This window comes from Amblyomma americanum, chromosome 1, assembly GCF_052857255.1.
Source record: "Amblyomma americanum isolate KBUSLIRL-KWMA chromosome 1, ASM5285725v1, whole genome shotgun sequence".
In the NCBI taxonomy this organism is placed as follows: domain Eukaryota; kingdom Metazoa; phylum Arthropoda; class Arachnida; order Ixodida; family Ixodidae; genus Amblyomma; species Amblyomma americanum.
Genome location: NC_135497.1, coordinates 210745041 through 210811552, shown reverse-complemented (window position 1 = coordinate 210811552; position 66512 = coordinate 210745041). Strand labels below are relative to the sequence as shown.

The window sequence follows — 66512 nt, the reverse complement described above, 5'->3', positions numbered from 1 at the left end:
GTCAAAAATTTCTTAAAGCTGATCTTCTGAGAACTCATTTCGCTTTTATGAATAATCAGCGATGGGGTGCTAACACGCGTGCCCACCATTTTTTTCTGATCGACTGTGTGTTCTGGCTGTTGGTGAGCATTGAACAACTCCTGATTTTCGAAAGTATTCATACAACTCCCCCCTTCCCCCCCCCCCCCCCCCTCCCTTAAGGCGCGTCCCCATAAAACCCCACTCTGCTGCGTCGGCACGTGGAGTATCTTGTACGCCCCTTTTTTTCTCGCTTTCCGCTTTCTGGCCCTCGTTACAGCGTTCCCATCGTTGCTATTTCACCTCGGACAGCCGCAGCTTCCCGCGTGCGTGCTGCGAATAATCGGGAAGCCAAGAAACAGAACCAGCAAGTCTCGCACGGGAGATTTTTTTGCCTCAGGAATTTGTGTTGCATCAGATGTCTCACCTCGCGTAATGACATAGAGGCGGGAAAGGCTCGTGAGAAAATTGCCGATTTGCGTGTCATTTAGCACAGCACACATAAGGCCTTCGTTCGTATCAAGCGCAGCTTTATGCACCTCCTTATCGCTTCCAGGGCAGGGCAATTATGTGGACGCCAAGGCCGGCTTTGGCGAAGTGCAGGTGATATCGAATATGCTTACGGTCCAGCTAGTTCCCTTTGTGTAGCAGGAGCGCAGTGTAGATCAAATCTTGTCAGTGAATGTCTAGTCGACTTCCTTGAATCCTTCCTTGGACAGTGGCAATAATATCGAATGGTGACAGCACGAGGAGTCTCGCATTTAATCTGAGCTAGAGTAATTTTGCAGATGTGTATACCGTATTCACGCATGTAATGGCCGCAGTTTCCTTTTTTAAGATTTGGTGTCAGAATCGGGGATGCGGCCACTACACGGAGAAAAAGAGAACAAGAAAATTTTCGGGGCTACTTGCCTTTATTAAACTAAAGTACTAGTACGTCTTGGCAGAAGAGAAAAAGAAAAAAGAACGTTTATACCTTTCACGAGCTTGCAAGAACGTTCTTTCTCCTCCTCGGAACTCGTGGGTGCCGATCAGGTCATCCTCCGTCCCACCCAATTGTTGGAGATTCCCACCACTTTAAAGCTTTTCCCCACAGTTTTGAAGGAAACCGCGGCCCACGCTTCGAGGGTCCAGCGGCACGCATCCACAAGGGACGCTCTCTTCAGCCGAACAGTCGGTGTTTTCTGGTGGTGCGCATTTTTCGTCAACCCGAACTTTCGTCCAGCGGCTCTTTTTCCACCTTCTTTCGCGAAGTCTCTCCACTTTCAGTTTAAAGTGAGCAGTATAGTTCACGTATTTCCCCATCCTTAAGCGATGATACCGGTGAACTAGTGAACACACTAGCGCCGAAACAGAGAGGATAGATACGTTCTGATTCCGATATTGCACATAATTGGCGAACGAGATAAAACGAGAAGCGCGAGCAGGCGGCGCTGGATAGCCTTGATTATTAGTGACGACAAGGATTGCGCGGCGCTTAATTTTTGCGCGCTACATACCGGCAGTAATTTTTTAAAAAATTCTGAAACTCTAGCACCCGACAGTAGATATCGACGCCAAAATTTATGAAATCGTTGGTGCAGCTTATAAACGGGTAATTGTAAAATATATATTTTTACGGACTTCCTTTAGACAGTTAGGGGTGGAACTATTACCTGAATGCGGCCATTACACGCATATATGCGGCATATTAGAAGAATAGAGAAATCGGTTCATTTTTCAAAAATGAGAAAATGGCTGAGAGAGAGTTGTCTTGTATAAGAGCTCCCCGCACTGCGTCCACCCCAAGAAAGAAGTGTTTAGTAGTAACAACATTATCATGGGGCGTTAGCGTTGCTATTGTGCGGATTCAGCACACGACACAGCCTCTTCATGCGATTTGAGCATGTTTCGTCTTCTTCTGGGCAGTTTAGAAGGTGTCGCGGAAACGGACGTGCACAAAAAGGAACAAAATGGCAAACCGACCATGGCAGAGCAGACGCTTCCTTTTGATATTAGAACACGCGAGCCGAAACGTTTTCGTTTCTGTCTCCTGTTTTCACTCTGGATTTTTTTTTCCCTAACTCCTTTCCTTGCCAGCCGTTGACCGGTCGAGACTGCGGAGTCAGCGCGTATTGCCCGGCCGAGCGCCCAATATCGCATTCACCGTACGTATTTAAAGGCCGCGAACAGTTGATGAAAAACGCCATACGCCAGTACCCGCACCAAGCCGTTCCAAGCGAATGGGCGTGCACACATGTGCACCGTACTTCGGAGCGCAAAAACCGGCCACTCTCGTATACGTACTCACCGAGAAAGAGCCGCGCGAGGAGAGAGCGCACTACCCTCCCTCCTCGCGCCGTTATGTTATCGACGCCGCGGCGCTAGTCGCCTTCCCGCCCCGGACGCCCCCGTGAAGCGTTGCCATCTGTCTCTCTTTGTCGCGCAAACAGGTAACGAGAAAAGCCTTTTTCGCTGCCCCTTTCGGCGGCTGATTGACGGCGGCGTCCTCGGCGAGGAGGTCGGCCCAGATGCGGCCAAATGGAGGGCGGCGCGCCTTCTTCGCCCCCCCTCCCCTTCTGTCCTTCGCGCGCGCGCGCAATAATCGGCCGCCGGCGGCGAGCTTTCTATCTATCTGCTCCTCGCGAGCCGAGCGAGCCTCTTGCGGCATTAACGCGCCCACTGCTCTTTCGCGCCAGTCGCGGCGCCGTCTCTATTTCTCGCGGCGTGGGCGTAACGAGGAAAACACGCGGCCGAGGATAATGCCGTTTCCCCGCGGCCGAGCCCGGCTCGACGTGGCGGCCGGGACGCGGTGTTTACGAGATCCATCGCAATCAGCGTCATCATTGTTTAGGCCTTCCCCCGTCGCTCCCTGGAGGCCCGCGACGGGACGAGATATTTTTCTCAGATTAGTTCGCGCACCTCCTTGCCGGTGCAACCCGCGCGTGCGAGCGACATCGAAATACGTTCGCGTATTCAGTTTTGCCTCAGCAACTTCGTATTTCGCAGAAAAAAAAAATGTTAATTTCTGCTTAGGAAACTTTAGTGCGGGGCCGCGCGGGATGAGTAAGAGCAGCAGCGCTAATGAACGAAAACGAGCGAGGAGAAATGAATTCACAAAAAAAAATAAATAAAACGCGCACGTATGTAGCAGCGGAACCGTTCCAATCTTGGAAATAACAGATCGTTGCTTCGATGAAACGAGGAAACGATCTGCTCGCCGGAATCCACTGAGTACTTCGTGGGAGAGAACCTTGTTACTAATGTATTTATATCTGGCTCTGCGTACTTCCGTTCGCCGCTGTGACTTGGTACTCCGTTAGGCAGCACGTGTGTTTCATTCGGGCCGAACTCGCTGGAAACTGGAACCTGCCGCGATCAGCGGGTGGCGCTCGGGCAACATTTACCTGCTCTTTCTAGATTTGCTCTAACGCTTCGAACACGTCGTGCTATGGAAGCGAAGTGCAGTCTGTAAAACCAGCGCAATTTTTCACTTTACGGATGCAGGGAAGTATGCCACGGATGAACTGTCAGTCAGGCAAAGAGGTGCGCTCTTGATACACCGCACTGTGCCCTGCAGAACGATCGTTTTTATGTAACTTTCAACCTATAGCAGAGTTAAGATCTTTCCGTTAGGCTAATCGCACTTTAGATGCGCACAAAGCTTCCCAGCGGTCAACAAACGAAATAATTTTTATTGAGAACCTTCACTGTCACAGATACACATGCATTTATGGAGGAAAAAAAAAACAAACATCTCGTACAGCGCATGACGTTCCTCTTTAAAACTTCTTGTTCGGCGAGTTGATGCATATTCATTTAGTGCAAAGTTATGGCGCAAACATAGACAACCACAGGACGACGGTGCCGATACACAAGCGCTTGTGTAAGTGTGCCGTCTCCCTGTGGAAATAATCTATGTTCGCGCCATAACTTTGCACTAGATCAATATGTTCCTGCACTAATCGTTTCGGCACATTATTTCACTTCCCGTTTTCTACCTTAGTGCTGCCGATCCAGGATCACAAAAAGCATCCCCCCCCCCCCCCCCCGCCCAATCATGCTGGCTTAAAGGATATTGCTCTTCAATAGAGAGGTTCTAGTCAGCACGGCGTACCTTGCAAAAGCACGCGAGTTTTCCACGTTATGGCTGACTCAAGTGCTACGCTTGTTCCGAATGAAGAAACGAAGGAAGTTTCAGTCTGCGTTGTAACAACAAGCATTCCGTTTTATTTCGGTGTTTCTTCTTTTACTTTACTTATTATTTTCGTACATGAAAAAAAAATCATCTGAAAAACTCTCTGTGCACCCGAATTCTTGGCCGATCCCCCTGTGTGGGCGTGTGCTATTGTATGAGGATAACAGCAACAACAACATGCAGCTCTTTCTTTACCCTGTGTTATCACTTTACTTCTCAACGTTTCGAAACCGCTGTTGTTTCCACCTGCCAGATTTGAAGGGCAGTGTGCGCGGTTATGAAACCGTTTTGTGCATTCTTTATTCGTCGTGCTAACTTCACCGAAAAGAAGCAAAAACACCGAGGAGTTGTGTGTGCTAAGTCGTGACAAAAACAAGTTTGCGTAAGGCACTGACACTTCTTAGATGGCTGGCGAAAGTGACTTATCTAAGTTGTCGGCTGTTCCTTGTTCTCTCTAAAATGTTGCCCAGCGCCCAAAACCCCAACAAGCTATTACGCAACACGGTAGCATGCTCTCCTTTCGCCCAGTCTTTGAGCTTAAGGAGTCACACCGCTACAGGCAGGCCATCGCTTTCGGAAGCAAGTGGCAAAAGAGAAAACCAGTTTTATTTTTTCCCAGACAAACAGAATGGGCACGGATATTGCGTGCTGAAATTCAGGGTAAAGAATCGCATGTGGCCTGATTCTAAGCGTACAAAATACCTCGTTTTTGCTGGCATCCATTACAGCCGCTAGAAAGCCGCAAAATGATGGAGAGGCTGCAGAATAGCATGTTTCGGGGCTAACAGGGTAACGATATGTCCTGTTTTTTTTTTCTACGTCCTTGTCCCAATGTTCAAGCTGGCCAACCCAGACAAGTAGGGGATGATTCGCTTCGCCAGCTAAATAAATGAAAGGTGGGCCAACATAAGCGTTGAATCGGCAAGAGAGGCTCGTGAAAATGTAGGTACTTCTCAGCCGCACACCATCCGTATGAACTAAGCTATCATGTCGAATTCCAGGAAACCAAACGATACGCCATGGTCCGCCGCTTGAAATCGCGAAGGTTCGCCCCCACATCCCCCAGTCGGCCTATAGACCTTTCCATTGAACCATTGAAGGCTCGCTGGTGTGTGCGTGCTGGGTCATGTCGACCATGGCACACGTGATGCACACTGTGTTACGCATCAACCTATGAATGCCTATATAAGCGCTGACAATACCCCCCCCCCCCCCCCCCCCCCCCCCCAGCAGCAGCTTTGCCGTTCCCGGAATCCATCGGCGCCTGCCACTTTCTTAATTATTAGCCTGGCTGTGGTTGATACACCTGGGTATCGCCACTTTGCTCGCTGGGCTGTTGCGTGTTTGGCGTTAGCGCGGTGGAAGCGGCAGAGGAACCTGTTTGCAATGGCCCAGAGAGTAGGCATTTCGACATCCTCCTCTGCCTGGTGGAAAGGTCTCTCGGGATTCACCAAGCAGCGCAGCCTCCGGGCGTTCTTCTGTGACAGGCGGTCCGTAAAGCGTGCATGAACCTTCCAAAGCGCCGTCGAAACGCGAGAATTTAATGGCACAGGCGATGCACACTGGCATTTACTCGCGGCTGGGGCAGGCTTCGCCGGAAGCAGGGCCAGCATGGGCCATCACTGTAGAAAAGCAATGGCACCTAACCACCACCAGCCAATTGCCGTCAAGGCTGCAGAGAGAAAACCGCCAGTTGCAGCATTTTTCCCTACCAGTTGCTTTGTTACCGGTTCCATCCGCATGGTTCGTTCGCGCATGAAATTCCTCTTTTGATGTTCCTGCTCCTGGTTTGCAGGTTAAGTATGTCGTTGTACTGTAAGTATGTTGGAAACATTGGGAACCAGGAACACAGAAACAGCACGGCGCCTAAAAAAACAGACCATACCTGCGGTTCAACTGCCGTTATACTGGGTGCAGGAGGCCCGTGGCGCTGCTGAGCGTGGACGTGGACACGAGCGGAATGGACATCGACCAGTGCGATCCCGGAGCACCGGTGGTCCCGCCTCGCGACAGAAGCCCAGCCGCCGGAAGCTTCCGCATCACCGCCTTCCAAGGCACACACCGCTGCCACAACCGAACCTCTCAGGTATACCACAGGTCGCCACAGCGGCTGTGGCAATCTGTTGATGAGAGCGATCGTTGCCGGTGGGTTCCATTCCGCCCGCGGCGCGGTTGCATTTCAATACAAGCTAAATAAAAAAGTCTTGTGCCGAGGCTTCGCTGAACGTTATAAAGAAAAAAAAAACAACTCGCAAGACAGAATAACACCATCTGCCGGGCTAGTTGGTTGCGATCCATATGTATCAGCAGCGCGAACACAAAAAGGAAGAAGAAGGAGAAGATAGTACAGAGCGCTGTACTATCTTCTCCTTCTTCTTCCTTTTTGTGTTCGCGCTGCTGATACATATGTATCACAGGACAGGTACCTCTCTGTAACGCGAGATTCAGCGATAGCTGTTGAGGTCATTTCGCGGTGTATTGCGGTAAAGAATTTGAGAGCGACCGGCATATACGCATGTACAGATATAGAGCACTCTTTTTAGTTTCCCACACCCAATCTTTCTTTGATTAGAACTCCTCTCCAGTACAAGTGGCTTACATGATTTCCTGTATTATACAGCGAACACAAATTATGCTTTTATGGCAAGTGTGCGAAATAAGAAAAAAATTGGCAGTGGATTAGCTCGTCTATGCAAGATATACGTAGCGAGAGGTACGTTTCCCTAGCTGAGCTTGTAGCGGTCACTGTATGTTTAGCAATGAGAGACATATATGCTCCATCTCGGCGGCTGTGCGCCGTCTATTACGCTCGGCAGTCTAGCGTCTCCGTTCGGCAAGCCGTTCCTCCGTCTGTTCGGGCGTCTCCGGTTCTCTCTTCGCATTATTACGCTCATTACACGGGAACCAACCCCCCGGTTGGTTCCCGTGTCAGCCCCCCCCCCCCCCCCCCCCTGCCCCCTGTTGCACATTCCTCCGCTCTCGCCATATCCTCCTCCTTCCAAGGCAACCACCCTCCGACTGGTTCTCGTCACAAACACTCTTCGGTCGCGCACTACTACGACGACACGAAACAACTCGAAAATTTTTGCGCTGATTACTTTTGTGGCGACACACTCTGCGCACATTTCCGCGCAGCCTCCGCCTTGTCATCCGGCCCAGTGTAACACGGCTACGCGCTGGACGCGTCACCGATAAAGCACAGCGCCACCGCTGCGTCACCCGAGGCCTGATTCACCAACGGCGGCTAAAAAAAAACAGGCTGCCCGGCTGGGAAGAGCGGCTGGTCTACCGTCCGCTACGAGCGTAGCGTCGGTATGCTCGTCCGCTGCCGTCGCTTATAAACAGTTGTTACGTTTGATGTTGGGATTCGTCCTTGGACAAGAATGGCAACTCGCACAATTTAAAATGCGACAGTCGGTCGCAGGGCACTCAATTGGGTTAAACCGAAACGCGAGGGCTATAAGTGCGTCTAAGATCGTCGAGGACACCTGCGGTAGCTTCACAGCACACCCTGTGCACGTAATAAGGTGCCGCAAAAAAAAAGAGTAAGAAATGCTACGATTGTCATTTCGCAAATGATTGCGTATTAAGTAACGCCGCTCGATTCCGAACCACCAAGCCGCCGCGGTGGCTGAGTGGTTATGGCACTCGGCTTGCTGTCCCGACAGACGCGGGTTCGATTCCGGCTGCGGCGGTCGAGTTTCAATGGAGGCGAAATTCCAGGGGCCCGTGTACTGTGCGATGCCAGTGCACGTTAAAGAACCCCGGGTGGTCGAAATTTCCGGAGCCCTTCACTACGGCGTCCCTCATAGCCTTGACGTTAAACTCCCATAAACCATAAACCAAAAATCGATTCCGAACCGCATAGCGCTTGAGTAGTTGGTGAGGAGTCAGTGGCGGCAACAGTTACGGACTTACGAGGGGGTATGTGTATTAAATGCGGCTGTTCAGTAGGGATGACTACCTTTACGGAGCGCCAAAGCGGCAAACGACAGCACGGAAGGCACATATACACCGCATCTGACATTTGCTAACCGTGTGATCTGCTACCCTACCGCTGCCGTTTATGCAGCGAGACCTCACTGAACAATAACGGAAGAGCTCCTTTGCTTCTCTGGCGCCGTCGCTCACGTGGAGATCTATGTTAACTGCGTGCACCTGCCAACCATGCGGAGATTTCATTCATTCATTATTTCAAGCAGCTCGTAACTTGGCCCTAAGCACCACTAGAACGCGATGTCAGTCAGCACGTACACAAAATCACAAAACCAGCGTCGCAGTCTGCAGTGCGCCGCGCAATACCCGCGATATACAAGGTCCTTATTGCAGCGCTCATAATATTCAGATCAAACAAGATTCGCTGATGCAAGGTGACGGTTTCTAAAAAGTACTGTGCAGCAACAACAAACACAGGGTAACACTATGCGCAAGCGTTTCGGAAGTGTAAAAAAAACAAAGAAAGAATACAGCCTCTCGACCGAAATAAAAGCTGGGATATATGTATAAAGGAATGGTGGACTACTCCATAGACTGTGAAAGCAGTATATAGTACAATACTCACTGAAGTAAGCTTTCACGTGCTTACAAAAACCAACCGACTAAACTAATTCTTCGTTATATCCACCGAATGAGGATGAGAGCTCAAAGTTCGCAATTCTTATTACAACTGTGCGGATAATGGTCCCGATTAGTAAAAAAAAAACTTTATTTAAATATGTACACATGTCAAGGTTACGGATACATTGGCATTCACAAGTAGACATGATGCTAAGCATGTAAAGCGAGCTAATTAAGGAAGTACCGCAAACAAGCACTGTACCCTTGGAACCGCTGGCAAAATCGTACTTCTTCCGGCAGGTTCCTGAGAGCGGCGGTTTTTAACTCAGATAGTTATGCTGGTTGTCCCTGCTACATTTGTTAACTTATTTTCTCGAATACTATGACGACACCGGGAAACAAACGCCCGTTACAATGCATTGCGCTGAATTCATAGAGTTTTATCCAAGTTTCTTACCCTGGAGCTACCGGGAGGTGTAAAAGACGGGGCTGGATGCTCGGGATTGTCGCGCACCGCTGCTTTGACAGTGCACGTGGTCTGCGTCCATCTTTAGCCTGAGAGCGTAAGAGCGAGGGAGGCGCACTGAGAAAGTAAGGCAACGTGCACGATGCTCGTGCCGCGTGCGCCACGCGCCACGTGGGTTTTGATGCTGTCAGGCTTACGCTCCCTCTCACAAGTTGCGCGCTGTGTACATTAGAAGCTAGGAGCGGGAGACGACGGCTTTCAGATTTGTCAGGTTGGCTCGCGAGCATGTGAGAATAGCACACTTGTAGCAGCCGTCGCCTCACGCTCGTAGCTTCAACTGCACTGCGCGCAACTTGTAAGAGGGCGCGTAGGTTCACGGCCAACAGGGCCAACGTCCGCATAGTGTGTTAGGGGGCGGGGGTGACCTCTCGGTTGTTCAGACACGCATGGATAGAATCAAGAAAGGGGCGGAAGTTGAAGGTGGAGGTAATAGCTTTACTTGGACTAACAAAATACTTGGGAGCCATCTTAACCACATTCTTAAAAAAAATGAGATAGCGTTTGGAAGTTGGCCCACCTCCCAAAATTCCAAAGGACTCCCAAAGTTTTGTAAGTAGGCCCATCGCAAAAGTTGGATTAAGATGTATCAGTGGGTCGGATTAGTATACTTCGACGTTATAATCCAATGAAAGGTGCTCGAACACTGTAGACCTCATATTTTCAAATTTGGCGGTGCTAATGACGTCATGACTCCAGTGACCACTCAGAGAATTTCGTTACGGAAAAATCGCATATTTTTTTTTTATATGACGACAACCTAAATGTTATCGCATTAATAATTCAGATTACGGACTGTGATTGGGGTTCTTCGTCCAAAGCTCCATTGGAGGCTGCTGCCACTCGTGTAGCTGGAGGCAACAGATCTAAACCCAAGCTACGAACTGCTGTTGCCGGGGCCGGGTGAGGCAGCAGAGAGAGCAGCTCTGAGCCGTATGCTGTTTTGCCTTCTCGCAGTGCCTGTTCGCACCAGGACACGGTTGGTCCCGGGGATCCTACGTGTGCCAGTGCCGTCGGGGTTTTTACGCGGCCACTGGGGAACCCTTCTTCAACGGTTCTCTTGTCGAAAGCGCCTGGAGGGAGAAAGTCCTCTTCGAAAGGTGCGTTACGGAGCAACATCTGAAGGGGCTGGCACCATGTGCGACGTATGCATTGCATTTACAACGAGCAAAGCACCCGTTGGTTGCGTCGCTTGCTGACGGCACGCATGCATGGTTCTGCATATTTGCAATGTATATAGGCTACTGCAGTCAGTTTTCGGCTGCGCAGGGTTTTTTAGGAGCGTAGGTGCGGCGGGGAGCGAGGCGCTTCGCCGAAGAAATCGCGTTTTCGAAGCCTTGGAACAAAGTTCACGCTTGCAGTCTATAGCGTCTCGAAAGAGCACTGTCGTGGCGATCCAGGAGGCAAGCACTTGCAGTTTCGAGTTTAAAAGCAGTTCTTTTCATCGTGCACTTTCTTGCGAATGCGAGGATTGGACCTAATGACGTTGCGGTCAGTCGAGGATTATAACGTGGACTGAGGCGCGCAAGCGTGTGACACAATTGAATGTGCAGCAGAGGCGCGATGTGGGTGGCATTTACAATTTATTGTGCACACAAGTCCGTTATGTTCCCGGCGTTTGCGCTGCAGCCTGTTGTGCAAAAGTGCTCTTCGTGCCGCGAACGCAAGGAACTACGGTCAAAAACGCCACTGCTTATAATGGCTACCACATGCACAGACTAACGAGTTAGCGTAGCGTTCTTCAGCTATACCACATCAAACGGAAACAATTTCAGCGTGATTCGTCGACAGAAAATAGCTTCAGCGCCATAAAAATCCTTCTCTGAACCATTTCTCACAAAGGCTGCCGGAAAAAAATAAAATAGCACTGTGTTCCTCGCGCCACCTGCACTACAGCCATTCGGGTATTACATCGCAGTACTGGTATCAAACAAGAGAAGCGGTACTGATGTTAAGAATGCTTCGCTACGAATTACGAATACCTTCGCTCGAGGACACATAGCGGCGCCACTGTTTTGCGTACTGAAAAGATTGGTGGCTCAAAAGCAGGGCGATGACGTCAGGCTTCGAGCTGTATTTGAATATGAATGGCGTATTTAGAGATAGCACCGTTTAGCCTCACGGATTGACTAAATTAATATAAAGGAAAAATAGCCGAGCATGGTGGCAACCGCTACCACCCCTGTTCAAACTGGACGCTCCTAACATACATACATACATACATACATACATACATACATACATACATACATACATACATACATACATACATACATACATACATACATGCATGCATACATACATACATACATACATACATACATACATACATACATACATACACACACGCATACATACATACATACATACATACATACATACATACATACATACATACATACATACATACATACATACATACATACATACATACATACATACATACATACATACATACATACATACATACATACATACATACATACATACATACATACATACATACATACATACATACATGCATGCATACATACATACATATATACATACGTACATACATACATACATACGTACATACATGCATACATACATGCATACCTACATGCATACACACATACATGCATACATACATGCATACATACATACATACATACATACATACATACATACATACATACATACATGCATACATACATACATACATACATACATACATGCATGCATACATACATACATGCATACATGCATGCATACATGCATGCATACATACATACATACATACATACATACATACATACATACATACATACATACATACATACATACATACATACATACATACATACATACATACATACATACATACCACGGGTAGTACGTGATGACGATGCGTGGACGGCGTTGGCCCGAGGGCCGCCATTGATGGACACTTATCGCTTCGTTCTTGAGCTGTATCCGACTATAGCAGCGTATCTTTCAACAATTTTGCATGCCGTGCTTGCTAAGCACGTCTCAAGAATTGCCTTTTTTTTTTCACCAGACCCTCGTACGACATGATCTACGTCTGCAAGCCTTGTCGCCCTGGCTGCAACGAATGCGTTGACGACTCACCTTGCTTGTCACATTACAATTGGGCTTTCAGGTAAGACCGCCGTGGAGTGTTCTGTGACGCTGGTTAGAATGGAACATAAACAGGCCCGGTCGCGCTGTTCGCTGGATTCCAAGGCTAGCAGGGCCGCCCATTCTCTGTCTTCCGGGAAAAGCGGGTCGGAGTAGCCGGGATGCACTAAGAGCGTTGGTCATGATAACATTTTAATGACCCACATATCCGCTTTCTTCTTACAGAGTCGTCTTCGTTCTATGTATGGGCGTTATATTATTTTCTCTGAACTAATCAGTTGTCGATTCATTAAAATTGAATGGTTGTACTGATTTTTCGGCGAATAGGAGCCAAAGCGAAAAAAGAAAATGCTTCCTACCATTGTTTATAAATGAGGAAAGTGGATGGTAGGGGGCAAGTTGACAGAAAAAAAAGGCACGATTTTTCGAACATGGAAAATCGGCTTGAGGAGAAAAGGAGGGGCTTTGACCTGAGTGCTTCTTGTCCACTTGATGCTGACCGGGGCGGGCGGACGTGTAGGAATAGTAAAGACAACGATGGAACAAGGCGGGAAGAGGTAGCAGTCGTGTTTTTTTTTTGTTATTAGTCATAAAAGAGAGAAAACGAGGAGTGCCGGCAGCAGCCAGAACGGCTGCACATCCCGAACGGCACAACCCGAACGGCGTCCGAGGGCATGCAAATGGGACAGAGTAGAGGGATAGACGAGAGTTAAACGCTACACACAAGTAAAAACAAGCACGCAAGCCCGCACACGCACAAGGAGGGAAATACTCGCATTTAAGTGCGTCATCGTTATAATATACAGGAGCGCTCACTGCAAAATACGCATGTATTCAAGCAAAGCCACACGAATTCGGTTGGCATAGTCCGAGTACACACACGGTGGCTCACTGCTGTGGAGCAGTCGAGGCTCGATGCCCAACTGCTCGGCTGTTGAAACACAGCGCACGCGCCAGCGTCTTGTCACAGTCAGACGTGACTGTTTCTGAAAAGGTAGCCGGGACAATCAGACCTCACTGCTCGAGAGAGGTACGCTAGATTTCTAGGGTCCAGTAACTGGTGCGTTTGCTTCCACGCGGCCGCAAGAGCGCCGTGGTACTGCTCGCGATGAGGTTAGACCTAAGTGGCGGAAGGCGGTAGAAAAATCGACTACTAAAGATGACGCTTTTGTTTTCGAAAGATTTTTCTGTTCTCACAGAAGGACCGCGCTTTCCGTTCCCTCATAATTTTCGCCAAGGGAAATCGGTGCAGCAGGGCGCTCAGGCCTCGCGCGTTGTCCACTCTCGTGTTGGCCCCGCATTCAATTGGGCTGAGGGGTAGTTTCAGAGCCGTTTAAATATTTATACTGCACTTCGCTTCGTTAATCTCGCGTTGCTGTCTACAGGGACTCGCGGGCGTGCTGCGCGTCGGCACGAGTGAAAGATTAGTGAGCGCTCAGGGGCGGTATTTACTCGCGAAACCATGCGCACCGCGCTAGAGTCCCGCAGCTGTGCAGCTCGTGTTCATTGAAACTTCCCAACCTCTATGCGGTGCTGAAGGAGGCTCAGATTTAAGTGCAGGATTTCTGCCTACCTCGCAGTACGCTTTTCGACATTGTTTTTCTGACAAGACAGCCCGAAGTCCCTTTTTGTCGGGCCCTGCAGCCTCCGGACTGGGCGAACGCTGGAAGATTTGGAAATGTATGAAAACTTTTTGGAATCGTTGCCTTTTGCAAAATCCGGGTACTGGCAATGCGTGAATTAGCATCAACTCGTGTTTTGCGGTGAGTTATCATACGCTGGGCTTGATACATATTTTAGAACGCAGCTCCAGAAAAAGAAAAGCAGGCGGCAGACAGCGTTTTTCAAGTGGAATCGAAACGGGAGAAAGCCGCGCTAAGCAGAACTGCTGTATTTCCTTCTACTAACTGCGCACATAACTGCGAGGGCCGGGAATGTCTCATCTGCAAGCAAAAACGTCGTCATGGCGAAAAATCAAGCGAGGGCCTCTACGAGTCGTTTTACAATACAGTCGGATAAAACTCAAGAACGAAGCGGCTTTTCCTAACAACAAATGGCGTCGACCGATTCTCATCACCTGCTTGTGTGACGTCATGGGGGTGGCGCATGAAAGATGATTAACCAGAACCTAATTTCATTAACCGTCACCTAGAGGGCGTCCTTTGAGGGGCATCTGCCGCTTCCTTCTTGAGTTGTACCCGATTATGGAACTCTTTATCTCATCACGAACAGCCTTCCTTGATGTGGGTGCGAAAGATGTGTTCTTCTGAGTCCTCATCGCTAATTTCTTGGGTCATTCTGAGGCCCGAGAAGCGCTGCGGGTTTTTGAACAATTACTTTCCACTGAACTGCAGCACCCGCAAAGCGACATGCCACCCCGACCCGGGGTGTTAGTACGGAGGAACAGAGAGCACGGCCGCAGCTATGACTGCGGGAATATAATTTAACTTCGTTTTTCTCTCTATCTACAACACCTCCAAGCTAGAGTTTCGCAACAGAACAGTCACTTTGGGTACCGCGGGTATGCACTCAGCGCCTAACGAAAATTGTGGGCCTAATTCTCGTTCCATGACAAAATTAGTTTTTGCACAGTAGAAAGCTCGGCCTCAAAGAAGCAACAAAGTTATTCCTAGTACGTTTTTTGGGCTGAGAATATGACCGGTACGCCGACATTTCCTTTTAAAGCGAACTTTTCGTGATTGCGCGCACTGCTTTCAAAAATGAGGTTTCAAATTCAATTCAACTGGCGAGGTGATTGAAGAAAATTTCATTCCTGACTGATCGCAATGTTGCACAAGGGGAATAGGCAAATTGAAACATCGCGGTTCTGAATACTTAAAAAAAGGCCTTTTAGCAATGCATCGCCTATGCTCAAGAGCGGCAAATTTATTTTTCTCAAGTCCCAAGGAGACGTAAGGCGAGTACTCTCGTTCGCCATGTTTATTGTTGAGACGCCTGAAGCCTCCGAACGGCGCCGGGCCGTGCTTCTGAAGTTCCCAAGCGAAGCCCAGACTAAACATATAGCTGAGAACTACTCAGAACTGACGGGCGCTTGGGAAATTCAAGCGTCTTAGTGGATATCATGTTCTGCAGTGGTATAGAAAAGACGAGTGGGTTTATCTGCACTCCTGCCTGCGAGGGCGAGTTGGCCGCAAGGAAGAATTTTATGCGCCACGACTTCGAGACCTCCGCCTTAAAAGCGCACTCATAATTTTCTTCCCCAAGAACTAGCCCCGTTTTCTTCACAAAATGGATGCAGTGCCTTTAAGGAATGCGTCTCTTTTCAAGACCATTTCTTATTCTCTTTATGTCTCCTACCTTCGTATTCCCAAAGAACAGCGGAGAGACGCTTAAGGGCAACTAATTGTCTTTAGAAACTATGGACTGGGACAGTGGAAACGTTTGCACAGAAGAAATAAAAGAGCAATACGCTTTTAAATATTTCACGTCTGGCGACGACTGCACTCAGATATTCCGCTTTGAAGTAAAGCTCATTTACAGACAGCCTTGGTATCAGCATTGCCGTGGTCTTTTTTTAAAACTTACCTGTTTTTTTTTATTGCGCAAGATCTGTTCTTGCCCGAGTATGTCTGCGCTCGCACATCCGTCTCTTACAGCAGTCAAAATTTTAAGAAACCAGATAGGATTCTTCGTAAGCCAGCCTATCCAATTAGATTTATTCTTTCGTTTATTATACCCTAAATATATACTACAAACACATTACGAAAACAGCCTTCCACAAACAAGATTAACACTGTGCCGGCAGTTCATTGTTATTGGATTTCGAAATCAACCTTGTTGCGCGGCTGAATACATTGAGAATCCGAAGAGTGGGGGGGGGGGGGGGGGGGGGGCACATTTCGAAGATAAATGACGCCGTAGCTTCCAATTCGCTGTACTGGAGGCCACTAAAAAGGGTTTCCCAACAAAAAAGACAAAACAACAGTTACGCTAACATGTTCCCTAAAACTCAACTCTAACGAACCCACGGCCGTTAAGTAGTTATGGCGCTCGGCTGCTGACCCGAAAGACGCGGGTTCGATCCCGGCTGCGGCGGTCGAATTTCGATGGAGGTGTTATTATAGAGGCCCGTTTACTGTGCTATGTCAGTACACGTTAAAGAACCCCAGTTGGTCTAAATTTCCGCAGTCCTTCACTACGGCGTCCCTCATAACCTGAGAAGCTTTGTGACGTTAAACCACCATAATCCAATCATAAACAAACCGTCACAGTAGCCGATGCTGTCATGGTACGCAGTTATAGAGAAGCGTATGCGGCAGTTGTCGTGCACTGTACCTTGCGGACCGCGCCTTAAACCACAACGCGCAGAAGTTGAACAGTTCCTGAAGGAACCAATAAGATCATTTTCACGTGCACTTCTGCGAGAAGCTCTTTATTCAAAGTGATTTGCCGAGCGATTTGTGCAGAAATTTAGCATGCGAACAACGACGGTTTAGGGGACTAAATTTGAAACGGAAGGGAAGGCTACTGCTGAATACCGTTCTCTGAAGCGAGTGATGATGTGACAGATTTTCTTACCTTTTTGTTTTTATTTTTTTTTGTCGCGTAAACCCCTAACTTTTCACGCCGGCTTAAGCCATTGACCGCCGTATACTCTCGGCCTTTCTCGGTGCTCTCTGTTGACGGCTGGTTTCTCTCCGTGATTTCAGAATTTCACTTCTGACCATATCTGTGATCTGCATCTTGCTGACGATGGTCCTGGCCGGTTACGTGTACCGCTACCGCAAGCTGAAGGTGATTAAGGTGGCCAGCCCCGTCTTCCTCTGCATCACTCTCATCGGCTGCGCCATCATGTACTGCGAGGTGGGTGCTCCGCCAGTACTGGCTGCTGCTCAAGCCGCGGACGGATCTCTGCTCACCTGTAGCGTAGTCGAGCGAAGGCGGGAAGAGGGTAACATTTGTTTGCCTGACGGTGCAGCTTTCGTTTCATTTTTTTTTTGTCAGAATGAAAGGTGAACCTCTACGGAGTCATATTGCGGCGCGGCGCCGAGTTGCGCGCTCATCTGGCCTTTCCGTCTCGTGGAGGCACCTTTGTCGAGTCGCCATGATCTGGTCGTCATAGTCACAGTAGTGTGCTGTCCATCGTTTGAACTGGTCTGTGTCGGGGGCGTGGCGGTGGCTAGCGATGAGATTTTGTCTGGTTTGCGTGTTTACAAATTGTGGCCGCTACAGCATGCAGCGTTCTGTGCCCAAGTTTGCATTGTCGAGGATGAAGATAACGTGAAAGATTATAAGCACTATGAAGTACGTTCATAAAGCAGCTTAGTGCTATAACTTTTTATCCAGAAGCAAAGTAAATGATAAAATTGCGATCGGTTAAATAAAACTGAAATCCAAATGGTTGGAAGACTGACCTAGCGACCCTTGCAGCCGCAGGGAACTGCTCTAGCTAGGACTAAGCCATAGAGTCCGTTGGTTCGATTAGCTCTGACATGCGTCATTGCGCGTGGCTCTGTCGCTGCCACTTGCGGCGCTGGAGTAGCGCGCTGTTCCGGCCAGAATTTGTAAATGGGTGTTCTGGTCAGGTCACGCTTCGGCAAAGCAGGGCGGCTGGGATTAGGAAGACTACAAACGAATCTCTTCGAAGCTTTCGGGCCGGCAGAAGGATGGACGCCAAGACCTGCACGAATTTTTGCACGATAGCAGGTCGAAGAAGATGACAACGTGAAAAGTGGCGACAACATTGTTTAATGGACGTTGAGCCTAGCGCGAGCGATCTTCTCCGCCCGATTATTAATTTCTTAGTATGCGGGTGCATTCGTGGTGAACAATTATAGAGCATACGCCACGAATCTTGTAAATGAACGAGGCCTCGATGACAGGACAGTCGCCCGGGCTGTGGCTTGCCTGCACTGCATACGCTGAAGACGACTGATGTTCTGAAACTTAGCAGGTGGTGGCCATGAAACGGGCTAAGAGAGAAAAAAATACCAGGGGCTCATGACAACGCGTCGGCACTGCACTATGCATTTTTTATGTACTCTCAATAGGCTTTTTCTCTGGCAGAAGTTACGACCAACAAATCAGGAAATTGGAACGCAGGAAGGCTTGCAGACAACTCTAAAACAAGCATATTAAATAGGACATGATGCAGGCCTACAGAATGCATTCTTAATGTCGACCAAATGTCTCTTGAGGCGAACGCGGCGCAGATATTTTAATCGAATTTCTTAAGCGGCAACGATTACGAAATAAAGCAGTAGACTGAAGTTGCGAATAATTCGTCACAAACATTTTCGGTAGTCCAAATAATGCACCTCTATGGAATTTCACAGCCATTTTAAACTTGGCGCTAAATAGTTACACTGTAAACAGGAATACGCCTGTATGGGAATAAAAAGGGAGTAAGCTGCCCTCTAGCGCCCTCTATTTTTGTGAAAGGGAGTGCGCTAGAGGACAGCTTACTTCCTTTTTACTCTTTTCTGTTTAGAGTGGAGCACACTGGCAAATAGATATCCTGTACTTGGTCATATCAACGTGCGCACAGATAGCTCAAGTCTTTGCAGTTCTTAGGCATGCGCATTTGTCATCTAACAGCTGAATGCAGAACAAGATCATAAACTGACACATACGACATCGTTGGCGGCGGCTGAGCTGTGTGCCGTTTTTGTTTCAGCGCAATACGCTCGTAATTTCTCCACAAGGGACATGGGGGTGTGGTAATGTAACGACTCGCAAGACGTGTTCACGTCAACCGGCAAAAAAAAAGTTCAAAAGACTTGAATGCTGGGTTAGTGCATGACAACTTTTTTATTTTGGCTGGTGAAAGTGCAGGATACTATTGCGTTCCAGTGGACACCCGGACAACGTCATATCCTCGCAAACTCCGAAGCTTATGCGGGTGTCAGATGAGCTTACAACAATTCCACGTACAGACTTCGTTTTTTCGCGATGTGTTTACGCTGTCTTGTGAACATTATTTCTGCCCTGCAGACCGAAAGAATATAGTCTGTGCCGTATAATAAAAATTGTGACAAATTGCACTGAACAGAAAACATAGTCATGCCGTAGTCCTTGTACAAATGTCTTAACCTTTAAAGTAGGCATTTTTTAAAAGTGTGGTGCTTACAGTGCACCCAATCTCACGCATACACAGACGCGCGTGTGCGCGAGCTTTTCTGGAGAAGGGCATCGGGTCGCCTCTGAAACCTTTATATTCACCGCGCGCTATTCACTACTCAGAAGACAATGCACTTTCTGTACAGGATTTGCGGCATCGGTAGCCTACGGTGCGTGTGCAGCCAGAATAATAAAGATGTCCTCCGTCTGCTTCTCGACTGCCCACGAAACGTCCTGTTTCAAACCAGCATCCTTGTCGCCAAAATATCTTGCATCGTACATGCATCTAAGACAAGAACTGCATATGTAGGGCTCAAAACAGACAATTCTATTCACGTTTCTTGTTAACACAGAACGATGCCTTTAGGCTTCCGTGTGATGTGGTAACTGAAAGAAGTTGAACCAAGACTAATCCTTGAAAAAACAAAAACTATGAAGCGTTTACCCAGGACACATCTTTGAAAGCTCGCAATTTTCGCAGTGAATAGGATTCCGCGCCCTTACTGTACGGTTGTCTCGTTTCATGCCCTCCGCACAAGCAGTGAGGTATGCATACTTAAAATTCCTAGCATATGCGGTTTTACTATAATGCGCCAATTCGTTTCGTTTGTTACACGGTTAAAATAAAAAAATCTAATGCTATCGTTAAAGATTACATAGTTGATCCCTGCTGTCCATTTTTTTCTTCTTCATGTTGATTGAGTTCAGACTGAGGCTAAAGAGTAGCTTTCATTATGTGACGCGTTATAAGGCACGCAGGAAAGGTAAAACAAAACGTTCCATACAAAGCTAGATCAATCTCACGGAAACCCTGGATGTGTGAAATCTATATCAATTTCATGCAGTGTAATAATAGCGGAGGTTACACGTATTAAAAAAGTTGAAAAACCTCTGCCCCGCCGCGTTTAGCTAGTTCAGAAGCGAGAGTAATTGCGAAAAAGCATGACATATGATTCAATGCGATAAATAAGGGTAAAGTGGTTTATCAAGGCATTGCGGTGATTAGCAACAAATTCACTAAGAGTGTACAGGGCGTCGCAAACTCACGCAATGAAATCACTTTTAAAAAAAAGGCACCTGCGATCATACCAACGCAAAATCAGGGGTGCTCACTTAGGCTCACACTCACAGAGGCCCGGGCTCTCTCGGACTTATGAACTCAAAGTCATTTAGACTCACATCCCACTCGAGCTCACTCAGGCTCATCAGTCATCTGAGGTGAACCATTCATTACGACTCATGACTCGCTTCGAGTTTGGGCTCACTCAGTAATTTCTACTTATGATCACATCAGCATGAGAACGCGCTGCTTATTATGGGCCCGAAATATGCAAAAGACGCGCGACAAAAGATCCCTGCCTTCCACGCAGAGACGCGATGAAACTCGGTCAAAGCTTCCGACACATCCCCATGCGGCTCATCACCGCAACCATGTAAACTGACGGGACAAAACGCTGTCCTCGTTTCCACGGCTTCCACAAGGAGGAAAGAAAGAACGCTAATCTCACAGCGTCGCCGCGTGAACAGAGGTCATCATCTCAGCCTGATCCCAGACTCGCGACTTAAATCATGATTTGAATGTGAGTGCAGACTCACAGCTCACATCATGATCTGAGTGTGATCCCGGCCTTATTCACTACTCCGATCATGATGTGAATGTGAGTCCGGACTCACGACTCGTATCATCATCTGATTGAGAGTCTGAACTCACTCACGACTCAGATGATGATAAGAATGTGAGTCCAGACACACACACGATTCAGATCATGATCTGTATGTGAGCCTGAGTGAGTCCGCCGACCTATGTCTGCGATTCAAAGAGATAGTTGCATGCTTTGAAACATTTTTGAAGTACTGATGGGCTATAGACGACCGCTAATGCACGGCTTCTCAGGTAGTGAGAGGGACGGATGATGCAAATAAATTTAGAAGCTTTAGGGCGCAGCAGCCGCGACCGCAGTAACGCTCGTAGAGCAGTTTCGAAAGCCCCAGGAAAAGCTGGTGCATTAACTACACAGGCTAAGCATTTAGGAATGATAGTTAGGTTAACCAGAGCGGGTGTAAGCAGGATAACCTGCACTAGTAACTTAAAATAAAATAATGGAAAAGCGATAAAGGAAGAACAACGTAATATGCCCAGGCAAGCCTTTTACAAGTACAAGCTTTGAAGTGTCAACACTGGTAAATTATGTGGGAGCCAGACAGTTACATTTTTATTCAACATAGCTACGAATGTATTCCGAAACTTCCAGTTCTACGTTTTTTTTTACTGAATACAAACATGCACCGAAAGCAATGCGTAGGATATTTCAAACACAGTGAGAACGTTGGACGTAAATGCAGCGCAGATGAAGACAACCATAAGGGAAGAAAACACTCAAGACACGGTCCCTTAAGGCCTGAGTCGCTTTGGGACGTTAAGCCCTCATAAACCAACTCAAGACGCGGAAAAACGCTGCACTCACAACTAATTTATTTCACCAATGAATGGGAAATATAAATGCTCCGCCGCGCATGCGCACATAATACAGAAGGAACTAAAGGAGGAAAGACACGTGCCAACGACAACTTCGAACATTTTTGCATCGTGTGATACATCTCTTTTGACAGATAAAAGGTCGTATTCATCTGTACGAGTGAATTAAAGTATCACTAATGCAATTATCGCCCCTTTTTTTATATTGCACGCTTCTGCATACCATATAAAGAAAAAAAATTGGCTGTGGTTTAGCGCTCGTTAACCCTAGTTGAATTGCGAAAGCTTCGTTTCCTCGGCACGTCGTCTACGCAGCGTCTCATTCCGACGCTCTCGAGAACTCAAACCGGTCTCTTCCGCAGTTGAAGAGTCACTCCGGGACGTGGCACGACTAATTTTAGCCGCATCTTCGTTACGACGCTTCTCGAGTCGTGCGGCGCGCTCTTCTGGCGTCTCTTGAGCGCGTTGTCTCTTCCTCGCTTCGTTCGTTCGTTGTTGCCTCCCTTTCGCGTTCGCTATAACGACTAGAATCTACCGAGGCGAAGCGCACATATATATATATATATATATACCCCCCCCCCCCCCTTTGCGAGGGACACCTCCTTTCCCTCTACCCCAGCGGAGCACATCTGGTGTAGCGAGCGGCGATGGCAGCGGCGTCGACGGCGGTGCCATCTGTTGGAGCGCGGCTGCGGCGTTTCTAGGCAGCGGCGGCTCAAGGTCGTTCGTCGGCCACGGCATACGGCATTAGGCTGAAGTGCGCGACGAGCCGAAATGTCTTGCTGGCTGGCGTAGTAAAGCTTTCGCTTTAAAAGGGGCGGTAGAAGCATACCATATAAAGAAAAGGTGCGATAATTGCGTTAGCAATACTTCAATTCACTTGTACAGATCGGAATACGACCTTTTCTCAGTCAAAAGAGATGCATCACACAATGTTAGTGGTCGTTGGCACGTGACTTTCCTTCTTTCCTTCCTTATGTATTGTGTGCGCATGCGCGGCGGAGCATTTCTATTTCCCATGCATTAGTGAAATAAATCAATTGTGAGTGCAGTGTTTTTCCCTGTCCTGAGTGTTTTCTTCCCTTCTAGTAGTAATTTTTTGCGCTGCATTTATGTCTAAGCTAAGAAACCAACTTGCCGAAAAGCTTTTTTTGCTGGTTTGTACTAAGAACCCAATCTAATTCTAAACATTATTTGGCCGTGCTCACTATTTTGCCGAGTGATCCCGAAATGGTTTGCACTGCCAACAGCTGTCATTCTGTCTTCATTGGAATGCTTGACAATTTGACTATATACGGTTATTGTTTTAACACTTTTCTCCTGCCTTACGTCTTGTGTCGAAAGTATTGCGTGTTCTAAAAGCGAGTAAGTGAACGCGATATGCTTTTTTACAGTTTTAGGTTACTATTTTTGTTATATAACGTGCCTGGATTTTCTTAATGTCGATCTGCTGTCAAGTTCATCTGGCGTTTGCTACAGTTTCAAAAAGGCGCGCCATTTGCAAACATGTGAGTAAGCAATTTACAATGATATTCGACCCGAACTTTTGAAAGTGTCTCTCCGAAAGCCCTAGTGAAGACATAAAAGCTTTTTCGTCTTTCTAGCGGCTTCGTTGAGTTGTCCTTAGTATTTTCTCTCCTGAATAACTGGTCAATGTTAAACACTTTCGAGGCGTTCAGCAGCGTAAATCGAAGCAGCTGTTCCAAAACTATAACATAAGTTAGCGTTGGTCAGACGGAAGAAAAGTAGGATCGGCGGAGTGGCGCACGGTATTAAAGCAGGCAGGGGGGAAAACTCCTGAGTAGCATCGAATAATCAACGAAAGACTTTACACCGAATAAAGCCAATCGCAACACTTGAAGGTTAAGCTTAATCTCGCCTAGAAACAAAAGCACAGGAACAAAAATTAATTGTTAGCGATTCGGTGGCGCCGTAGCAAATCGGACAAAAAGCGTAGTTTACTCCTATCCGACATGCTACAGGCGCATCAAAATGCCGCTATATGCATTACGATGCTGGACGCGCGTTCGCAGCACCGGCACGCGCGCGAAAGCGTGCATACGCACCTGCTGCAATGAAGTGGAGCTCGGCACTGTAACTTATAACGCCTGCCGCAATGCGTCGCCTTTTGCTCTGCAGCGACGATTTCATCAGCGACTTGTCGCGCGATGCCGTGCATCGGCTTCATCTGCGTAATCGCAGCTATAGCGGCCGAGGACGGTGGATTGTTCGCGCGCGGTGGCTTTCCTCCTTTTTCGTTAGCTAATATGTTGCGTCATTTCAGCGCCTTCGAATTGGCTCGCAGCAAGGAGATGACCTTGCGCTGCAGCGGCCGTCGCCGGCGGCCGTGGCTATATGCACTCAAGGCGGCTGGAGAACTAGGGCATCAAGATGGCTGTGCCGATGGGAGCTACGGAAAAGAAGGCCTCGTGGCGACAGGCGCGCGGCTGCCCAGCGAGATGTCTTTTGTTTCTGTGTAGAACACCGAGCTTTCTTTGTCGCTTTACTTCCGGGAAAGGATCGTTTGACCTTTCCTCTGGGAGCGGCGACGCAAATTAGAGGGCCCAGCAAGGGCTCTCTTGCGCGGCGCTGCCATACTTCGCTTCCTATACATATGCAAATACTGAATTTTTTAAGGCTGTTTACAGCTCAGTACTTTCCGTACGAACAAGCTCTGTGTCCCAAGTTTTTTGCGACGATGAGTCCTCAAGAAACTTCGGGTAAGCGGTGATGATGGTGCGCGTGTGGGCGTTGAGCGTCGAGTCTGCTCTTGTGTGCATGTGGACTGCAGGCTGCGTGCTCAGGCTTTGCGGAGGTTTCGATTTCTCGCGGGTTCCGCTTCTAGTAAATTACCACTGAAGCGTTAACCTAATCTCGGCTAGAAGCAGAAATAGAAGAAAAAGAATAGTTAGTGAGCACTGCCTATCTCCACACCTTTGCTTGTTGCGAAACGCTTTTTCTCTTGTTTTCTTTTCTGATTTTGCTAAGAAAGTCGGAACCGTCCTTCGAGTTAATTATTTTCTGGGACTGGTCTTTTTCCACCGCCCGTACGCTGTGCGTCGTTTAAAGCTTCCAGCCGCCCACGAAGGAACCTTCCCTATGCGAGGCCTGCAGGCCGTGCTCGTCGTCTTCCGGTCTGTATTTGATTTCAAATGTCGTAGTCCGTTTCCACAGTTCATTCTGGACGTATGCTGCATATTTTTCTCAGCGTGTAGCCATCCTCCGCCACTAAGTAACGAAGTACATTACATTACTATGTGCAATTTGCATGTAATACCACACGCAGTCTGCTATTGATAACGTTGTAGTGTTTGAAATGTAAATGACACGTGTCTCATCAATATTCAGAAGTCTACACGTTAATAAAGTGACCGGGCTTGGCATACTTATAGTTAAATTCATATGCTGGGCCACAGCACTGAGTATAGCTGCGTCTTCGAAATTCAGAAAAACCTGATATGGATATTACTTACGATGGGCTACACGCCTTTCAATAAGTAAGGAGGCTAGCAGTTATAATTGAAAAGTTAACTGCTCAATAATACTTAACCAGGCTACTAGTTAGCACATCTTAGCTGCATTCTGATGCGCTACGCCCCTGGCAATGATATGCCGACAAGGCGCTCTTCTAACTCAAAAAACCTATTTTTAAAAATTTAAGAATACCTTAGGTGAAACACACAGTACTAAACATATCTAAAATCTATTAGTCGACTTAAAAAAGAGGGCGGTGATGGTTATTACGTTTTGAAACAGAACAGATATCACAAAACTCCTGTTTCAACGGATCCCTGCATTACCGCTAGACTGTGTTCATGTGTTAGGTGTGGCTGACATGATAAGCAAAATAACAAAACATGATGACCCTCCACCATTGAGTTCCTTTATGCTACCAGCGTGCTGTACAAGAGTTGTAGCGAACAACTGCTTTAATTTACCGGTTGCCTGAAATTTTTAAGGCCAGGCCAAAGTTTAGAATAGTTTCACGGCCCTTTCACTTTGAATTCTGTACCGACAGACGTGAAAGCGCAATGAAATTTTTCCGTGTCCATGAAACACTCCTTGTTCATTGTATAAGCAGTCCTATTGTATTAATAGTCATCTATGACTTTCTGTTGCCGTCTGTAGATTGGGAGCATTAATGTTGCAATGTCAGTATTTTTTTGCACTATTTTGTTACTGCTTGCCGAATGATTGTAGTGCCAAGTCGATAAGCGTTGTTGGCGTGGCACGAATGTGCGAACTTGAAGGTGCAAAGGCATTATATCCTGAAGTGGTCGAATTAATTAACTAATAGCAGAGAAATCAATGTCGCACGGTGCTGTACGGTCCTAGATTTGCTGCTGCACATGCTTAAAACATTTCAAGACTGCTGTTTTCATTCAGGACGTAATAAACGCGTAGGTCTTCCTTCACAGTGCATGCTTGACATTCAATTCCCTTTACCGTTCATGTCTGCATTCGCAAGATACCGTCGGTATCTTGCCTCCAAATGAATATCCAAATGAATATCTCTTAACTTTATCATATGAGCACTTGAGCACGTCAGACATTCCTTGTATTTCAGTTTTCTCAATTACTTGAGGTCAAGCAAAAGCAAAGACGTGGCTGGCTGGTTCTATTAAGTTCCACCTCAATTCAAACAGCTGCAAAGGCAAAGAACCAAACCTGATTCGGAACGCGATATTATATCGACAAAAGGCACAAGTGAAAGTATTTCTTGTTGCTTCTGCGTATTAATAACAGTAGGTACAATTGGAGGGGGGGGGGGGGGGGCATTATAGCACGTGCAGGAATTAAGTACCTGAATTAATTACTGAAGGATGCAGTTTCAAGGAGATCACTGCGCGCAAGGTCATCTTCCAATCCACTTTCGCTCTCTTTAAGCTCGCATCGCAAGAAATAAGGGCCGAGAAGTACGCACGACGAGGCTGTGTGACCAGAATTCTCGAACTCTACCGAATAAACGTTTCGAATGCAGGTAAACTCGTGCGAGTTCCATCTGTGTAGCGAAGCATATGTAATAATAGCATAACCCTCGGTGGTATTGCATGCATGAGATATAGGCTGCGATTAAGCGGAGCCCTCAGGAAACAGATGGTTCTTTTTTCCTATTATTTTTTCTTCTTTTCTTTCGGGGCCGCAAGGGTCTTTTGCCTTGATTTGGAGGCCAGTAGGAGCGTGGTCGATCCAAGATAACAATGCCTGTTCACGTAGAAGTAAGTGAAAGTTCGTCCTCAAACGCTTTGTTTGTCCTTATGCGGAAACGCCGCACGGGTCTCGCTACGCCGTGCATGCCTTGTGCATTCACAGCTGCTACCCTCTGCCCCTCCTCGTGTTACGGAAAACCTTCTGCCACGTTGCAAATACCTCCGGGTCTCTTCCTGGTGACCCGGTAGTTCGGAACTTTTCTGTATACGCGACCGAGAGAGACGTATGCTGTCGGCCTGCTTGCGTTGTCGCTTTGACGTATGTGTTCTTTTCCAAATCTTGCGCATAAATGAACGAAGTACGCTTTGTGCGCCTTCACTTCGCGTGTGGCTCAAGCTTTCCGCTTGGCGCGCTACAGTCCCTTTTTAGCTTTTGTCTTGGCGTCATTACTCTTTCTCAATTTTTCGGCGCTCAGTCGTTACTTCTTTGCACAGAACTAATTTAGTGTTTGTGTGTGCCGCTTTGTTTCTACAGCATTGATGCAATAATGGACACGTGGAAATAAACGTAATTTGGCTTCAGTGAATGCATTATCAGTTCCGGCGCGTCAACTGCCTGGAATTTCGCACTAAAAACTATAGTCCCCTATAAATGGCCGTTATGTCTGTCGAAGAGGAAACGGCAGATCAGTGACTCGGCACGGCACTAATCGTTGTTTAGTTTCCTCTCTATTTTTTTTTCTTTCACATGAAATGTTATTGGAAATGGAGCGGAATCCCTCTCCAGCGGCCGGTTGCAGGCCGGGGCTGGAAGTAAATATGTACGCAGCAATCAAGACGACACAGCGCTATATTCATGGCTGACATTTTGCGCTTTTGGGATGCCACACGAATGGAGGGAAACAGGCATTGCTGCGTCGTTTGCCTTTTCCCACTTACCTTTGTTTTATTCCAAACGTCGAAGATGCAGTGCAAACCTATCCGAATGATTTTATACGAGCAAGGCCTTAAGCATATATTAAAAATAATGACAAATTTCTTTTTGTGTAGATTCAAGGAGAGCCGTGTGTGTTTCGTTCGCCGCAGCAGTGAAAGCTTACTGCGAGAGCACAACTCTGATTGGGGCCATCGAGATATGCTGCTTGAAGAGTGCGTTAACCGCTATATTAAGTGGGTTTAGATTTGCTTTGATATCTAAGACTCTTCTGAAGGATTCCGCATCAGCACGGAAGCGTTCTGTGCACGGCTGGCTTTTGAGTTACAAGACGGTTGAGTTGCAAGAAATCGGCCGTTGGAAAGGGGAGGTAGACGACATGGAACAGGCATATATCAGCGTGCGTGCATGCTCCGCTTACAGCCATGAACTAACTAGATCGATAAGCTTTATTAGTTTTCAGGCTTGCATATGCTTGACTACGCCTTACTGACATTGGCAATCTCTTCCAGATGGCCGCTATATTTCCCGTGCTCGACGTCTACTGTTGCGTGGCTACCAAGTGGACGCGTCATATGGGCTTCTGCATCACATACAGCACGCTCCTGCTGAAGACCTGGAGGCAAGCGTCATTGTCTTCACTCCCTCATGGTCACGCGCTGTCGTGTGCTCGGGGTTGTACTTACGCTAAATCCGTGCGGTGTTGCAGGGTGTCGCTGACGTACCGCGTCAAGTCAGCCCACAAGCTGAAGCTGACAGATAAGCAGCTGCTGCAGTGGCTGTTTCCCATACTGCTGGAAATGGCCATCTACCTGGGAACCTGGACCATATCTTCTCCACCCAACGGCATATATCTTAAGGACTGGCATGGGCTCAAGTTTAAGCAGTGTGAATACAACTGGTGGGATCACACCATGGCCATTGGTGAGTATGTGCGTCGGCGCCGTCGCTACAGTTTCGATTCCCGCGTTGTCACCACTGTGTGAGAGGAGATGTAGCGAATCGGCCTGCTTCTGTTTACCTTCAACAGTATGAATAGACAATGTGGATAACGGTAAAACCAGACTGTGGCAAAATTTAAGCTTTGTGGTTTGTTTTTCGCGTCTACGACCTTTTACGCTGCAGTCTTGGGAGTCTAGAAAGGAAAAAACGGTGGTTCACAGCATTAAGCTAATACAGGCGAAGAAGAGCGCAAATGAGCCAGAAACTTAAGAAGATAAAAGCAGCACAGCAGAATTTTATGGGAAGCATCTGCTTCGGCTGTTCAATGTCCGGAGAGCACAAGTCTGGTTTCCTCTATTCATTACCAGTTCATTCGAAAGTCTTGATGCCGTTGCTTGTGTGAGCTTGTCCATAAAAGCGGCGAAATTGGACCTTGAGGCGTCGAAAACCTTCGATTTCACAATTGGGCTTCATGCACTGCCCCGTTTGAGATAACAGGTCAGTGGCAGATTCCTGAGTATATTACTGTAGACTAAGCAGCCGTTAGCTTACTCTGCAAGCGAGGCCTTCCGCCACGCTAGATGTGTGTGTGTGTGTGTGTGTGTGTGTGTGTGTGTGTGTGTGTGTGTGTGTGTGTGTGTGTGTGTGTGTGTGTGTGTGTGTGTGTGTGTGTGTGTGTGTGTGTGTGTGTGTGTGTGTGTGTGTGTGTGTGTGTGTGTGTGTGTGTGTGTGTGTGTGTGTGTGTGTGTGTGTGTGTGTGTGTGTGTGCGTGTGCGCGCGCGTGCGTGTGCGTGCGCGTGCGTGCGCGTGCGCGTGCGTGCGCGTGCGCGTGCGTGTGTGTGTGTGTGTGTGTGCGTGTGCGTGTGAGAGAGGGAGAGAGAGAGATGCGTGCTTGTATACGTGCTACATATTACCTTTATCGAAAATGCATTGGTGTCCTTGCGATGGACCTGAGTGATTTCGGAGTCCTGCTTTCATGATTCTGTAGCACTGCTGCCGCTGTGTTGTGGAGAATAAGGACAGTCGTCGCCATTCAACGCTTTGAAGGGCTAACGGTGTCGCAGATGCCTTTGAGCACAGTCCGGAAAGTGATCGGGTTCATCGCAAAGGGACCTGAGCAGTTGAGGCGAAGGGTGTCCGTATACACATGGTTGTATACGTGTGTAGAGTGTCGCTTCCTTGATTCGCAGTTCCTGTAAAAGAAACTTAGCGAATACAATAATATCAATTGTGAGATAAATTTGCAAGCTTACACTTTTGTGGGGATGACACCTTTCAAACTCTATTAACGCCTGTTTGTGCTGTTTCTCTCTCCCATTGGGTAGAGACATTCTGAAGCCTTAGCACTCAAGAATTTTTCCTGGCCTGCACATATTGCTTTCTATTCCTTTGTTTTTAGCGAGACACTTCAGGTTGTCACACTCTTTGAAAGGGGTAAGAGATGTGGCTGGTTAAGTAGGGGTCTGATAATTGTTTATTTAAGTTAAAGAAAGCAACCGTATCTTTGCTAGAGCGTGCTTTTATGGAATACCTTTCATTTTAAACTTTTTATTTCTTATCGATGCTCCGGCGCTTTCCTCCTTTCTACTTGTTGTGCCGACCTTTGAGGATTGTTTCCGATGCAAGTGCTACCTGTTTTTCTTTTTTTTTACGGCAAGAGTCTGAATGCATTTTTTTTTCTGACTGAAGTCCGAAAAAGAACCCGCCGTGGCGTACGCTGATACCCGCTCGTCTGTCTCCTGTTTCCTCGCAGGGGAGTTCCTCTTCCTTTTGTGGGGCATCAGGGTCTGCTACAACGTGCGCAACGCCGAGTCCTTTTTCAACGAGGCGAAGCACATCAGCTGGGCAATCTACAACATTACCATAGTCAACCTCATCATGATGCTGATTCAGTAAGCGGCTGGTGGTTGCCTTGGCGGTTGCTGCCGATAAGCGCGCCCTTGCGTCTGCCCGAAGAGGCTCCTCCTCCACCGCGGGTCCCCGCACATGCGGGCCTTGGCGATTCACCACCACGCGCACCCGAGAGAGAAATTGACCGCTCCGTCATTCTTATCTGGCGACAGATTCCGCACGAATTTAGCCGCAGCTTCTCTGCTTTCGCTTCGGGGCGGCGACAACAATCGATGAGGGCCCGCGGCGCAGGCATAAGCGCACCCGCCGCCTTATCTCGGCGCGAACGCGAAGGGCGGCGCATGGTGTTCACAGAACGGTGATTTCCGCCTACCTCCTGGGCCAAATGAGCCAGAATGGCACGCACAAACCCGCGGCAATTTCACGGTCCTGCGTCAGAGGTTTCCTTACTTCTGAATGCACTGATCGCGGGTCATTAGACGAAGCAAGCGTTGCGCGGTGTACAGTCAGCCTGCCTCGCGCGTGCTTCACTGTGCGGATGACGGGGGCGGAAGTTGAGTGCGCAAGGCCCCCGTTTTCCTGGTGGTACATACAGCTTTGCGGCTTGTCGTGTTACCGATCTGAATTCTTTTTGTAGCACATGACGCATACAGATAACATTCGCAATGAACCACAGCGATCTTGTAGCCAGCGTTTATCCTCGTGGTTCGTCGCAGTGTTAGATTGTAAAGTTTCTTCGTAACATTTTTAAGAAACGAACCGGCAGATATGTCTTAAAACTGCACAGAATATGACTACAGGGCGACCAAGTCATTGCTCACGCTTTCCTGCCTACTGCGAACGTTATCGTTAACGTGAAACCACTTGATACCGAGCCATAGTGTCACAATTGCTTATAAATCACATTTTGTGTGTGCGTGTGTGTGCGGAAGGGGGCGGGGGGTTTTGAAGGGGGTTCCACACCGTAGAGAGTGCTGCAGTTAATAGCCCAGCGGTGCTTATGCTCAATACCTGCGGCACAGAAATTGTTTTTTTTTTCTGTTCTGAGCTACCGTGTACAGAACGTTTAATTTTTTTTTCTTGACAACATGTAACCTTTAAAATAGAATCCGTCATCATTAAGTCGTTTGACGGAGACAGCATCTGTACTAAGTAATCGTTGTGCCTTAAATGTAGCTTGTGATGCGAGCGCACAAAAACAATTCCTTAATAAAGATGCAGTGTGCGATGTGTGTGGTGCATTGCGAGTTAATGCCAATTAAAAAAATTTTAATGTCAATTCGCAGCGCCGAAGACAGCTAGCGATAGGCACCGATATAAGTGACAGTATATTGGAAAGAAAAACAAATACCTTTACTGAAATAACGCAGAAGAGCTTTAAGAGATTTAGCCGAGGATTTTAGAATAATGATACGCATCATATGTATATTTGCAGTTTGCGAAAATCACTGACCTCTGTTGCAGTTCCCAGCATTCGTTTGGACATTATTATTTTGGCACAGCAAACAAAGAGCTCGAAAAGACTACAGGTGTGGTTGTTGGACTAGTTGGTCAGATTCTTCATTCGAAATAGATTTTTTTTGCGTAAAAAAGACAACTAGAAGACAGGACGGGTGCAAACTAACAAAACGTTTATTCAGTGGTTTACACCTACAAATATAAGACAAAATTCTTCGCATGAGCATCGGGTACTCGCAATGCATGACTGGTAAACGTGCATCACCACACCCTAAAATAAAGATTTCAGTAAAGCTTACTGGCTATTGTACAAGGAATGCCGAGGCGCGAATTAATGGAAGCCTTTCTGATAAAGACTTCGCATAACTATGTCAGTGGCACGTCTGTGGCCTTGCACAGTAGCGTGTCACCTTTACTGAAGTATTTATCGTAGGGTGTGGTGATGCACGTTTACCAGTCATCCCGTGGGAGTACCTGATGCACATGCGACAAATTTCGTCTCGTACTTGTAGGTGTAAACCCCTAAATAAAGCAGTTGTTAGTTTGCGCTCGTCTTTTTTGCGCAGAAATACGGCAAACAGAAAGATCGCGTTAATCAAAAAGCGCTAAATTGGCCAAGAGGACCTACACAGCACCACCTGACGCCCCATGACCATTGCACTGGTGTGCTTCTGGTGTGCCTGCTACCCCGAACTGGCGGCATTGCGTTGTGAAGCATGAAGACACATGCTGGTGCGATTAATTATAGGTTGAGATAAAATGAATTTTATAGACGCGACAGCGCTGCTGGGACAAGTTTCGAAAGTGCAGACGTAAATGTAGCTTCGGTTCCACATTCGGTTGCTATTCACCTCAAAAACCGCACACATAGACATTGAATAATGGGCTGAGGTTTACTGGCAATCGCTGTTTACTATAATGTAGCTCAAACGCTATTCGCATGGCTGATACTATTGATCGACTAGCAATCGGACGGAGGGTCGCAGCAGTTCGTTTGGGTATGGTCATTACTTCCGAGGCGTGTCACGTACGTGGCGTGATCAATGTTTGGGCACGATGCATATAACTGGTGACGTATTGCTAAGAGTTTAGCTCAAATGAACTCGATAAATATGTTATTAAAAATGCGGCATTTCCGGATAAAGTGTCCTGAAAGTGCACACTTTTCTGGCTATCTTTCCAATAACAGCAAAATTAAAGCCCATTAATTTTCTGATGCTTAATTTTTTCATTCCAGGAGTCAATAGCCGGCTAACAAAATGCCTTTCTTTCCTTTCTGCCCGTCCACTTCCTCTTAGCTTGGTGATTCTGCCGAGCGCGAGCCCCGATGTGAAGTATCTGTTCGGCTTTATCCGGACGCAGCTGAGCACCACTGTTACTGTCATCCTAATCTTCGGACCAAAGGTAAGCATTTAATTTCTTCTGCGCTTTCTGCAGATAAAATTTTCGAGCGTATCGTTACTTGGCTGTGTGTCCAGTAACGATATAAGTGGCGCCTGAGCTGCAAAACCACTGCATCGATAATATTGAACGAATGCACAGCGCAAGTTCTACAGTTCTACTTTCGTGTAATATTGCTACTTTGTGAAATGCGTCCGCTACAAAGTAGTCTTATACAACCGTTTCCTCTTCGCTCATAAATACTTCTTCTATTATAACGTTGATTGGCAGGTTAAAACTTCCCTCTATGGCCAAAAGGACGCTCCCACATTTCCGAAGTCGGGTCACAAACTGGCCGACTTGCTGCCAATTCAGATCAGCAAAAAATGTCGCAGAAAAGAAACGACGCTCATAAAATGGAGCACACGGCTTCATGTGCTATCATTTCTGTCTGCCTTCCTTTCGCTGTGCAGTTTCTTCCAAATGTGAAGCCATACTGCTGCCCGTGGAATGCGTGAGTAGGCTGAGTTCGCCCAAGTCAGGTCATACACTAAATTCCTCCGGTTTACAGTTAGCGCTCGTGTCTTCTTGTTCATTTTTCTTGTTGATGAAGCGAAGTGCTTTTTTTTTGCGCTGCTACCTGGTACTGTCAGGCAACATGATCTAACTTCTCTTGCTTGTAGTGCAGTGCTGGTGAATGGCGCCACGCAAGCGCTGCTGACAGCGGTGCATTCAGACAACTCTGAAGTCTACAGCAGTGAATTCTTAACGATACGAGTCGGCAGCAAAGACACTTGCAACCATACGGCTGGTTTATCCGACTTAGGGCTCCCCCCGACTTTTTTATTATGCTTATGCACAGTTCAGAAAATCGGCGAATAGTTAATGCTATCGTACTAATTTTTTGTTCTCCAGCCCGCATTTCAGATATTTACAAAATGAAACGAAAGTGCAAGGCGTTTGTCTACAGTCCGGTTTCACTGTCAACGAATGAAATTGGTTTGCTGAGGACGTGTTCGCGAAAAACGACGTCAACAAAAAGTTCGTGTACAGTGTAGAGTCACGTATGTGGCGGGTCCTTACCTGGGTTATGGCGCATTTGGATTGCGACATCGAAGGAGATGAACTCTCGTTTCATGAGAGTGCGGCGCACATTAAAGAACTTCACAGTGGGAGGCTGACAGATAGACCTCCCTCTCCTTCGGTTCCACTTTCCGCACCACTCTGTGCCTTCGTTCTTTCTTTGTTATCCTTGTTGTTCACAAGGAAACTTCGTGTCTTTGTATAGTCTGTCACACTAGCGCATTGCTTGCCTGCTTTCTTACTTTTTGTTTGTAAATGCGCAGGTATCGACGCTTACGCATTCTAGTGTTGTATTTTACGTGGTAGCGATATAGGTTACACGTCATTTAACTCAGTCTTGTAAAACAAAACGCTTTTCGCGAATACAAAATCCGCCGTCCGATGGTCCCGCGTCGAGCGAAGTTTTTTTTCTTTTTTTAGCACGATAGTTTCCAGGTTGACTTTGCTTGCGCGTGAGTTTCTCGCCAAGCTGCGTAGCTCTGCCTTGTCGCGGCTGTGCCGTCGCGCGGAGAGCCAGGCCAGTTGGCTCACTGCATGTGGCCTTCACCGACAGCGCTCCGCGCTCTCGTTGCAGTTCTATCGTGTGATCAAGGGACAAGGCGACATGTGGGACAACAGGGCTCGTGCCCGGGGCGTCACCGCTTCCTTCTCGCTCAACGGGGTCGGGCTCATGCACGAGGAGACTGTGGACCTCTACCAAGAAAATGAGGAGCTCAAGGTATGCACAAATGGTCGCGGAAGCGCGGCGGCCCGCTTGTGCAACGCGCTGGCTGCATTTCTGAGCGTTCATACACCCCGTGCTGGGTTTCCGTCTGCACGCATTACCGTGCGTATGATTCGTAAGCAAATTAGCATGTTTAATGCAGATGGCCACAATGACACAAAAGACGGCTGGTACTTCTTTATAACGGAATTATATATTTTGCATGTAAATATCTCTCCGTATACTCACTTGTACTTTTAAAATAAAGATTACTTTTAATTCGATTGATTCCAAAGTAGCCAGGCTTGTTGCTACTTGACTTCTATCGAAAACAGCTCATTAAAACTATCATAAGACAAGAGAACGACAGCCGCTAGCGGACGCCACTCGCGACTCTAACGGCGGTAACTAGAGCCTTTGTCTGTAGTTGTCTATGTCCTGTCTTCGCGCGCCGTTTCCACGGAAACCAATCTCCCTCGTCCGACAATTTTTGGGCTCGAGAACTGCACTAGCAACGAGAAATTAATTTGGTTTGAGGTTGCTGATGGGGCGCTTTCAATTTTGGCAGAAAACGCGTGGCATGGCCCTTGTTCTCTTAGTCGCTTGCAAGATGAAATGACGGCAGTAAACCTAAGCCTAACATAGTGTTTCTTGTTTTTTTTTCTGGCCACGTGCTATTATCGAACGTCTCTGCCAGATTAAAGCCGCGCTGGCGTTTCTGAAATAATAAGTAGAATTCTTCGTTTCCATTCTCTTGCATTCATCCCGGTGCCTCATGCTGTATTCCAATATCATCGCTTCATCCAAAGGGTGAAAATAATTACAATGGGATTGAGTAACAATGGCGTGCTTTGCATTATCCCGGTCAGGATAGGGTTTCGCTTTAGCCGGCTTTCGATTAAAGCAGACCAAAAGCAAAAGAAATAAAGTTATGTCGAAATTATTATACGGGACTCATTTTTCGCTGGAAAAATGACGTGCACATTAAAAAAAAATGCGACAAAGCGAGCACCCACCATACAAGCTGAGCGGCTGTGGCGCTGTTCTATACTTAGGGCGAGACCACGGTTGCGACGCCGGCTGATACGACCGCTTTTCAATGGGGGCGAAATTCAAAAGCTCACGAACCTGAGTCCAGCGCATTTTTTGGATGAGTCAGGGTTTTGACCTTGACGAGTCAGTATGGAAGGGCAGGTTTAGGCCTATAGCAAGGCATTCATTTTCTGTGTTCTCTTTTCCCCGATGTAATGGCTATACTTCTGTTTTTCGTCTGTTTCGCGCTTTTTATTGCGTTTTTTTTTACGCCGTGTATTTTTAGTCCTGCTTGATAATGCCGGGGTCGCCCGTGTAGACTATGGTGTGTCGCTACAATAAGTCAGTTGTTATCTCGCGTCTTGCTCGTGCTTTTCTATTTCACACTTGTTTGTTTTTCTGCGCCCTTTTAACAGTTGTCAGTGCAAAAAAAAAAAAAAGGATGCAGACAGAGTTGTCTGCGAGAGGTGCGGTCACAGGGGCCGCGCGAGGTCGCGGTAGTCGACCGCGTAGGTTCTTCCAACGTATCACTCCCCAAAATTTTTACGCTAAACAAGAAAGAAATTGTCATTAATCAATAGTAAGTTGGAGCGAAAATACTTTCGCCTGCATAGTTCAGTTTTTGCAACTGAGGAAGGCGGCTGATAGCAGATAAGACTGAGAAAAAGTATGCAGAACTTTCGAACAATAGAAATCGAAAACAATTAGACCTCAGTACATGCACATTCAAGCAGTCATGCTTGAAGGTATGCACGGGATTTCTGATTTCTGGGATAGAGAGAAGAAAAAAGAAACAAACAATGAAGCGACGCAACCTGTGAAGAAAAAAGAAACGGACAATGGAGCGACGCAGCCTGTGGTGCTAACATCACCGCGCTTTATCTGATATTATACAGTTTTAGTTTCACGTACGTACAGCGCTCACGGGTGACCAGTGCGCATGCGCAGAACGCAAAAGGGTCTGTGTGAGTCTCACGGCTGTGCGTGAGATTCGGATTGTTTACGTTGCGGTCTTTGCGTTGATTGCGTAGGTAGCTTTGATAACATAACGGTGTCCTGCCCGTCCGCTTCACAGTGATAACCGCTTCATCGCTGAACCCTCAGCGCGATATCATGTTCTAAACTGTTCTATTCACCTTCAGTTTGACCATTCTTACGCTCGCATAAAGTTTCGAGTGACAAATAGCTTTTGTCTTTCAGATAGAAACGCGATTGTTCAGCTGTTAAACGTGATGTAGTAGCGTTTGTCGTCATAGTTCTTCTCTTCCTCCATGCTTGTCGTCATAGCAATGCTCCGACGCAGTTAAACTCGCTTGGTTTTGACTCGTCCTGTATTAGAGTGGCTACAGCAGTGTTTGTATCTGTTAGGAGATGACGCTAGGAACAACGCGTGGCATGCGTCGCGAGTAAAAAATATTAGCACAAATCACTGGCGATCAGAATTTGTATATCTCACCACGCGGCGCTGCGGTTTGCAGACCTGTCTATCGGGCCGTTTCCATATTTGCAGCATAGGGGGGGGGGGGGGGGGTGACGGCAGGAAGTAAGCTTTATGAAGCGTGTCGTCACCCGAGCGTTGAAGTGCCGACCCTACTTGACTGTGCATGCGGCATTTATTTTGGCTCGGTTATCATGAGCAAAGATGGCTTCTTTTATTGCGAAGCAATACTACTTTAGGTCGCACTTCAGCCCGTTCCGTGGCGAGGCGGTGGTAGGCACCATTGACCTTTAGCGTGACCTCGCTGCGTGACGTCACACCACGTGACCTAGAGTGACGTCACACCAGCTGTGTAAAAACGGGGCCCCATCTCACGCCGTCGCGAGGCGAGGCGGTAGCCACCAACGGCGGCCTAACTCCCGCTCCTCTCACCAGGAGCGCTACGGTCGGTGTGACGTCACACCAGCTGTGTAAAAACGGGGCCCCATCTCACGCCGTCGCGAGGCGAGGCGGTAGCCACCAACGGCGGCCTAGCTCCCGCTCCTCTCACCAGGGGCGCTACGGTCAGAGTGACGTCACACCAGCTGTATAAAACAGCTCCGCTCCTCTCGCCAAGGCAGTCATACAGCCAGATGTTACGATGGTGCCTACGAACAAGGCAGCTCGGCAGAATGCAAAGAGGAAGCATCAGCGAGCTACGGAGACGGAAGAAGAACGACTTTCTAAGCGGCGTGCCCAGTATGCAGCTCGGCGACAACGTGCAACCTCCTCTGTGGAGACAGCAGAAGCAAAGGAAGAAATTATGCCCGACAGTGAGTCTCCTTCTACTAGTTCAAAACGCGACTAAACGGCAGAGGCGTGTCCAAGAAACCCCGGAACAGCGGCAGCAGCGGCTCGAGAAGGAACTGCGTTTCGAGAGAAGGAAAACGAAAAGCGAAGAAAGCAGCGTTATGTCTTTACTGGTGGTTGCTTCGCAATCACCAGGCTTAACCAAGCTAAGCCACGGCCGTTTTTTTATTACTGTTTTTTTATGTCCGTGATGGTTTGTTTGTCAAAGGGAACTCGCGGGAAGAATAGATGATAGCGCTGCTTTTAGCTAGTATAACACAAGCTCGAAAAAAAATAGAGTTTATTTTCCAGATGCAACTAATTTACACAAGCCACTTTGTTGGTAAAGTGTAGTAACAATATTAACAGGATCACTATCCCATCAATTCAGGAAAAGAGGTAAGGAGGATAGTCAGCTTGCTGTTGCGATGCGAGAGCAAACACGTCGTTGCACTAGTGGCGTGCATAGGCCCCACCGACCCTCACAACGCTTTGAAGGCGCTCAGGGAAGGAGTCAAAGAGGCTCCTTGCAAGGTCAGGAAGAGCCTGGAGCCTGCTCCATTCCTCTTGAACCGCCGCCCAGAGGATATCTGGCGATGACTCGTGCAGCTGCCTTTTAGCTAGTCGCTTTTTCATTAACCCCCATATATTTTCAATTATATTCAAATCTGCTCCCCTGGGAGGCCATGGCAGCTCGTGGATTCAGAGCTGTTCAAGCAGTTACCAAGCGCAGCGCGGCTGAGGCTGCTCGCAAAAATAACTGCCAAACAAGCAAGAAAAAACAACTATTCTATTCTTCACCAGTTGCCTGTGGGAGTAAGGCTGCGCTAAAATAAGAGAGAGAGGTCGAAACAGAAAAATAAATTTTGCTGGGACGTGACAGTCCGCTGAACTCTCCTAATACTGTAGAAATGGAACGGCCCGGCACTCTCGTTACCAGCCTATTCGTCACCCGCAACGCCACGCGTAGTCATTCCGGTGTTCCGTGATGTGTGGTAATCTTTTTTTACTCGCGACTGTATGTACGTGTTCGAACGAAGTGCGCGTTGGCTGCGTAGACGTCTCACATTTGCGCACGTGAACTCTGTAAGTACGTGAAACTATAGCTGCCTATTGTACCTCATTACGGTCTAAACGACCCTCCTTTCAGATGGGCTGCTTTTCAGGTATGTTTGTATGCTCAACGGTATATTCAGTGCAGCTTGTATGTTAAAAGCGTTCAGTTTTTAGTTAGAGCCGTACTTTTCTTGTCTCGTTCTTTGTCTCCGTCTTTCGCGCTGTTGCAGTATGTATATTCTTCATTTCAGCAGCCTGTTAGCCCGCGTGGAAGACTTAAAACTACGCAAAAGATATCGCCGTCCTCCCTCCAGCGTTCCCTCAGCCGCCCATCATTTAGTTAAATGTGCCTGATATGCTCCGTTCTAGGATAAGTTCCAAAAGGAAAAGAAAAATAAGAAAACAATTTTGCGTTGCTGCCTGATCAGCGTTGCTTTCGTTGAAAGAACTATTCAAGTGGGAAACGACCAAGTTACTCGCATGAAGTTTAACCGAGGTGGTAGCAAGAGAATAAAGGGCCCACCGGTTGCGTCCATGAAACAAATTGATGCGTAAATAAAGACTCTAATAACAGACTGTGAAATATGCTGTTAAAAGCGGCCAGGAAAGCCCACATCACGTCTTAGCTCGACTGACAGCGTGGCTTAGTCATGAACTTTCGTTGCAAGCAAACAAAGGCGCAGTGAAAGGGGAGCTAACTCTAGATTTTGTTATTTAATTGACTGTTCAGGTACTTACTTACAATGTGCGGCGCCGAAAGGCGGCTTTCACAGACCATGCGGTGCAGTGCTGTCCGTCATGTAGGATGATGGCGTCCGGAACACGGAGTTCATTGCGGGTTATCCTATCACCGGAGGATATGCGTGTTTGTGCTAGAGACAAATAGTCTACCGCACTTATAACGGTTGATGTTATTACGAACACTCGTTTATACAACGAGTGTTCGTAATAATTGCAACAACAACGTTCAGAAACAACGATGGTCACTGCGAACGAGTAGGCGCCGCGAATTCTGCCCGGAAATCTAAAAACTCTCTCTCGGTAAGCGCAGAGAGTGCCCGTTACTCAGCCTTGGGAGGGACGTGGTGACCAAAAAACGCAATAAAGAGAGTATCATTGAAACTCTAGAAAACCGCCGGCGCCCGACAAGGTAAATCGGAACGTGCGTGTGTGCCGGCTGGGCAAGTAATTTACATGGGAAGGGAAAGCGCGAGACAGGGGCAGCGTCGCCAGCAAAACTATACTCCACCCGCTCGGTGAAGAAGCGACAGTAGCGATTTCAGAAGTTCGGATACCAGTCACGTGGTATCCCTTGCTGACCAAAGCCTTCACGTGGCACGCGTCGCCTACCGGATCGGCTCTCCATTTTCTGGCTTTCATCGCGTTCTGGCAGTGCAGTTGATACCTCTATTTTGATACCCTTTGCGGGCGCCGCTCATGTGGCTTGGTCGCTAAATAAGCCCAGAAACGACAGATGACGCTGTCCAACACACCACGTGATCCGACACACGCGCATTTGTATAGCAACACGTCGTTGATGCACAGCTGGCCAGACCTGATGTCACATGGGATGACTTTGTCACTGTGGACGATGACGTCGCAAAGACGCGCACTGACCGCCAGTCTTCGTGGTCTATTCAACCATCATTTGTTGCATCGTATCTCTCGGGCAGCTTGCCAGCAGCCAGAATCTCGGGGAGGAGCACATGACCGTGCTGGAGAACTTCCAAAGCGCTGCAACAGGATCTGTTATGAAGCAGAAGATGTACATCACTGATTTTATTTTTTGAATTAACGGCACTTATGCGGGAGTTTACATTTCTGGCTGCAATGTAGGGAGTTCACGAACTTCCAATACAGCGAACGCAATTCGTGCGACCGTCAGATTTGTTATAAGTAGGCGTCACTGTACAATACTATTATTGAATAATTTATTTACACTCGTTATCAGTATGGGGCGTTACATCGAACCACGTGGCCATTGCATGGCGGGTAGCTTCGGGCAGGAAGAAAGGTAAGAAATTCTACCACCATGTCAGAGGTAGAGACCTCATGTGCTAGCACGGATGAGGCCTAAGGGACAACCGCTCACCAAACCATTAGGAAGCGGAGTTTGTTACGGACGGTTTCGGTGAAGGTGGTGCAATTAACAGATTGCGTTTTGCTGAGAACTCGGAATGAAGTTGTGTGAGGGATTTGGCACGCCCGATAGCACGTTTGCGTCTGTCGCAAAAATTGTGGCGTAGAGTTGCAGGAAGAGGAAGTGCCGTGCTCATTAAATAAACTCCGAGGAAAGAATGAAGTCGGCCGGCATTGATAGGGTACCGCCTTCTAATCACAAATACCCCACTGTCACCAGAAACAGAGCTTTTATTTTTTAATGTGTTTATTACGGTTTTATGGGTGTTTAACGTCCTAAAGCGACTCAGGCTAAGAGGGCCGTAGTGGAGGGCTCCGGATAATTTCGGCCACCTGTGGTTCTTAACGTGCACTGATGTCGAATACTACACGGGCCTCTTGCATTTCGTCTCCATCGAAATGCGGCCTGGGTCGAACCCGCATCTTTCTCGTAAGCAGCCGAGCACCATAACCACTGAACCACCGCGGCGGCTTTGGAGCTTTTACACAGCAGAAAACGAAACGCAGGTGTCGCCATCACCGCCCGATTTCTCAAGTAAACTGCAAGCGTCGACACCGATTTTGTTGGTGGATCTCGGAAACTAGGCTACAGCGCCACTGACTTCAATTAAGATGGTGGCAGCCAATCCTTTCCGGTGTAGACGTCACGAGTTCGAATTGAGTGGTGGGAATATGAGTAAATCCAATTTTCTCAGCCATAAATGAGCCTCTTGCTGTCAGACAAATGTCGACATATGCTCAGAAAGAGCAAGAGAATAAATTTTTACTGAGAACAATACCTGGATGGAGTCGTCCTCAGTGTCCTTTTAAGGCAGGGAGACTTTTCCATGGGGCGCCAAGCTGTGTGACCTCTGTGCTGACGCTAGGTGGCGGTAGCGGCAAGTATGCGAAGTACGGCCCTATCCTTGGCGTGGAATCAAGTACTTCAAACGCGCATGTAAATGAACACAGCTTGTCCCCGTTCTGCATCCACTGTTGCGGCTGACGACAAACTCCGGAGGCACTTTTTGATCCATTCATTCAGTGCGTAACGTGTGGCTCCGCTGCGGTGAAAAATGGTCACGGTCGATTAGTAAGGGGCCATCACACTGGCTACGACCACCTGTTGCTTGCACCAGTATGGTTCACAGGCAGACTGGAATGTGTTGTACCTGCTCTGGTGACGAGGTACATGATTTAAATTTCGGCTGTCTTCCATTTTTCTGTCGGCATTGTGCAGAGCATAGAGGTGAACAACACTCAACTTAGTAATTGGTACGAGGGGCACTACGAATGCTTCGAGGAGCACAGCAGGGAACAAGTGCAGAATCTTACTCATCATTACATGTTTTCAAAATTATCGCCATGATATTGGGTGCTCTTACATTCTTGTACGGCGTTTTTGAAAAGGCCCTTTCAACTCATTTTCTTCATTCGCTTGAAGCTTTCTCGTTAACGCATTTTTCGGTGCATGAGAACCACTTACTGCGCATGCTGTTTTTTACTGTTGGACACAGCAAATAATCACTGCGGGATAGATGAGTAATAAGGGATTTGAGTCAAAGTTTAACTTCTGAATCGCTAGAAGAACAGATGGAGCGAAACAACCAAGACACGAGAAAGAGAATGAGCTTGTGTCGCCGGCGTCGTGCTAAAACCACTTTCTAAACCTACATGAGCCAACTGTCCAAGCCGCAAGTGTCATTGAATGCTGGTGTTGATTTCTTGCGCAGACGCATTTTCATGGTGCAGGATGGTGTCCCACAGTCCTCTCCCTGGCGGATAACTTTTTGGCGGTCATACTGTTGTGTACCAGATAGCAGTAGCAGTCCTTTGCTCCCCCATAGGAACAGTTGCGACATGACTGTTTTTCCAGAGCCAAGTCGCCGCCATTTTCTTCCCAGTAGTTCAGGGTCACTTCATTTTGCTCCCGGACCTTTGTCGCGAGAAATCCACTTTTTATGGCGCTCATTAGCTGGATCAAAGCAGCGGACTAGGTTAAACCTGTAAATCCAGTTTTCATTGCCCGGAATGATATCAGATACACGCTTTGCATTTCTTCGCTCGAATTTTACTGGCGTTAATTTGCATCACTGTGCATGGATGTATTTTCGCTCAGTATTCAAAGCATAAAGCGCCTATCGACTAAGATGTTGGTGCAGGATCTTCAACACTGACGGCGATCCAATCTGTAGTGCCGCTTCGGTGTCCTTAAGTGTATCTTCGCTCGCGCGTGATTTTTTTTTCCACAGGAACCATGTTTTCCTCACTCATATCGGTAGCTAGGCGCTCGCACCTCTCCTCGTCTTTTGGTGACGTGCCAACTCTTCGAGTTCCTGAAAGCAGCAAAAAACTGTCACACGAGAAGGAGCAAATGCTCCGAACGCCCTGCTGCTGCAAGCGTTCAAGGCTTTCAGACTCGCCCAAAGCGCTTCAAAGCTATGCAAAAGTGTTCTCTTTCCAGCCCCACTACAGACGGCGACTGAGTGTCAGGCAGACATTAAGGGACATATTCTTGCTGGGGAGAGCGAGTAAGCCGGGCATGCGGAAATTTGGCCGGATAAATCGAAAAGTCGCTGTCGACCGGGCTGCTTGCGAATGAAACAGTTAGGACATAATCATATGATACAGTCTGCCTGGGAACTTTCGCTGAAATCGTCCTGTATGCAATCTCCCAATACCTTCAAGCGATTCATTTGACTTTACTTGCGTTCGCTGAGTCGTCCTTCTCCCGTACACATAAATTAAAATTATGACCGCACAGCGCGCAAGAGCACGAGAACTTTTTGCCTTTTTTTGTTTTCTTTTTGTTCAAGGCATGGAGGTTACCTATCAGTGGTAGGAGTTGCTAATTGCAGCTCAATAAGAGAGGCTTTTGTTCTGCAGTGGACGTTACCGGACCGATGAGGATGACATTCGTGTCCACACGCGCCTCAGTTTTTCGCACCTCCAATGTAGCACCAACGCTCTGTATTGCCCGCACAGTCAAAAGTTTTAGTGAGCAGGAAGCAAAGTGTCGTGTGTTCTGGCGTCGCCGCTGTGCTGCGAGTGAAAGTAAAACGTGCCCTCTCACAACGTCTGACGTACGCCGCCGTATTTTATGCATGCTCCACTCGTTTGGCAAGATTTTGGCTGCCGGTTCTCGTCCATTGCGCACACCGAATACTTGGGTTCTTTGCAGGACTTTTGATAAGAAATCTGTTGAGCCGTAATAGCTGGACGGCATAAGACACTTGAGATTATCACTTCATTGACATTCCGCCGCTGGCTAAAGCTGCGTTCGTTGTCTGCATGGTGACGTCAATAGATGCCCTTGGGGGCGTCGAGAACTCCGGCGATGCATTGCAGAATATTGCGGGGCCTTCCATCGGTGCATCTTTGGAAGCACAGATAATGATTTATGCTTTGCCCGTCAAGCAGGAGAGTCTGAGAAGCAAAGCGGATATCTCTGCTGTGCTCGACGTCCGTGGACCCCGGCGCACGCGTCCCGCAAGTAAAGCCACGCTTGGCTGCTGCATCGCGTCAGCAATGACTGCGTCACAGCTCCGTTCCACTGTCGGGTTCCACCTGCTGCTAAGTGGCCCGTGCTTGAAACGTTGGCCGTTAGGTTGCTTGGACACAGTGGCAGCCTCCTTAGCAATAAGCAAGAACCTCGTGATGAGCGTCCTTACGCTCTGTTAACAAATAGACACGGAGGCCGGGTTCGAACTGAGGAACAGAGCTCACCGTCGAAGCAAATGAAAGTAGTGACGCAACCTACCACCGGTCTTAACCTAACACCTGCGTGCGGTATGAACATTCAAGCACCGACACTTCCGCCAGGAAATTTCGCAGAGAGAGGGTGGGTGGTATAGGCGGTGCTCACACAGACAACGCATTTTGTGACAAAACAGAACCTTCAAAAGGGTGCAAGTGGGGAAGTTGGGAGGGAAGGGGAACGCAGCACGTAAATCTGATCTCTTCTTTGCCGCGCAGCGGAAAGAAGTCATGCTCGAGAAGAGTCGTTATGCTGGTGAGATCACCGTTTGGAACAATAAAAGTGACTTTTTCTTTGTTTTCATTTTGACATTGTCCTTAAAGGAGAGGTTGGTGCCTGACAGCGCCGTCTGCTGCTCCTTGTCGCATAAGGAAATAAACCACACTTGAACTGACGAGATAATTCGCAACGAAGCGCAACTACTACATACAGTACACAATGCAGAAAACGCGCTGCACACGCCAGGGAATGCTAACATGAAATGGAGAATAAACTATAAGTAATGATGAGACAGAACTGCAGTAAATGCTAAATAATTCAAAATAGAATAAATTAACAATAAGCAATAGAAAAGCAAATACCGTCACATGTCGGAAACATGCCGAAAATGTGTTTTGCACGAATCAGGCGTAATGTAAGTTGAGAAGGGTTTTCTGGCGGGCTAGTTGGTGCTTCTCGCTCATGATTAAACTGCGCGATAGAAACAGGGACAAAGACAAACTCTTGTTACTTGCGGTTTCTATCCTTCATAAATTTTAGCCTGGTTTTAGCCCTTGTCAATTTCGCGTCGCCATAATTCACTCTCGGTTCCATGATTTTAGCCTCGTTGTTAAACTTGTTTTGTATTATTCATATGGTTTCGTTTTTATGCTTTTCTGCCTACTTTTTAGTGCTTGCACCTTCATCTTTTACTGTTGTTACTGTTGGTTTCACGTCTCATCCCTTTGCCTAGTAAGTTTCGCTCGTAATACATGGTTAGGCCATCTTCATTTTCGTTCTCTTTGAATTTTTGGTTTCTTCACAGTCAGGTTTTTATCTTCCTTTCTCCTTTTATCTAGGTATAAAGTGTGTTTAGGCATGCACACACTTGGGTTTTTTAAACTGGCTCTCCAGACTGGCTCTACTAGACTGTTAAACCTATCTGCTGTGTTGGATCCTGGATGTGTCACGTGATGGGTTGGTGCGTGTAAAAGGAATCCTCGAAGCGTTTTTGGAATAAAAGTTGAAAGTCTTCGCTTTGTGTGTGCATGTTTTCTTGTCTTTGTCCCTGTTTTTTTTTTCGCGCAGTTTAATCATGAACGATGAATGTAAGTTGACCTTGTGGGTATTTTGTTTTCTTTTTCATGCAGATAACATATTGAAGTAACACGGATAATTGAGCTAGTTGGTACATCCTTGAAAACTTTCGAAGATAACATACTGCAATAGAGTGGTACTTGTTATCTCTCCATCCCTGCAGTTCAAGTCGCTGTTGCCTGCATTGAACGCGAACTCACCCGATGAAGTTGCTGCTCGCTGCTCATGTAGTCGGCGCTATTCCCAGTCTCGTGCCGCAGTCAGGTTGGCGGTACAGCCATGGTATGGGGAACCTGCGCTGCCAAGGTGGCACTGCAATTGTTCCGTTCGGTGGCTCAAAACTGCTTTTGTCAGCCGCTTGGGCCGCTGCAAACGCGAGAACACATTCTGCGCGATAGCGTTCATTGCCTAGCTTCTCTCGGCGTAGCCCAGACAGCTGACGCACGGCACGTGCGCCTTCGACAGAGCGCGGAGGCTCACGCCAATAAGCTTCTGGAGGTGGCGCGGAAAAGTACTAAGAGCACTACCCAAAACTGCTTGCTCTTCTCGCTAGGCAGTGTGTTATGGCGCTGCAATCGGCACCGCAAACTTCAGCGCAAGTTCCCCATAGCCTTGCCGCCTTCGCGCGCTATATATACAAATCAATGGACTTGAAATTTTCCTTGCAGATTGTTTCGCACTTTTATATTAATCGCGTTGTTATTTTTCTTCCAAACGTAATAACGATGAGGATAACGCCACGTTCCCTTCTATTCGTTCCCTTCTATAATGCCTTTCTATATTTCGAGCCACGCTGCTTCATTTATACCTTGCGCAGAGGTAGGTTGAACAGCCACTGATGATTTATCTGCGGACACGTGCGGAGTTAGTTTTGCGCGAGTACTATTCGTGGGGTGGCACGACAGAACTACAATCATCCCAACAGTGCAGAGTATTTATTATTAAGCTCCCTCTCATTCGCCCGTCAGCACAGCACTGCCTGAGAAGCTGAGGTGTTGTCATGTATGCTTAGCGGCTAGAATAAAAGTGAAGGTTCTCTTTAAGCGAGTGTTTGTCCATGCATGCAGGGAGGTTCCTGCTATAGTGTGGTGTTCCTTGTTTCAATCTGTGCTTGTAAATGCCTAATCCGCGAGGTTGTGGAACATTTGTGTCTTACCGGTTGCAATGCGTATACACGAGCAGATTTTTTTCGCCCTTTTCTGCGTGTATTGAAGTTTCAAGTGTGAAAAGCAAGACTTATGCTTACTGTGCTCTATTCCTGCCTCACATAGCGCTGTGAAGTAGAGGTCATATACGGTTGGAATTCCCGACAAAACGACGTTTGTAAAAAAAGTATGAAAAGTGCTATCGCTTTCGTTACCTTTTTTGAATAACGGCAAACCTTGAATATAATGTTAATGGAGATGTATTAAAAGATGACAAATACCAACAAACGTTTTGCAAGGACATTTTGTGCCGGCGAATTTAATGCCAATGGCAGCCACGCAGAAAATACCCCCGGGAAATTTGGCTTGGCACCGAAGGAAGCGGCAGTATGCAGTAGAGTGGACTTATGGGCATGACGGGGATCACGTAAGCGAACAGGCTTGCCACTGAGGCGCAAAATTTCATTCGCGTTGAACTCACTACGTTCTTAACTAACGCGTAAAAACAGAAATGTACACGTTCGTGTACGTATCTTTGTTACATCTCTGAGTGAGTTGTAAGAAATGTATCAGGTACAGTGGGGATCCTAATTTGTCACTCCCGCTGCATACCGGTGCCTACTGTAACGTGCAGAGGTGGGCAACCTCATGCGATCGACCTCAACCTCACGTCGTGAGGGGAGGTCGGCGCCGGCTCGAAATTTTGTGAGTGAGGTCAGCAAATCAGACCTCAACCTCACGCGTGAGTTTGAGGTTGAGTGAGGTGGTCATTCAGTAAGGGCGAAATTTTGAGGTCAAGACTTTTTGCGGTTGCCACGTCTTACTCCGACGAGTGCCGCTTCCGAAGCGGAGTTGAAGCGCATCACCGCAGTGTTAAATGTAGATGTGGGAATGGAACTGATTACATGCTCGCGCTGTGCTGCTGAGTCTCTTTTTTCAAACGTTATAATATGACGCTTAATGAGGCACACTGTTGTTCGCTTGTTTTTAGTGTGCGATTTTTCTTTATATGTTTCTATCATTCTCTTTTTTTTCTCGTATAAGATCAGTTAGGTTGGCGACCTGCCTTGCAGAGGACGAGGCACTACACGTTATCTTTCCTTTAACTGTTTTTCAGAGACCCATCGTTCACCTTAAACGGCTTCGCAGAATGCTCGCGCGGTGCTCGTGGGCTGGCGCACCGTAGAATAGTTCAGTTCTGAGGAAAACAAGTGATTGAATTAAAGCAGCTTGTCTCAGGCTGGTTGACGAAATGGCGCCTAGAATTCTGTTGAGGCGTATGAGTACCTAGGCAGTTTTTTTTTCCCCGGGTATGGGGCTGGGAAAAAGATTCGCTGCGGGGAAATTTGAGCGGAGAGCCATGGTGCTCTTGATAGAGAGAGCGGTTCACGCTGCCCACTCTAGGCCAGTTGTTTTGATCCGTGTGATTTTAACAGTTGGCACAGCGTTAGAAGAGGTAATCTAGCCCTTTCTTTCAAATGCCGCGGGTTCACCGAGTCATCGGAGAATTACCAGGATTTCGAAACCATTACCATCGCCACCTGGAGGGAAGTGGCGGAAACGGGGGAGGGTCCTAACCTCCCAGGAACATCAACACCATCACGCTTAATTATTATCTGCACGTATTCCTATTTTCTCGCAAAATAATTGTCTTCGGTTGCTGGGTAATGCACAATATTTAATCAATATTCTGGCACCTTTTAATTTAGTAGCGGTATATCAGACTTCCCCGGGCTCATAAGAATACTCTGTCAGCATCATCATCATCGCCATCATATCGAGAGTCAAAGGCATGAATCGTTGCATTATCTATGCAGTATGTCCACATTAGAACTGGCGCGTTTACCTGCTGGACAATCCGAATGTCATTAATGCGGGCCGGGTTGTGGGCACTCTTTGTAATGCCTCATGCGTGCATGTGTAGTAATGTGGGATCCATATGTATCTTGAAATGGGGGTGGAAGGGGCGCGCATGGGGGCCTGGTATGACGAGAAATTACATCGTTGCCACGTGAGTAGGTGTGATGTTATATTACAGCGTCGTCACGTGACTAGGTTTGATGGCACATTACATTGCTATCACATGACCTGGTATGACGTCACACTCACATGATGGCATCAATAATTATACTAATTAATCTTAGCGTTGCTTAACTACATTAACTTGTAATAATTAACTACGTGACGTCATCGCCTTCGTCGCGTGACTCGTCGGCTCGTGACGTCGCATGGCGCCGTTTCTTGCGGACACTTTTTTGCGGATATGACCTTGAAAGTGAGCCATCTAATGCTTTCGCATTAATAAAAGAAACCACTCGCTTTCACACAGACATAAATACAACGTGCCTCTGTTGGTGTACTACAGTCGCAGCTAGTTAAGTGTTTTCGAGGGCAACATAAAGAGGACTGCAAAGAGCATTCTCGCTATGCCGGATAGAGCTAGAAAATCGAAATATTCTGATATGCGTCACCATAACCGTCACATTGGAAAGAACATCGATGACCAATTTCTTTATATTGGGTAACTATTCTCAAGCCTGACAAGATTCAGATCATTTTATTATTTCCTTTCAGTTGAAAGTGGAAGACGAGGCAAAAGGCATGGAGCCTGACAAGGCCTCGTCTCCAATCTGTATTTCGGAGCAGGCAAAACTTCAATACATTTGCAGCGATTTCTCCTGATGAAACACTGTACACATAGACATAAAATATAAAGTACATATGAACAAAGAATGCTGGCTGTCGACTAACGTAAGTTTCGAAGAGAATCAAGGATTCGCAGTGAGACAAAACACATCAGAGGATCCGCGACAACACACTGGCACGAAAAATAAACCGTGGTTCAGAAGAGGATACCATGTCGACCGAAACATGGAAATAAAATTGTTTGCTAGACTGGTGATTTTCATGGGCGTATGAGTGAACTTATATGCATAAGTTGTCTTCAGTGATCATTAGGAATGTTTTGTACTGTAACTTGAAGGGCTTAAATGGTACCATAATATCAATGTAGGACTCATGATGGTTAAATAACTTTGTTCCTTGATAGTCAACATCCTGCCTCCCGTAATTTGTTCTCACTTTTCTTGTTTCATGTGTATGGGTTCGAAAGCTATAGTGTGCCGATATATCTGTAAATCTAGTGTAAAGCTTTTTTTAATGAATTAATTGCACCAGTTTAGAGTAATACTTTGTTGGCCGGTAATATATCATGTCTTATGAAGAGTGGCTGGGTTGGTTGGTCACGTATTCTACCTTTACAATTCTCAAATAGACGTAGAACACGTTTTTGCAGTACGAGCAGCCTGTCGTAATTTCCTTTCGTCGTAGGGCCCCACAATAATATTGCGTAAAGTAACCGTGAGTAAAATAACGTATAAAATAAAGTCTTTTTCAGCCGGAGAGGGATAAGTGGAGCTATACGGCTCATACAGCCCACAGCACGGGAATGATCAGTTAGAAGGTGATTAATATGTGGAGTCCAGGATAGATCTTCACTGAACCAGACACCTAGAAATTTCTGTAAATGTACCTGTTTAATGTGTTCCATTCTGAGTTTAAGTGTGAGGCTTTCTTTAGTAACTTCGTTAACTGGTTTGAAAAGTATAAAATTTGTTTTACGCATATTTAGTTTCAGGCTATTGTCCTCGAGCCAAATAGATAGCTGAGACAGGTAAAGATTAGCTGCTTTTTCTAGGTCATTTGCGTGTTTACCTGTAAAAAATGATCTAGTGTCATCAGCAATGACAGTTATATGAGGTGTGTACTTAATGTTTGTGATATCATTTATATGGAACGAAAAGAGTGTGGGACCTAGTATGGAACCTTGAGGTACTCCTAGTTTTATTTCTAAGTTTTCTGAGCGCTCTCCATTGAGGTTTATGAATCGGTATCTTAATGACAAATAGCTTTTAATGAGGTCTGATGCAACGCCTCGAATTCCATGCCCGTGAAGTTTGCGATGCAAAATTTCGTGGTTGACAGAATCGAAGGCGTTCCGTAAATAAAGAAAAATCCCCAAAGTAAACATTTTTGCTTCAAAATTCTTTATAATTAATGATTTTACATCGAGCAGGGGCTCTTCAGGTGTCTTTTTTTTTTTGGAAACCCGAATTGAAATGGTAAGATTATATTATATTTTTGCGGGAACATAGTCAAACGATTATTTATTGACTTTTCGTATACCTTTGAGAAAACCGGTAACAATGAAAGTGGTCTATAATTAGCGAAATCATTTCGTGTTCCTCCCTTGTGTATAGGTACCACTTTAGCTATTTTAAGTTGTTCAGGAAAAGTTCCTGCTGATAGAGATATGTTTATTAAATGTGACAATAGAGGACTTATTTCAGATGACACATACTTGAAAGTTGAGACTTGGATGTCATCATAACCGCTAGCCGCATTTGGCTTCAGTTGCTTTATGATTTTGTCAGTTTCTGGAGGTGTGACAGCACTTAAGACTATAGAGTTTGTTTGTGAGCCTACCTGGGTTCTGTGGGTGGCTAGGCATTGAAGGCACAATGTTGTATTAATGAAGTATTTATTCATTTCACCCGCTAACTCTTTCCCGCGAAGAACATCATTATACGCCAGCATCTGTTCTACTGGGTTGGAATTTAAGCCTTTTCCTGTGAGGGCGTTGACTTGTTTCCATATTTTTGCAGGATTGCTCTTTATTTTTGAAAACACGGTTTCATAATATATTAACTTGGCCTGTTTAATATCAGCATTTAATTGATTTCGGATTTTCTTGATATCAGCAAAAAGGGTTCCGTCTTTAGTGGGGATAAATCTGGGAAACATTTTTTCCTAGCTATTATTCTTTTGTATAGCGCATTATTAATCCACGCTTTCTTTATTTTCCTGTTACGTTTTTTTTTTATTTCTGAAGGTATCGTGAATACCTCCCCATCCTCCGAATTTCTGGTAGATGGTGTAGAAGGGCTGTGTTTGTTAATTGCCGGTTCGTGCGTGAATGAGCGAGAGGCTTCCAATACGAACAAGTATGCAGGAGCAGGTTGCCAAATATTGACACATATAAGGTACTCAACGACGTACTGGTGGTAACCGCGTATGGGGCACCCCTGCCCGCAGGCGGGTTCATCCCAGATTATAAGCTTCTCCTATTGCGTGCACATCAGTAGTGTCTGTACACACCTTATTACATAATATCATCATCATTTTGACTTTCCTGTCTCACAGGACCCTCAGAATTGTTTTTACCTGAAAAACTTCTTAATCCCTTTTTGTTTTGTTTTTAGCTCGTTTTCTGAGGCCGAGCAGCCAACCTCAACCTCACAATTTGAGGTTGGGGTGAGGTTGAGTGAAGTCGGCAGTGGCCTCAGGAAATGTGAGGTGAGGGCGTCTAAGGAGATCTCAACCTCAACTGATGAGATTGAGGTTGATTGAGGTCGGCAAATTCTTTTTGAGGTTGAGGTGAGGTCCAGATTTGTGAGGTCAAATGCCCACTTCTGGTAACGTGCATCTCTGATTATTCTTCTTGAACTGGAAAGTGGCGCATGGAGACAGCTTTTTGTTCATCGCGCGTCGGGCAGCACTTCCGTGTCGAGCGTGCCGCTGTACTCAGAATTTTAATGCGCGAACATGTGCAGCTGCTTATGGGTAGGCTTCCGAAGAATTTATTATGAGGCTTTAATAAAATTCTTCTTCAGGCGAGCATTTTCTGCATAAGATGTATTTCGCTGGTGATATATGCACCACAGCAGCAAGGAGTGGCTCTGAGAGCTTTCTCACTCTTCTGATAGAAGAAAGATAGCGTCACTATTCACTGATACTTTAGCAAGCTATCTCATTTAATGTTTTTTTGCCAATATTTACACTGTTTGGAAAAGAACACTGAAAAGAATCAGTTATGAAAGACGACATAGTTCTGGTATAATACATATTTTGTGCGTATATATATAATAATTGGTGATGCTGACGCGCGCACTTTCCGAGAAGAGCTCTCTGTGTCGGAAATTTATTGCATGAAACATATAAGCGATGTCGTGCTCACTTTGGTTCATTTAATCCCCATGAAAGATGTGTAGACCCGGTTAACTATTTTGCTCGGTAGATCGGTTGGTAAAGGATGCTATCACATTTTTATTTGCAGAAAAATAGTGGACTGAAAGAATCAATCAATCAATCAATCAATCAATCAACCAATCAATCAATCAATCAATCAATCAATCAATAAACCAATTTAAGCTATGCTGCACAAATGAGATATTACGAAACATTGAAAGCTTCTCTAACAATGCTTCGAAGTGGAAAAAAGTGATGCGGAAAGTATGCAGCATTTTGCTGAGCAGTGGGTCTAAGGCATCTATAGTGGATGTCGGGCAATGGTGGCAGGGCTAATGAGCGAACCACTTCTGTTATGGGTGTTTCCAGCGGCGGCGTGCGTTGTTGCAATTTTCTCGCGCAATCCCACTGACAGCTGTCTCGCGCGCCCTCTTCGCAGGAGGAGATTCAAAAGCTGGCGGCTCAGATCGAGTTCATGAAGATAGTTCACATGGAGATGAACAACCGCCACCTGAAGCCGAAGCACGGGGGTTTCTTCACCAGCGGCAGCCAGGGAAACTCCACCCAGAGTCCCGTGGTGAAGGCGATGTGCATCAAGTTCGACAACACCGACTCGGCCGGCTCGCGCATCTCGCCCGCGGCCGAGCTGGTCAGCGAGCGGGTGTGAGCCGTCAACCTGTTCTTCCGCTGGACTTGTGGCTTGTTTCAATGACAGCTGTGTTGTGTTGTGTCTTGTCTGCGGTGACCATGTAGTGCGTATGCGACCGGCGCGATGCTTGCGGCGTCCTGCGCTTGGCGACTCCGCGTCGACCCTTCGGGGCACAAGCGCGGACTCGCACTCCAATCGTGCTAACAGGGCGTCAGTGACGCGGCTCTGCGCCGCTCGGGCTTATGGGAGCGAGTGCCTGGTTTCCTTTTTCTTTTTTTTTTGCACATCGTGTGATGGGCACAAGGTGTTTATCGTGCATTGCAATCACGTACGTTTACTTGAATCCACAGACACGCAGTTTTTTTTTTCCTTAGTGAGTGTCATCGTGGCAAGCACAGGCTCATCATACCCGAGAGAGCTGACAAATGCCCGTCCGACGGCGGCGCCAGCCAGCGCCCAAATGCGTGCCAAATCTACTCGGCTCTGCGCTGAGGCGAACGCGCGAGTGAGGCCCACGTCATCGACGCGGAGCAAAGGGGAGCAAAAAGCCGTCATCCCGAAAACGCAGATGCCAAACAGCGGACAGCTCCGCAATATACGGTATAGTTTGTCGCTTTGCCTAAACGCACTACCGCTTGCTACCACAAAGCTGCGCTTGGTTCAACGAAGTGTAAAGAGGTTATACCTCCTGGGCGATGCAACAGAAAGGCGAAAGTAAGCAACGACACATTCTTCTTTTTATTTTCTACCTTTTATTGCGCCCTGGGTTGGACTTAAGAGACGCGGTATAGCGCGCGTCGTTTAGTGTTGTGAATATCACCGAAACAAACGCACTTTCCCGCGGAACGTCCGGGTGCAATTTTGCCCTTAAATTTTCAGCGCAAACATCCAGGACGTATGACGGGAAAGCTGTTGCAGGAGTCCAGCCGAGAACCTTGCACTATAAACATCAATAAGAATAATATGCGTTCTGGGTGTTCTTCCAATGACGCTTGGAAAAGCTAGCATTAATCGCGCGGCACTGCAGTTGAAAATGTGAAGGTCACATGAATTCGTTACCGAATAGCACCATTAAAAGAGTGATATTTGGAACGTCATCGCCCTCAGCATTTTAGGTGAAATGACGGCGAACACTTTTGCCTGTTCTTTTAGTTTTCACTCACGTTACTGATCCCGTAATGTGAGAACTGGCGGATCCGTGCGGGGCATAACTGCCTTCAATAACCCTACGTATTTTTGTACGCTTAGTGTAAGCCGTGACGGCCACATAGCGCAGGTTTTATGCAAAGTAAGACCCGTCACGACACCACCTCCCACCACGTCGCCATTCGTAGCTATAGGGTTCGAACACAAGCCGGCTGATCGTTTTTGAATGCGGCCCTGAGGTAGTATACCGGCGCCTCACGCGAACAGCGGAGGGCTGGGGTTTTCCCACGCACTCGATAGATGGAAGAAATAAAAAAAAAACTGTGTCGTAGCAAACTCTGCCGTGAAAAGACCTTGTTCGATCGTACCACAATATGTGCAGTCTCTGTCTTTGTCTCACGCAACGTACCTATACATCCACAAGCATAATCACAGGATGTGGATTTTGTTTCACAGTTTTACTGTGAAGTCTGCACTTGAAATGTAACTGTCTGGGATGTTTCTCACTACGTGTGTCACTGTATACTGTTCCTAAAAGAACCCAGGCGTGAATGAGGCGAGTGACATTGTCGATGCCTTCAGTCGAAGCCCTTCCCAGAAATACACGTTTTTTTTGTAATTTGTTGGGTGAAAGGTGGTACTTCGTGCAGTTGTGTCGTGCTGTGCTTTGTCAAAGCTTGTGAAAAGACAGAAGCCAATGCGATGGAGAGGTTGGACGTGTTTCTAACACGGTCAGAAAAAAGCGTCCAATGAAACTGATGTACCTAAGCAGTATATAGCCGTTGTAGGTCGTTTGTGCCATACTGAATGCCCTGTGTTTTCTTCGGATACTAGCTAGTTTACTGCAGTTGTTTTTACCACTGTCTTCTGGTGATAAAATTATTACTGCGAATGGCTGCGCTCAAGATGCTGTGAGACTCAATACACGTTTAGGGGGAATTCAGCAGCTGCACTGTCCAGACCGAAATGAAGCAAATAAAATTGCGTCTCCTTTACCAATTAGAAGCAGCGACATATTATGGGGCGGACGATAATACAAACGTGTTGTAGTCTCAACCTTTCGTGATATAGAATTTCCTTACATAAAATGTGCGTTTCTGTCGTCGTTTTGTATGTACAGCCGGCCAAATAATTAGCTGGCGTCCATGACGGCCGCGCTTTCTGTTCTCCTGCAGCTAAATTATAACGTAGCAAGCTTGCCAAAATATCAAATCCAAGCGGAGGCTCACTAAGTCCGTGCTTAAAGTTGAGCTCTCCGCAAGTCTGCTTCGTCGCAGAACGCAGGAGCGCAGAAAAAAGCGGCCGTCGCGCACGCTAGCTAATGATCTGGCCGGCTGCACACGAGAAATAGGAGTGAAGCTGCTCAGATGCGTATTTATTTGCTTTCTTTGCTTTGCGAAGCCGTAGCCCTTACCCAAAAACACCGAGGAGAATCAGCCAGATGATCAGCGAGAGGAGTACTAACAAACACGGAAGCGCAGCCGCACTTGTATTACGAGGAACTTATATGAGCTACGGTGCAAGATCAGGTAACGAATTTTTTTCATTGTAGCGAAGACAATACTATTCTAAACCAGATATCGATGCTTTTCTTTTTAAAGTTAAAAATTTCTGGTTTCTGAAGTGCCGGTTCAATTGCAAATTATTTTGCACAGTTCAGCGGCTTTCAGTTCTGGGTGCCAAGCGCTGGTCCCAAACCGTCGACGGGAATACGTTCGCTACATGCACTGTTAACTGTTTGCACGACTAGTTTCATCCCTCGAAAGAATGAAACTAGTTTGTTAAAACAGTGTCCACTTGCGTCCGGTAGCTGCCTTTGTAAGAATCGCAATGTAAAAAGTTACCAGTCGTTCTCACAGAAGGAAAGATGATGATACAACGTAACTAAATATTGGTCGTTAAGCATGAAAACCTGGGATCAATATTAAATAATCGTACTTTGACAGTGCATTGATGGGCTTGCTTTCTTCAGCAGACGTGTAGCTCAGCGAAAAAAAAAAGAGATCTGTATTGTTATCTGTTTGTGATTTTCTAGTAATGGTTGCAGGGTCTGTACATGTCGAATGCTCCGGTCTGTGCACTCTAGTCTTTTCTGAATGTGTCTGGCACTGTTGCGGGTTTTCCTGTGGGCCGAACCGTGGTAGTTTTCAAAATTTTTCGGGCACATGCTCCTAAAGAGCGTGCAAACACAAGCTAAGTGCGCAGGAATAAAAATATATATTTACTTTTCATTGCACGAACCCACGAAACAAACACGTCGCCTAAAGGCCCCGCGCCTTCGCGTGAGTTCAATTTTACGGGCACCTTCACTTTATCGAAATTGCGAAAGATTGGCTAACATTATGTATATATATATATATATATATATATATATATATATATATATATATATATATATATATATATATATATATATATATATATATATATATATATTCTCTTGTCTCTGGCGTTATTCTCTTCTTTTTTCCTTTTACGTGAGCGTCTTTTTAGAAACCCTCTTAGAGGTGGTACGTTGGTATCACCAATTCCGATGGTGACGTCATCGGAACGTAGAGCGCGTGGTCTGTGGCTTTCGGCATGGAACAAACCCCCTGCGCGACTCTTGTGATGTGACGAGTGCGCTGCACTACGAAGTTGATGAGGAACCTGTGTTCGTGAAAGTAGTGGTGAATGTGCTCATTTGAGCATGTCATGCTCTGTTCGTAAAAAAAAAGTAGCTTTGAATGTGTTGAAGAGAAAACAGTGTTTGTATATCTTAGCCCGGTGTTAATTCTTTCACTTTAGTCGCCATGAAGTAGAACGGCGGAAGACGCAGGCGCTTCGCGGAGCGCAAACTTCTGCGACGCGCTAGTTTTACGTCCCTGCTGACGCTCCCCGTCTACATACGAGTACCTTTTAAACTCTGCATTTCTGTCAGTGTGTTCTTAGTCACTGTAAATACCAGTCTGTGACGCGTAGTTCAATATGGACGGTTCCAATAACATTGCCATTGAATGTTTTTTTTTAGACATGAGACGTTGTTTTCAAAGGTTCTGCCTGGTTTCCTTTCTATTTGTCAGTTATATGAAAGGGAAGTGCGCCAAATCGAGCCATCTCTCGGGAATTTCGTCTCGGTAATAATCAGCTCATCGATTTGTTTGTGGAAAGAAGTAGGAGAAGAGCGAATGGAAGGAGGTGTTATTTCAATACTTTACGGAGGCGTTTCAAACAGCGAATCTGCACTGTTGGACGAGACGAATAGCAAACAGGGGCCGGATTCACGTCTTGCACTCTCAGTACCAAAAAAACGAGAAATTGTCTTGCGCTATGAAGAATCCGCGAGACTCACCAATACCTGTCAATAACTGCCAAAGGACGTTCCTGCCACGATCGATTAGGGCGAGAGAGTAAGACGACGAACGTACCGTTGTTTGCATCTCAAACAATTTTTTTTATATTCGTTTAAAAGTAACAAGCCGTCAAAAAAAATATAATTGGGATATTACGAGTCTAGTGCCGCAAGGTTGCGTGCTTCATTGCATGAGCGTGAATCCGTCCCCTACTCACTATTTTTCGACGGCAAGTGCCCCCCCCCCCCCCCCCCCCAGTGCAAATAAATTATTTTTGAAGCTCCCATCTACCAGTTGCCTTAGCGGCGTCGGCTGCTGGGAAACCCAGTGATAAAAAGCGATGCATAGTATTACCGGCGCCGATTCAGCGCAGCATGGAGGCCTGTAAAATCGCATTTAATCTAAGCTTTGAATGGACGACGACGTCACACGTCGACGGCATTTATTTTGTCGAATCTGTGGCGGATGTTCAGACGGCGTGGAAGTATCAAGCTTAGCCTATCCCGGCTGCCTTAGGGATCGAAGTGTTAACAAAGTCATTTACAAACATTTCAGATGTGATTTCGCCAGCCTTGCGTCCCGCGAATGCAAATGCGACTACGAGCATGAATTACCACCGGCTAGATAAGATGCTGGTCCATTCAATGACGCCGAAGTAGACTCCTTCTCTAATCTGACATGAATATTGAGGAGCGGATTATCGGCAGCATATCTATGGTGCTTGTATTCCGTGATGAAAGATGCGGAAATCTCTGGCAAGGGACATCCTCTCCTCTGAATGAATTCAAGCATTATTTTGGCTCCGTCGTGCAAACCATTGATAACGTAAAGCGCAAAGAAAGGTCGACTGCCTGCTCAAAAACGACAACAGGTCATTGCGCGAACTGGCATCAAGCGCTGCTCAAAATGGCAACGCAGCATTTCGTACGACTCGGATGAGCGCGAGGAGAGCGATGAAATCCCACCTCAGGGCGTCGCGTAGGCGCCGGACGCGCAGCAGGTGAAGGACCGTGTACTCCTTCCTTGGATAGCCTGCCGCGTTCTTATGGGACAGCCGCCTGGAGGCGCTTGACTTGCTTGTCGGTGCAGTAAAAACATAACCGCGGCGCACAAAGCTTGGGAGCCATCACCTGTTCGTAGACTAATACTCGCGACTACGATGAATGAACAAAATTTTTGGCCTCTAGAAATCTCGCTCGTCTTTCTCGTCCTGAAGGTCTGCCCCCCTCTTCGTTAAATATATCACAGAGCGTTGGTCATCAAACGCCTGTATATTTGTGTGCCGCGCAGCAGTATTCGCAATTTAATACATTGCTACGAGTAAAATTTAACATAACATTGGGATCGGTGTCGCGGGAGTTATTCATTGAATGTTTTGAACAGATTTTCAGCTTTCGAGCCACGGCGAACACGGCAATAATCGACGGAATTAAATAATCGAAAAAGTGAAAGTCAAGACAAGTCACAAAATCCTGCCCTTGAAGTACGAGAGGAGAGAGAAATCAAATGAATAAGAGGTAGTTTTGTTTGCACACTGGGCCATGCAAAGAGAATTGAATACATAATTGCCCCAGGTGTGTAATTACCTGTAACAGTTGCATATTTTTATTCCACTAACCATAATGCAGTAAATCGGTGACTAATAAGCTGCCGCCGCTACGAACAATCGGGAAGATGGCCTTATCGACGATGTTAGACGAGAGAACTGCTGCTTATGTTGCGCAGCGCTGTTATCGAATGTTAAGGACGTCAGTACAGGTGAGGGGCAGAAAAAAATAACCTCTAAAAGCTTATTGGAAACACATTGGCGTCCGTGAGGCGTGCATAGCAGGGTTTTTTTTTTTTAGATAAATAGCGGCGACATTACAGTGCGTTTTTTTTTCTTCTCTAAGTACAGAGTGATGACCCAGGAAAGCTGAACCTAAGAACAACGTATTACGTGATATCATTGGCTCTAAAGAGAATTTTGCTAGTTGTTCGAGGGTGAATAAGTATGTAATGGTTTTAACTATGTAGTTCTAAAACGAACTGAAAATATCGCATTGACCGTTATGTCGCCGGCACTTACGAGCACGACGGCATGCGGCCTAAATAACGGCTCCATAGTTAGAATGAGTGACGTTGTATTTTTGTAAATTCACATTGTTGGACGCCCGCGACGGGTTATACCGAAGGAATGTTAGTCTAGTATACCGGTTCACCCACATTATTTAAGTTTTGGAAGAAAATAGGTGGAGTAGAGAGTTCTCATGAGTGATAAAGTGCGGTATCGTCTTTGTTGTTTCTAATTTCCACGTGTTTTCATTTTGCCTTGTTTTCTGAAATGTGATTTTGCTGCTCTCTAATAGCTGTGAAAAGGTTGTGTGCCTAGTACTTGAGAAAACAAAAGATGAACATTTTATCACAATTCGTCGCATGTTCTGGCGTTGTTGTTAAATAAAGGTACATTTTTTCCAAAAAAATCAAATAAAACTGGCTTCATTATTTATGCATGCAGCAGACGATTTGGAAATTGTAGCACACCACACGTTGTTGTGATTTGGCATCCCACCGCTGCCACCAATGTTGTGAGTTTGAGGTAGTCCCGTAGCTCTCCACACCCGGGTCCGTGCACAACAACGTATACCTGAGCACAGGAGACCCACGAGCGGTGCTATACCTTTCACATGTCATGCCAGTCTCTTGTGTCGCGCTTCAGTTTTCCAGTCGTGGCAACCCAGCTCGCCGAAACTGCCTTTACTCACTTACACTCGTCGAAACTTAATTTATATCTCGCAGCATTGTTGCAACGCGCGCGTAATGGAGAAATAGTCTCCATGGGTGCCAAAGAAACTACGCTAAGTTGCTGAGGGCAGCCGCAGACTGCAGAACGAATTGCTGATCGCGCTCACGCATGTATACATCGATTGTGCGGCCTTCGGTTCGTTGTGAGTAGGGCCTTTCGTTTTCGGGTAAAAAGCGATTTTGCCCTACTCTTGCACCCCAAACATGGTTCTTAAAAATTCGATTAATCGCGATCTTTTCCCTAAACTGAGCATCCTAGACGGTGTTGCTTTTCCAGTTCACAAAGCTGAAGAAACTGTAAGAAAACTTGTGGACACCTAGTGCTTATTCCAGAAAGGTGCCTTCGGTCAACTGTGGATCTTATACCTCTTTTTACGCTCGTTTTCATGAGGCGGGTGAATTTGACGGAAAGTTCGAAAAGGGCGGTTTAGAAGCGAGAGCCCAAAACACGGCTACCCACACTAACAACACCCTGACCCAAGGATCTTTCGTGTTTAAAATCGTCGCTATGATGTTGAATAGTTTGGCACTGTAAAAATAAATTGAGGCCGGTCTTGCTCGGACGCGGGAGCTTTCTGTAGGAGATCGGTAACGTACATGTTGAAATATTTGTGATAGATTAGGGAAAAAAATTTAAACGATAAACAATTTTTTAGGGGAAACGGTGCTTTCCATGTTATTTATGAAATAATGACCAAAATTAGACAGTTTCCGTCTAGCTCAAAAACGAGCTGTTTTAGTAAAATGTCTTGCGCTGCAAAAATTGTTCCGAAAAACCCAACTACGCAATATTTTTCGGAATAACCAGATTTTCACCGGAATTTGAGCAGGAAAAATATCGCCCGGTTTTTACCCCCCGAATACTGGAAAAAATAATACACGAAATTGAAGGTCCCTAGTTATGGTCTGTCGTTAAGTGTTCGCGTAAGCTTCGAGGGATCTTCAAATGCATGCGATCAGTAGTCGCTCTATAACGTATCCCAGTCAACACCACATAACAGTGAAAAAGGGCACGAGCATTTCTCACCAAACAGCGCACTGCGCTGTCGATTATCACGTGTTTGTGGACTAACTACACAGCACGTGTGATCGCGGACAGCCCTTGCGATTGACTGTGCTGTTGTCGTTGCGATTTATACGTTCATGAATTGCTTCCTGCGGGTTTTAAGCGGAAACAAACCGGGTACGTTTCGCCCAACTGCAGCCTGCCGCCTGCCGGCTACAGCTGTCGGCAGGAGATGCACGCATAATCTTGAAGAACACGCATCATCTGGCTGAACGTTTTTCTCGCGTGCCAAATGAGACAAATGAAAGGTAACGCTGCGAGCATGTTGTACCTCTCAGATATTTTTCAGCACATCTAAACACTTATTCGCCTTTCCACTGCGCAGAAAACATGGAAGACCTCAACAAACACGGAAGGCGCATTAAAGAAAAAAAGTTTCCCAGCGCGGGTCATCATGCACGCAGTACGGGAGGCGCCAACACGCAAGGCATGGTTTTCCGCTTGAAAACCATGCAACCAGCTCATGCATGTTCGTAAAGACAATGTGTGCATCCTCTGCCAACAGCTATAGCCGGCAGGCGGCTCACTACAGTTGGGCGCAGTCTACCCTGATTTGTTTCCGCTTGCAACCCACAGGAAGCTATTCACAAAGATAGAAATCACAATGGTCACACCAGAGTCAATCACAAGGCCTCTCTGCGATCATGCTTGCTGCGTAGTTGGTCAGCAAATACGCCATAGTCGACAGCACAGTGCGCCTTTTGCTGAGAAATGCACATGAAATTTTTCACACGGATGTGGTTTTGAATGGGATACGTTAACGCGCGACCGCTGCTCGCATGCTTTTGAGGATCCCTCGAAGCTTAGGCGTACACTTCGCAACAGCTATAGCAACGCACCGAACGCAGTGCTTCCATTGTCTTCACTGATGAGCAGCGTGTTCTGCAGTATGCGGCTGCCATAGGTGACTTCACACAGTTTCTTTTGCACCCACGAGGTCTATTTCTAAAACGCGCGCGCGTTGCAACGAGACGCAGACGCACTCGATGCAGCGGAGAGCCCCCATTGGGGAGCGGAGAAGGCCATCATGCACGTGTACCTTGACACCGTGACCACTCATCTAGTGACTTTCGGTTTCCGGCCTTTGGAAGTGGCGTGTCTGATTGGTGGAATTCCAAAGACGCCATAGAAATGTCGTCGTGGCAGTTCATTTTCTTCACGCGCTTTGAATGTGGAAGGGTTTCGGGACTTTCACTTGTGGTTTTCTCAACAGTGCAACCACCTTTCCGCGTAGTAAAAACGTAGGTATTCTTCTCGAGGAATAATCTCTCCGTCTGGCTCAGTGTGATACTTCCCTTTAGTGTCCCTTTAATGCTGGTCACAGCACAAAAAGGACACACCCAGCGCTCTATTTTTGTATGCGGTTCTCTTGTTGGCTTTGTCCTTTTTGCTCAGTGACCAACTTTAACACTCTTAGTGTTGTTCACCAGGCACAAGGAGAGATCTTCCTCCCTCGTAGCCGTAAATGCAACTTCCTTTAACCATCTTATTCTTGAGGCAGGCACGTAGTCAAGATGAGGAGAAACCCCCCCTTCCCTCCTACCCTCCAATATATCTTGGCTACTTGCCCGTCTTGAGCTGAAACCCTTGTTCCTGGACACGTCCACTGCAGGTGGCGAACACCGACCTCAGCGGCCGCCGTGGGCAAGGGCTGCCCCAGCCGTTCTCCTTCTAACGGACACTTTCTACAGTTCTGATAAATATAAGAGCGGGGGAAAGTGCATGGAGGAATCAGGGCATGTGTACTTCTTAAAGAGGATAACAAGATGGGAGAATAAGAGGGGGGATCAAGAGTGAGGCTGGAGGGGGAGGAGGGAGGTATTCATGCTTGAGGATTAGTGGGTAAGGCTGTCTGCTCTCATGTGTTTAATATTCTGAGCATCTTCTTGTGCCCAGTGCATCTGGATGCGTTTCGTTATTTTCTTATTGAGAACATGCATTTCCTGACTGATGCGTAGAGTCCTGTAACTCTTTTATTTATTTATTTATTTATTTATTTATTTATTTATTTATTTATTTATTTATTTATTTATTTATTTATTTATTTATTTATTGTATCCTCAGGGCCAAATGCATTACAGAGGGGAGTGGGTTAATTACGATAAACAACAATGAATAGAATACAGTGAAAATAGATATTACAAAATAAATTTACTCCAGAATAAAACAAACAAATCCAGAAAACGTAAATGGTATAAAAACAATGTATACAATACAGCAGAAGCAGATATAACACACGATCAACTTTCTTCAGAATAAACAATATTAGCTACAGCGTCGTGAAAGATTTTATTATCAGCAATGGCTGCAATATCGGGTGAAGGCGGATCCATTCCACAGATGTGCGGGGAAGATATGACTGAAAAGAAGATTTGGTGTGGCATGTTGGGATGCCAACCTTGTGGCGGTGATCGATGCGACGTGAAATGTATTCGGGGGGTGACATGAAATAGTCGTGAAGCGCAACGTGATGATATAGGTTGTGAAATCTTGTTAGGCGACCAATTTTGCGGCGAGATTGTAACGATGGGAGTGAGACGTTAGATTTCATGGCTGTGATGCTTGCCGTACGGTTGTAATTTGAAAGAATGAATCGAACGGAATTATTTTGGACTAATTCCAAAGAATATACGAGGTTTTCATGCCTAGGGTCCCATATTGATGCTGCGTATTCTAGTTTAGGACGTATGAGTGTTTTATAGAGTATATGTTTAAGGGTTGACGGAACGGCAGAGAAATTGCGACGTAAGTATCCTAACATGTGGTTAGCGTTGTTAATCACGTAGTCAATATGAATAGATCATGTTAAGTTTTTAGTGATATGAATTCCTAGGTATTTGTGTGTTTTACCCAATCAAGAGGAGTGCCGTTAAGATAATATGAAGGAAGAGCGTTAGATGTCCGGGAAACACGCAAAGCTTTAAATTTATTAGTGTTTAACCATATTCCATTTCGTGCACCAGTTTGACACCAAATTATGATCTGACTGAAGAGTGTCAGTATCGTTGACGTTATTTATTTCCCAAAATATTACACAATCGTCAGCAAAAAGGTGACTGTTAGAAGATATGGCAGAAGGAAGGTCATTAATATAGATTAAGAATAGGAATTGTCCAAGTACCGATCCCTGTGGAACACCAGATAGCACTTTAGCAATCGGGGAATTAGTGTTATTAGCATGCACAAATTGCCGACGGTTAAGAAGGAAGCATTTAGTCTATTGAAAGACATTAGGATCGAGATTAAAAGGGCTCAGTTTATGTAGCAGCAATTTATGGCATACTTTATCAAAGGCTTTGGAAAAGTCCAAAAAAATGCAGTAAGCACAAGATGAGTTGTCAAGTATGCGATATAGCTTATCAGTAAAGGCAAGTAATTGAGTTTCA

The 66512-nt window shown here is 46.6% G+C and overlaps 1 protein-coding gene across 1 annotated transcript; it reads left to right on the top strand.

Moving 5' to 3' along the window:
- The first annotated feature begins 6097 nt into the window (after window positions 1-6097).
- On the top strand, window positions 6098-58296 carry LOC144114568 (putative G-protein coupled receptor CG31760). The gene is made up of 10 exons (XM_077648400.1): window positions 6098-6281; window positions 10233-10375; window positions 12316-12417; window positions 17066-17219; window positions 28548-28657; window positions 28745-28959; window positions 30731-30869; window positions 33585-33690; window positions 35324-35467; window positions 54589-58296. Exons 1-10 carry the CDS (start codon window positions 6156-6158, stop codon window positions 54814-54816), a joined length of 1467 nt encoding a protein of 488 aa, XP_077504526.1. The 5' UTR covers window positions 6098-6155; the 3' UTR covers window positions 54817-58296.
- Window positions 58297-66512: the final 8216 nt, after the last annotated feature.

Bases quoted from the DNA above. Each gene is read 5' to 3' on its own strand.
- LOC144114568 (XM_077648400.1), top strand. From the start codon at position 6,156: ATGGACATCGACCAGTGCGATCCCGGAGCACCGGTGGTCCCGCCTCGC. The intron at 28,960-30,730 runs GTGAGTATGTGC...GTTTCCTCGCAG, and splicing joins GGATCACACCATGGCCATTG to GGGAGTTCCTCTTCCTTTTG. The intron at 33,691-35,323 runs GTAAGCATTTAA...CTCTCGTTGCAG, and splicing joins TCCTAATCTTCGGACCAAAG to TTCTATCGTGTGATCAAGGG.